The sequence below is a fragment of the Scyliorhinus canicula genome, chromosome 12 (assembly GCF_902713615.1).
Source record: "Scyliorhinus canicula chromosome 12, sScyCan1.1, whole genome shotgun sequence".
NCBI classification, from domain to species: Eukaryota; Metazoa; Chordata; class Chondrichthyes; order Carcharhiniformes; family Scyliorhinidae; genus Scyliorhinus; species Scyliorhinus canicula.
Window position 1 is genome coordinate 95,014,609 of NC_052157.1, and position 72,089 is coordinate 95,086,697.

Below are 72,089 nucleotides of genomic sequence, written 5' to 3' on the forward strand. Positions count from 1 at the left end.
ACCCAAAAAGCCCATGGCAGAAAACAGCATCGAACCACCACCGCCAGAACGTTCCTCTCCAAGTCATATGCCGCCATCACCTGGAACCTAATTCCAGCAACGCACCCGGGACAAATTCCTGCAACTCTTTCAAGAACTGTTTTGCTATTCACCTATGTATTATCGACCGTTGTGAAATAAATTATGTCCTTGCGCAGAAGACATTCATACTCATTGAAACAAAAGTGATTATGAATTTCTAACTCCCGTTTCTGCCGTGCTGATACTTAAATGGTAAGACATGACGGCACGCGTCAGGAGTATACTGGAATACTGTCTCCTTTTGTGTTTGAGTGTAGCTCCAACAACATTCATGAAGCTCGAAACCATCCAGGACAAAGCAGCACGCTTGATTGGCACTCCGTCAATACACATTCGCTCCTCCACCACCACCGTACAGTTGCAGCTCCGTGTAATTTTACAAGATTCACCACAGGAACTCACCAAGTCCCGTTAGGCAGCATCATCCAAACCCACGACCACTACCATCTAGATGTACAAGGGCAGCAGATCCATGGGTAGACCACTACTTGCAAGTCCCCTCCAAGTCATTCACCATCATGATTTGGAAATAAATTCACCCTTCCTTCAATGTTGCTTGTTTGAAATCCTGCAATTCCCTCCACAGCACCGCAGTGGGTGGGCCTGCATCACTGCAGCCATTCAAGACCTCGGCTCACCCTACATTCTCTGTCGCAATTAGGGATGGTCAACTAATGCTGGGCTATCCAGCGAAGCCCATATCCCATAATCGAAACATAGAAACATAGAACATACACTGCAGAGGGAGGCCATTCAGCGCATTGAGCCTGCACCAAACCACTTAAGCCCTGTTGCTCGTTGTGTTCTCTCTTTCATTGGCTCTGTTTATGGTGGTTAATATGGACGCCTTCCTTAATTCTAATCACGTTTGCTCAAGAGCCGCCAGGTATCTTTCGATACCGCCACAAGGTTCAAATCCGAATACAGATCAAAGATTCGATACACCAGTGAGTAAGTTCGAAATCAATGCTCATTTATTTACACACACAGTCAAATATACTCATGCACAAAACCCTACCAACGAAGCTATCACTACTACTAAAGCCTATACATAGCTTCGGGTGCCCACTCAGTCAGAGGAACAATGGTCACTGTCCGGTTCTGAGGCTGCTGGGGTAGAGCTGGCATGGAATAGTAGCTAGAAGCATCTATCTCGTAGCGAGTGATGACTTTGGACTTACTTATTCTGGTGCATCTGCTAGGCAGGTCTCTCCTCGCTGAGAGTCAAGGCCAAGAGAGCTAATCTCTCTTGGGGGCGTCTTCCATTACCCAAAGGGGGCCTCGCGCGCTTTTGGGCGGGCTTTGGACTTGGTTCCAATGAATTGCACCGCATTTGCTCATCGCTATCGATCTCGACCAATAAAGGAGTCGGTGCCCTGATTGTTGTGCGTGTCCTTGGTGGACGTTGGCCTGCTTTGTTCTAGACTCCTCTGCAGCCGTGGTGTCTGCCTTAGTATCGTTTACTTAAATGTTCCTCTTTTGTCCCCGGAGATGGCTCATTAGTATGGTAATGACTTTGCAGTACCGGTCTTGTCTGGGAGCTCCAGCTCGAATCAACAGCCAAACCTTGCACCTGCTTCCTTTCTCAGTATTGTCCATTTTCCCTGCATTCTTTGCAAAGTGTCCATTTTGTAATCGGGACATGGCCAATCCAGATGGCTATATTTCCTCCTTGTGAGCCACAACGCGACGCGTGAAGGATCACATTACCGCATTGTCTTCGTTCTCGGACCAAGCGGGGCACTCATAAGCAGGCTCTACATTGCTCTATCCTATGAAACACAATTTTACCTAAAATCATTTTAAATACATACATTATTATAAAACTCTACGGGGCGCTATGACATTCAGGCATGCATTACAAAATAAAAAACTTGAACATCTACTTATCCTCAATAAACTATCCTCACTCAAACAATCCAAAAATAATCCATAACATCTTAAACTGCACAAATAGCAGCACACAAATTTCTCTGACTTGGCGACCCAGCACAGAGTTTACATTTCTTTATTGAGCAAAACACACAAAGAAAAACGGATACACTTGAATTCATGTCAAGGGGTTCGGGGGTTTGGTGAAGTCCGAAAATAGGGGACCTAAACATGTATACCGAGGTTCGAGAGCAGTAGGCTCTCCTTTGCCATTTCCTGATTCTAAGTGTCTGCAAAACGCTGCAAAGTATCGCCAGCATTAAGAGGGCTTCTACTACGTACGAAAGTGAATACCAGGTGATAAACCTATCACACCAGGTCAGGGTATTGTCAACTGTCGCTGGGCTCTGTGTATTGCAGGGGTGGGAATCATTCACGGCTTGTGCGGTAGGGGTCAGGGGGGTAGCGTCCGCGCGCAATTGAATGGATCCCACTAAGATCCAGGTGAAGAAGATGGAAGTCGTCTTCATCTTTCCTGCTGTAGGTCTTCTTCTTTCTCTTCCTCTTGGTGCCAGAGTTTCCGGAGTCCTGTGAACACAAGCATAATATCTGTTATTATCTTGCTTAAGATCTCATGTGTCTGTTTGTCTGTCCTTTATTGCCAAATACCATTTATAATTGTTCACCATCTGTGACTCCTTCATTCTTTTTTAAACCGAATATATGGACAAGACATCCGAGAAAAATATTGACACAATGCGAGCCGTCTCACAGCATGTGCGATTTTCCATCCCAGTATTTGAGGATGGGCCTCACTAGGAACCGATGGAGAGATACTGTGTCCTTTCTGATGGAACTTGCACCATGTTTGTTGTATGTTTGTGCATTCGTGTTGATGTTAAGCCTTTTATGTGAAACATAAGAACATAAGAACATAAGAACTAGGAGCAGGAGTAGGCCATCTGGCCCCTCGAGCCTGCTCCGCCATTCAATTAGATCATGGCTGATCTTTTGTGGACTCAGCTCCACTTTCCGGCCCGAACACCATAACCCTTAATCCCTTTATTCTTCAAAAAACTATCTATCTTTACCTTAAAACATGTAATGAAGGAGCCTCAACTGCTTCACTGGGCAAGGAATTCCATAGAGTCACAACCCTTTGTGTGAAGAAGTTCCTCCTAAACTCAGTCCTAAATCTACTTCCCCTTATTTTGAGGCTATGCCCCCTAGTTCTGCTGTCACCCGCCAGTGGAAACAACCTGCCCGCGTCTATCCTATCTATTCCCTTCATAATTTTAAATGTTTCTATAAGATCCCCCCTCATCCTTCTAAATTCCAACGAGTACAGTCCCAGTCTACTCAACCTCTCCTCATAATCCAACCCCTTCAGCTCTGGGATTAACCTAGTGAATCTCCTCTGCACACCCTCCAGCGCCAGTACGTCCTTTCTCAAGTAAAGAGACCAAAACTGAACACAATACTCCAGGTGTGGCCGCACTAACACCTTATACAATTGCAACATAACCTCCCTAGTCTTAAACTCCATCCCTCTAGCAATGAAGGACAAAATTCCATTTGCCTTCTTAATCACCTGCTGCACTTGTAAACCAACCTTCTGTGACTCATGCACTAGCACACCCAAGTCTCTCTGAACAGCGGCATGCTTTAATATTTTATCGTTTAAATAATAATCCCGTTTGCTGTTATTCCTGCCAAAATGGATAACCTCACATTTATCAACATTGTATTCCATCTGCCAGACCCGAGCCCATTCACTTAACCTATCCAAATCCCTCTGCAGACTTCCAGTATCCTCTGCACTTTTCGCTTTACCACTCATCTTAGTGTCATCTGCAAACTTGGACACATTGCCCTTGGTCCCCAACTCCAAATCATCAATGTAAATTGTGAACAATTGTGGGCCCAACACGGATCCCTGAGGGACACCACTAGCTACTGATTGCCAACAAGAGAAACACCCATTTATCCCAACTCTTTGCTTTCTATTAATTAACCAATCCTCTATCCATGCTACTACTTTACCCTTAATGCAATGCATCTTTATCTTATGCAGCAACCTTTTGTGTGGCACCTTGTCAAAGGCTTTCTGGAAATCCAGATATACCACATCCATCGGCTCCCCGTTATCTACTGCACTGGTAATGTCCTCAAAAAATTCCACTAAATTAGTTAGGCATGACCTGCCTTTAACGAACCCATGCTGCGTCTGCCCAATGGGACAATTTATATCCAGATGCCTCGCAATTTCTTCCTTGATGATAGATTCCAGCATCTTCCCTATTACCGAAGTTAAACTCACTGGCCTATAGAACATAGAACATAGAACATAGAACAATACAGCGCAGTACAGGCCCTTCGGCCCTCGATGTTGCACCGACATGGAAAAAAACTAAAGGCCATCTAACCTACACTATGCCCTTATCATCCATATGCTTATCCAATAAATTTTTAAATGCCCTCAATGTTGGACAGTTCACTACTGTTGCAGGTAGGTCATTCCACGGCCTCACCACTCTTTGCGTAAAAACCCACCTCTGACCTCTGTCCTATATCTATTACCCCTCAATTTAAGGCTATGTCCCCTCGTGCTAGCCACCTCCATCCGCGGGAGAAGGCTCTCGCTGTCCACCCTATCTAACCCTCTGATCATTTTGTATGCCTCTATTAAGTCACCTCTTAACCTTCTTCTCTCTAACGAAAACAACCACAAGTCCATTAGCCTTTCCTCATAAGATTTTCCCTCCATTCCAGGCAACATCCTGGTAAATCTCCTCTGCACCCGTTCCAAGGCTTCCACGTCCTTCCTATAATGAGGCGACCAGAACTGTACGCAATACTCCAAATGCGGCCGTACTAGAGTTTTGTACAACTGCAACATGACCTCATGACTCCGGAACTCAATCCCTCTACCAATAAAGGCCAACACACCATAGGCCTTCTTCACAACCCTATCAACCTGGGTGGCAACTTTCAGGGATCTATGTACATGGACACCGAGATCCCTCTGCTCATCCACACTACCAAGAATTTTACCATTAGCCAAATATTCCGCATTCCTGTTATTCTTTCCAAAGTGAATCACCTCACACTTCTCCACATTAAACTCCATTTGCCACCTCTCAGCCCAGCTCTGCAGCTTATCTATGTCCCTCTGTAACCTGCAACATCCTTCCGCACTGTCTACAACTCCACCGACTTTAGTGTCGTCTGCAAATTTACTCACCCATCCTTCTGCGCCCTCCTCTAGGTCATTTATAAAAATGACAAACAGCAACGGCCCCAGAACAGATCCTTGTGGTACGCCACTCGTAACTGAACTCCATTCTGAACATTTCCCATCAACTACCACTCTCTGTCTTCTTTCAACTAGCCAATTTCTGATCCACATCTCTAAATCACCCTCAATCCCCAGCCTCCGTATTTTCTGCAATAGCCGACCGTGGGGAACCTTATCAAACGCTTTACTGAAATCCATATACACCACATCAACTGCTCTACCCTCGTCTACCTGTTCAGTCACCTTCTCAAAGAACTCGACAAGGTTTGTGAGGCATGACCTACCCTTCACAAAACCATGCTGACTATCCCTAATCATATTATTCCTATCTAGATGATTATAAATCGTATCTTTTATAATCCTCTCCAAGACCTTACCCACCACAGACGTTAGGCTCACCGGCCTATAGTTACCGGGGTTATCTCTACTCCCCTTCTTGAACAAAGGGACCACATTTGCTATCCTCCAGTCCTCTGGCACTATTCCTGTAGCCAATGATGACCTAAAAATCAAAGCCAAAGGCTCAGCAATCTCTTCCCTGGCTTCCCAGAGAATCCTAGGATAAATCCCATCCGGCCCCGGGGACTTATCTATTTTCACCTTGTCCAGAATTGCCAACACTTCTTCCCTACCCACCTCAATGCCATCTATTCGAATAGCCTGGGTCTCAGCATTCTCCTCCACAATATTATCTTTTTCTTGAGTGAATACTGACGAAAAGTATTCATTTAGTATCTCGCTTATCTCCTCCGCTTCCACACACAACTTCCCACCACTGTCCTTGACTGGCCCTATTCTTACCCTAGTCATTCTTTTATTCCTGACATACCTATAGAAAGCTTTTGGGTTTTCCTTGATCCTACCTGCCAAAGCCTTCTCATGTCCCCTCCTTGCTCGTCTCAGCTCTCTCTTTAGATCCTTCCTCGCTTCCTTGTAACTATCAAACGCCCCAACTGAAACTTCATGCCTCATCTTCACATAGGCCTCCTTCTTCCTCTTAACAAGAGATTCCACTTCTTTGGTAAACCACGGTTCCCTCGCTCGACCCCTTCCTCCCTGCCTGACTGGTACGTACTTATCAAGAACATGCAACAGCTGTTCCTTGAACAAGCTCCACATATCCAGTGTGCCCAACCCTTGCAGCCTACTTCTCCAACCAACACATCCTAAGTCATGTCTAATGGCATCATAATTGCCCTTCCCCCAGCTATAACTCTTGCCCTGCGGGGTATACTTATCCCTTTCCATCACTAACGTAAAGGTCACCGAATTGTGGTTTCTGTTTCCAAAGTGCTCACCTACCTCCAGATCTAACAACTGGCCTGGTTCATTACCCAAAACCAAATCCAGTGTGGCCTCGCCTCTTGTTGGCCTGTCAACATATTGTGTCAGGAAACCCTCCTGCACACATTGTACAAAGAACGACCCATCTAATGTACTCGAACTATATCTTTTCCAGTCAATATTTGGAAAGTTAAAGTCTCCCATAACAACTACCCTGTTACTTTCGCTCTTTTCCAGAATCATCTTCGCCATCCTTTCCTATACATCCCTAGAACTATTAGGTGGCCTATAGAAAACTCCCAACAAGGTGACCTCTCCTTTCCTGTTTCTAACCACAGCCCATACTACCTCAGAAGAAGAGTCCCCATCTAGCATCCTTTCCGCCACCGTAATACTGTCCTTGACTAGCAGCGCCACACCTCCCCCTCTTTTGCCCCCTTCTCTGAGCTTACTAAAACACCTAAACCCCGGAACCTGCAACAACCATTCCTGTCCCTGCTCTATCCATGTCTCTGAAATGGCCACAACATCGAAGTCCCAGGTACCAACCCATGCTGCCAGTTCCCCTACCTTATTTCGTATACTCCTGGCATTGAAGTAGACACACTTCATAATTTCCTGTTTTCTGCCTACCTCCTTTTTTATACAGTGGCGTCACGTTTGCTAATTTCCAATCCACCGGGACCACCCCAGAGTCAAGTGAATTTCGGTAAATTATCACTAGTGCATCTGCAATTTCCCTAGCCATCTCTTTTAGCACTCTGGGATGCATTCCATCAGGGCCAGGAGACTTGTCTACCTTTAGCCCCATTAGCTTGCCCATCACTCCCTCCTTAGTGATAACAATCCTCTCAAGGTCCTCACCTGTCATAGCCTCATTTCTATCAGTCGCTGGCATGTTATTTGTGTCTTCCACACTGAAGACCGACCCAAAAAACCTGTTCACTTCCTCAGCCATTTCCTCATTTCCCATTATTAAAACTCCCTTCTCGTCCTCTAAAGGACCAATATTTACCTTAGCCACTCATTTTTGTCTTCTATATTTGTAAAAACGTTTACTGTCTGTTTTTATATTCTGAGCAAGTTTACTCTCATACTCTATCTTACTCTTCTTTATAGCTTTTTTAGTAGCTTTCTGTTGCCCGCTAAAGATTTCCCAGTCCTCTAATCTCCCAGCAATCTTTGCCACTTTATATGCTTTTTCCTTCAATTTGATACTCTCCCTTACTTCCATAGATATCCACGGTCGATTTTCCCTCTTTCTTCCGTCCTTCCTTTTTGTTGGTATAAATCTTTGCTGAGCACTGTGAAAAATCGCTTGGAAGGTTCTCCATTGTTCCTCAACTGTTCCACCATAAAGTCTTAGCTTCCAGTCTACCTTAGCTAGTTCTTCTCTCATCCCCTTGTAATCTCCTTTGTTTAAACACAAAACACTAGTATTTGATTTTACTTTCTCACCCTCCATCTGTATTTTAAATTCCACCATATTGTGATCGCTCCTTCCGAGAGGATCCCTAACTATGAGATCATGAATCAATCCTGTCTCATTACACAGGACAAGATCTAGGACCGCTTGTTCCCTCGTAGGTTCCATTACATACTGTTCTAGGAAACTATCGCGGATACATTCTATAAACTCCTCCTCACGGTTGCCTTGACCGACCTGGTTAAACCAATCGACATGTAGATTAAAATCCCCCATGATAACTGCTGTACCATTTCTACATGCATCAGTTATTTCTTTGTTTATTGCCTGCCCCACCATCTCGTTACTATTTGGTGGCCGATAGACTACTCCTATCAGTGACTTTTTCGCCTTACTATTCCTGATTTCCACCCAAATGGATTCAACCTTATCCTCCATAGCACCGATGTCATCCCTTACTATTGCCCGGATGTCATCCTTAAATAACAGAGCAACACCACCTCCCTTACCATCCACTCTGTCCTTCCGAATAGTTTGATACCCTCGGATATTTAACTCCCAGTCGTGACCATCCTTTAACCATGTTTCAGTAATGGCCACTAAATCATAGTCATTTACGATGATTTGTGCCACCAACTCATTTACTTTATTCCGAATACTACGAACATTCAGGTAAAGTACACTTATGTTGGGTTTTTTTACCTCTGTTTTGAATCTTAACATCTCCAGTTTTATTCCTTTTGTTATTACTGGGCCTATTCACTGTGCTCCCCTCAGTCACTGTACCTTGTACTGTCGCCCTTATGGATTTCTGACTATGTCTTCTCTGCCTTGCACTTTTCCCCTTACTTCCTTTTGTTTCTGTCCCTGTTTTACTACCATCCAACTTCCAGCATTGGTTCCCACCCCCCTGCTACATTAGTTTAAACCACGCAGACTTGCCATTGGGATATGTAGTCTTGTATACCGAGGGGCTGAATTTTTTGAAATCGAGTACGGTCCGGAAAATTTAGAGGAAAGGAATGAAATGGGGTTGTATAGGGAAAGCATCACTTGCTGCCGTACTGCAAACTCAGTTGCATGAACTGCTTTGTCGAAGCAAGCCTTTCTCTGTTTGCTCCGTGTCCCAAGTCTCACAGCGGCTGCGAGTTAGGCTGCCTTTATATTCTCAATTACTGCTGCACAGCGTTTTTATGTGTGAGGGCTGTGACTGCAGGGCTGGCCAAATCCAGTCCTAATAAATACTGTGTCCCTTTCATGGGGTGTCCGGTCATGAGAATGTGGGGGTTGTATCCTGTGGACATCGATACCGTGTTCCGTAAAAACATTAAAGCAAATATGAGAACTGAATCCAAGGTGCTGTTATTCTGCTGCACCATTTTCATGAGGGTGGCTTTTAATGTTCTGTTCATCTTGTCTACAATACCACTTCACTGGGGGTGGTATGCGATGTGAAAGTCTTGTCTATTGCCGAAAATTCGGAGGACGTTTTTCATTATGCGTCCTGCAAAATGAGAGCCTTGATCGGACTCTATACTGCGGTAGAGTCCCCATCTTGTGAAGATCTGGTGTGTTAGGATTGTATCTGTTGTTTTCGCTGTTTTCGTTCTTGATGTAAAAGCTTCCATCCATTTTGTGAAGGTGTCGATGGCCACCAACACATACTTATAACCACTTCTGCAAGCGGGTAGGTGTCCAATGTAATTTATCTGCAGATTCATCCAGGGGCCATTAACGGGGCGGGTACGACTAAGTTGAGCCTTTTTTGCATATCTGTGCGGATTGTTCTCGGCACAGATCAAGCAATTCTCAATATAGTGGGTTACATCGGCTTTTAAATCATGCCACCAGCAGAGCGGTCTGAGGTGGGTTCAATGCCTTGGTGTCCATAATTGTAATGGAACTGACAAATGATCTGGTTCCTGTCCCGGCTGGGAACTACATAAATGCCTTATTTCAGAATCACACCGTCATGTCTTTTTATTGCATTTTTAAACTTATCATATGGGTCTGGGAAGGTTCCCTTTAAAACTTCCCTGCGTTTTTCATCTTCCTTCGGTGCATTCGCTAGATCCTGAATGTTGGTCTGTGAGACCTGAACTGCATGTACCAGGCTGCATTCGGGAGGGTTCCAGAAATATCCATGCCTGGATCCTGCCTTCGCTAGGGCGTCTGCTTTAACATTACCGGGGGGGGGGGGGGGGGGAGAACGGTGATGACTGCGAACCTTAAGGATACCATATTTTCTGTCTTTCGCTTTCTCTAAGATATATCGGAGTAATGGGGCTGAGGGCAGGGGTTTTCCGTCTGCGGAAACAAATCCTCTCGTTTCCCACAGGGGTAGGAATTCTGTTAAACTATTACAGACATACAAGCTGTCCAAATAAATGTCTGCTGGGGTTGGGAAGGGGTCGGAGTGGACTACAATATAAGTGATTGCTGCCAGTTCTGCTGCCTGCGAGCCTAAGTGTTCGGGCAACTTTAGTGAAATCTCATCTAGTCCCTGCGTGTCGTCTGCATAAATGCCGCAACCGGTGATTCTCTTTCCATTTAAAACTGTGGAGGAGCCATCTACATAAATTTGCACGGGTGCGCACGCGTCTGTGGGCTGGGGTCTCCGGGGTGTACTAACTGCTTTCCTGGGAGGTGTATTAGGTATAAATGGGCATGTGTTGAGTTATGTGGTGATGATCTCACACTCATGAGTGGTTCCTGCATGCTGCAAATTATCGGGAAGGAAGGTGTTGGTCTTGGTTCTTTTTATTGTAATGTCCCGTCCCTGTAAAAAAAGGGTCCAACGGGCTGCACAGATTTGGCTGACTGTGCCATCTTTAAGTCGGCCGTCTAACAATAGCTGTGTTGGGGTGTGTTCAGTGAGACTGGTGATGGTGTTGAGTCCTATAATGTAGGTGAAGTACTGTACTGCCCAAAAAACTGTGAGCAGGTGCCTTTCATAGGCAGAAAATTCTTGCTCGACAGGATCTAAAACGTGTAAGGCGTAATTGGTCATGGCGTTCCTGGAGGAGCATGCCCGAAAGGGTTCAGTTGGTGCTTGCTACTTCGATAGCGAACGGGGAAGGTGGATCTGGGCCTATAGTTCGGGGGCTCTGCTGAGTGCTCTTTTTAAAGCATCCACGGCATCCGTATGCTGCGGAAGCCATTCCAAAAGTGCCTGCTTCTTGAGAAGTTCGGATGGGGCGCTGCTTTAGTCGCGAAACAGTCAATATGGTTTCGGCAGTAGCCAACCAGTCCTAGAAGGGCTGAGACATTGTGGGAAGGGGCAATTTGACGATCGCGTCAATTATCTGTTGCTCGATCTCGCGTTTACCATCGATGATTACTGTACCCAAGTAACTCACCTTTTCTTTCAAAATCTGCTCCTTCTTCGGGTTGACTTTACATCGAATTTCTTTTAGGAGTCCTAGCAGTTCGGCGAGAAGCGAAATGTGCTCTCCCTTTGTGCCTGTTTGTAATAGCAATTCGTCGACATACTGGGCCAGACAGTCGGGGCAGGAAAATGTTGCTAATCCATTTGCCAGCTGTCGGTGGAAAATTGAGGGGGCATTGTGGAAGCCTTGTGGAAGGCACGTCTACGTATATTGATGCCCCTTGAATGTGATTGCGAATTTGTACTGGCACGCTTCATCCAATGGAATGGACCAAAAGCCGTTGTTGATGTCCAAAGCCGAAAAGAAAATTGACGAAAGTCCGTGTTTGAGCATGGTATCGGGACTCGTGGCTACGGTGTGCGCTGCTGCTGGGGTTATTTTGTTCAGTTACTGGTAATCAATGGTCAGTCACCATGATCCATCCGGTTTCCTGACGGGTCAAATGGGTGCATTGTTTGTTTTGGCTACTGATCTTAGTCCGCCTTGGTCAAGTAAACTCTCTATTACCTTTGAAATTTCTCCCTCTGCTTCCTGGGGAAATCCGGACTGCTTCTGGTGCCTGGGGTCGGGACCCGTAATATGCACAGAGCCATACAATTTGCCACAGTCATGCTTGTGCTGCATAAATGCTGTTTTGTGTTCCTGCAGGACATCCCTAACCTGTTTGAATGGACTAATGGCTCGAGGGTCGAACCAGAAGTCCCCTACTTGGCTAATCCTGTTCTCATACTCTGTGAGCGTGGCGGGTGCTCGTGCTGCCTTTGTCATTTTCAAAACATACTTGTTTACAGTATCAAAAGAAAGGTTGTGGGAGCTCATGAAATCGATCCCTAGGATATGTTTAGCTGTCTGGGGCAGATCAACCAAAACTACGGGGTGCTTAGTTGTAATGAAACCTATTTGTCCCTGTTGTAAATGACCTGTAAAACCGTTGAGTCTGAAGCGTCTTTTGTGGGCCACACGTTGAAACATCGAGGAGGAATTGAGTGTGGTGCGGGTCCCTCCTGTGTCCATTGAAATTCTACGGGGTGTTCCTGGACATTGCTTGCTACTACCGGTCTACCGGACGTGTCCCAAATGTTGTCACAGACCGAAGTTGGGGAGCACGAACACCATCAGTCGGTACCGTTCATGTCTGCATTCTCTGAATGGGCGCAAAGGCTATGGATCGGCTTTACCCTATTCCTATTTAGGGTGCCTGTCTGTTTGTTTCTCGGCTGCTTTTGAGGCGCGTTGCACTCTCGTGTAAAGTGTCCAAACTGTCCACAATTGTAACATTCTTGGGATTAGGGCGGGGTTCGGCTATTCCTGCCCTCAGTTACCCTTGCGAGGTTCTGGTGCGCTTTAACTGGATTCATGTCTGCCTATTCCTCATGTTTTACAAATGCGGTTTTGCTTTGGACTGATTGCTCCCAAGCGCGTGACAACCTTTTCAAAACCCATTTTTCATTGTCTGCCTTGTCTGAGGGGTCATAATTTGTGCAAGCTCTGTGTCCTGCATCTGTCGCATGGGAGACCAGGATTCGAGTCCATTTGGCCATATTATCTGCGGAAACATAGGCACGGGCTAACTCTCCAAAACTGCTGTGAAGTGTATCCACAAGCGTCCAGCAAACGCTGTGGTCTTCTTTTGCCTACACTTGTTTAGGCCTTCTACTGGGTCTCCTCTGTTATAGCCGATCGCCTCCAGGATCGCTGTGTGCATTTCTTGGAGTGTGCCTCCTCCTACATTCCGTGGGTCGGTAAAGGCTGCCACGACTGAAGGGTCAAGGCTTAAAACCGTCAGCTTTACCTGCTCTTTCATGGTGGCCAGCTGTTTAACTCTAGCGAAAAACTGGTGGGGGCCTGGTGTGGGAAGGAACGGTGTAATTTTTCCACACGCATCCCGCAATTGGGTCACGGTTAACGGGGTTGTATAAAGGAATCTGCGTCATCTTCTGCTGCGGCCCTGCGGTGTGTGGCTACACGATTCATGGAGGTTCTGCCTGTTCAGTCAGTTGTTGGGGTGCTCTCCTTTTCTGGGGTTTTTTCTGCGTCCATGTCCCATGCATGTATCTATGGGCAGTTCCATTCAATTCCTGCCAATCGGGGCCGTTTTTCTGATCTAACTGGGTTCCAAATGTACTTTGAAACCCATTCTGAACGGAAAGCAGAGATTGCAATTCTGAAATTTGTTTCTGGCACTTTGCGTGGTCTACGGAGCTCTGCCTTTGTTTCGTCGTGGAAGTGCGGAGTGATTGTAGGGCTGCTATTAAATCATTGCACTGTTTCTGCAATTTCTCAACTTGTTGCTCGGTCTCCTGTCTTACCAAGACTGCACATTGCGTGTCCTGGTAGGTCTTATCATATGGCGTTTGGAAACTACTCAAATGCGCGAGACACGACAGGTGTGCCCTCTTGGCATCATCCACCTCTCTGTCCCTCGCTGCTCACTTCTCTCTTAAATCCTTATGTTCCTTCTCAACTTCGCTCACACCTGCCTCACTATTTCTGTCTCTCTCCCCAATGTCTCTATGGAGCGTCCTAACGACCTCCTCTGCGACTCGCAATTGTGCCAAGCAGGGCACAATTGTCATCGGCTTGCGAGCTTTCTCCAAGCTCTTCTTGTGGATCTTTGACAGGTTCGCCCACCAAGTATGTCCTATATTCCCGACACCTGTTTCGTCATTGTTGCAGAAATCACTCCAAATGGGCCATCCTTTCCCTTTGAGATATTTTCTGATCTCATCTTCCCATACAGGACACTGTCCTACTATACAGGTCGCTGCGACGGCAAATTCCTGGGTATTCATAAGGCATTCCATTGTCTTCATTGCTATCTTCTCTATCTAGGTTCTCTACTGAATTTGGAACAGCTGAGATAAAGTGGTGATGTAAACGTGGGTACGGCTTGCGCTATTTTCCGGCCTAAAAAACTCCCGACAGTTTTACGCGACAAAATCTCTCAGGTTTACCTTATATCCCTGTTAGTATGCATCCATTAACACACTTCCGAATCTCGGAGGCTTGATCAGTATTGTTCTTACGCTTGTGGTTTTTTCTGTTTCTAATTGGATTCTCAATTCAAGTTTGGGTTCTCTCGGAGTGGTTAGGCCACTACTAAATCGAGTCCCGTCAGAGGTCGCTAGTAAATGTTGCTCGTTGTGTCCTCTCTTGAATTGGCTCTGTTTATGGCGGTTAATATCGGCGCCTTTCTTAATTCTAATTACGTTTGCTCAAGAGTCAAAACCAAATACTGATCAAAGACTCGATACACCAGTTAGTACGTTCGAAATCAATGCTCGTTTATTTCCACACACAGTCAAATATACTCATGCACAAAACTGTACCAACTAAACTATCACTACTTCTAAACCCTATACTAAACTTCTGGTGCCCACTCAGTCAGAAGAACAATGGCCGTTGTCCAGTTCTGAGGCTGCTAGGGTTGAGCTGGTACGGAATAGTAGCTAGAAGCGTATGTCTCGTAGCGTGCGTTGACTTTGGACTTACTCGTTCGGGTGCAGCTACTCGGCAGATCTCTCCTCGCTGAGAGCCAAGGCCAAGAGAGCGATTCTCTCTTGGGGGCTTCTTCTTATACGCAAAGGTGGTTTTGCACGCTTTTGGCGGGCCTTGAACTTGGTTCAAATTAATTGGACCGCCTCTTGATCATCGGTATCGATCTCGACCAATAAAGAGGTGGGTGCCCTGATTGCTGGGCTTGTCATAGGTGGCCGTTGGCCTGCTTTGTTCCAGTCTCCTCTGGCGCTGGGGTGTCTGTCTTAAAATCGTTTCCCTAAATGTTACTCTTTTGTCCCCGGAGATGGCTCATTAGTATGGTAATGGCTTTGCAGTATCGGGCTTGTCTGGGAGCTACAGCTCCAATCAACAGACAAACATGGACCTGCTGGCTTTCTCAGTATTGTCCATTTTCCCTGAATTCTTTGCAAATGTCCATTTTGTAATTGGCACGTGGCCATCCCAGATGGCTACAGCCCTCACTTCCACCCTATCCCCGTAATCCATAACCCCTCCTAACCTTTTTGGTGACTAAGGGCAATTTAGCATGGCCAATCCACCTGACCTGCACGTCTTTGGACTGTGGGAGGAAACCGGAGCACCCGGAGGAAACCCATGCAGACACGTGGGAGAACATGCAGACTCCGCTCAGACAGTGACCCAGCGAGGAATTCAAACCTGGGACCCTGGCGCCGTGAAGCCACAGTGCTAATCACTTGTGCTACCATGATACCCATAATATGGGAATTACATTTTAAAATTTGGTTCCCGGCATTGTTGGCCCATCACTGAAGCTGTGAGGTTTGATGTCATCTCTCTCGCTCCGTCCTCACATTACAGCATAACAATTTACAATGTCCCATACGACATGCATTAACATTATCCTTCCTCTAACATGGTGCAAATGCGAAATCTTTAAAGGGCTAAAAGATTAATTTGTTTCAGTGATGGAAACTCTTCATGTGAGTTGGCAGGGGAACAGAATTAATTCCGCAGCCACCTGCTCTGGAACGGCAATGAATATAAATGCCCAACAAATAGTGTTAGGAAAATAGATTGTATGGAAGCTGACCTAATCCAAACAAGTCTACGTAAATCCCTGGCCATGCATCAGTGAAATCAAACATCAGGAAATAAATCAATATGCAGTGGAAGACGGGTCTTCCTTGAATATTTTGTTCATAAACAACTGACTTAAGGAAAAAATATGCATCAGTCAATGAATTAATTGTTTATTATAGGTGACTGACCATCAATCTTTTTTGTGTATTAGATGAAGAGCTGCGTGAAAAAGATGGAGGTAACGTATTAACCTGAGTGTGTGTACACTGTGAAATTAGCTTCTTCAACTAATGAGGGTAATGGAAAGTTGGCAATGGTGTACACGGTGAAAGGGAAGTGACAGCCAATAGCACAACACACAAACAAACCACTTTACTTTACTTGAATCCAGTGTTAAAAACGCACTGATGTTAAACTCTAGGCTGATTTAGCACACAGGGCTAAATCGCTGGCTTGGAAAGCAGGTCAAGGCAGGCCAGCAGGACCGTTCAATTCCTGTCCCAGCCTCCCCGAACACGCGCTGGAACGTGACGACCAGGGGCTTTTCCAGTAACTTCATTGAAGCCTACTCGTGACAATAACTGATTTTCATGTTCGAATAAACTTGGGACGGGTAACTTAGAAACCCGTTTGTCAGTGTTGTGTATTGAAATTGTGGTATACTGCGAGGAACACATTTGCGAGCATGGGAGGAATAGTTCAGTCGTTGTTTGATCAATTAATAAATAATACGTATTATTTTTTTTTTAAGTTGACATGAAGTCCTAAAATAGGCTACAATACTGAGTTAAGCTGATGGCGATACCCACAAACTATTACATGAATTTACCCATTGCTTTCCAACTACTACATTCCTTGAACTCTGAGACACCCTTTTGTTATCAAACTACATCGAATATTAAATAATTATATGAGCTACATCCAGCAGATAATTACCACGCGCAAATTCATGTAGAATATACAGTGCAGAAGAAGGCCAATCGCCCCATCGAGTCTTCACTGGCCCTTGCAAGGAGCACTCTAATTAAGGCCACACCTCCACCTATCTCCACAACCCCACTGAACATTTTTGGACACTAGGAGCAATTTAACACGGCCTATGCACATAATCTGCACATCTTTAGACTGTGGTAGGAAACCGGAGCTCCGGAGGAAACGCAGGCTGACACGGGAAGAACGTGCAGACTCCATACAGACAGTGACCCAAGCTGCGAATCGAACCTAGGACCCTAGTGCTGTGCAGCAAAGGTGCAACATAAGAACATAAGAACCAGGAGCAGGAGTAGGCCATCAGGCCCCTTGAGCCTGCTCCGCCATTCAGTTAGATCATGGCTGATCTTTTGTGGACTCAGCTCCACTTTCCGGACCGAATACCATAACCCTTAATCGATTTATTCTTCAAAAACTTATCTATCTTTATCTTAAAAACATTTAATGAAGGAGCCTCAACTGCTTCAATGGGAAAGGAATTCGATAGATTCACAAGCCTTTGGGTGAAGAAGCTCCTCCTAAACTGAGTCATAAATATACTTCCCCTTAGGCCCCCTAGTTTTGCTTTCATCCGCCAGTGGAAACAACCTGCCCGCATCTATCCTATCTATTCCCTTCATAATTGTTTATGTTTCCATAAGATCCCCCCGCATTCCTCTAAATTCCAACGAATACAGTCCCATTCTACTCAACCTCTCTTCGTAATCCAACCCCTTCAGCTCTGGGATTAACCTAGTGAATCTCATCTGCACACCCTCCAGCGCCAGTACGTCCTTTCTCAAGTAAGGAGACAAAAACTGAACACAGCACTCCAGGTGTGGCCTCACTAATACCTTATATAATTGCAGCATAGCCTCCCTAGTCTTAAAGTCCATCCCTCTAGTAATTAAGGACAAAACTCAATTTGCCTTCTTAATCACATGTTGCAGATGTAAACCAACATTTTGTGACTCATGCACTAGCACACACAGGTATCTCTGCACAGCAGCATGTTTTAACATTTGATCATTTAAATAATAATCCCTTTTGTTGTTAAACCTAGCAAAGTGGATAATCTCGGATTTGTCAATATTGTATTCCATCTGCCAGACCCTAGCCCATTCACTTAATCTATCCAAATCCCTCTGCAGACTTCCGATATCCTCTGCACTTTTTGCTTTACCACTCATCTTCGTGTCATCTGCAAACCTGAGCACATTGCACTTGGTTCCCAACTCCAATCATCTATGTAAATTGTGAACAATTGTGGGCCTAACACTGGTCCCTGAGGGACACCACTAGCTACTGATTGCCAACCAGAGAAATACGTATTAATACCCACTCTTTTTTTTCTATTAATTAACCAATCCTCTATCCAGGCTACTACTTTACGCTTAATACCATGCACCTTTATCTGATGCAGCAACGTTTTGTGTGGCACTTTGTCAAAAAACTTTCTTGAAATCCAGATATACCACATCATTTGGCTCCCCGTTATCTACACCACTGGTAATGTCCTCATAAAATTCCACTAAATTAGTTTTGCATCACCTGTTCTTTACGAACCCATGCTGCATGTGCCCAATGGGGCCATTTCCATCCAGATGCCTCGCTATTTCTTCCTTCATGATTGATTCCAGCATCTTCCCTACTACCGAAATTCCGTTCACTGGCTTATAATTACCCGCGTTCTGCCTACCTCCTTTTTTAAACAGTGTGGTCACGTTTGCTAATTTCCAAACCAACGGGACCCCCCCCCCCCCCCCCCCCCCCCCCCCCCCCCCCCCCCCCCAGAGTCTAGTGAATTTTGGTAAATTATCACTAGTGCATTTGCAATTTTCCAAGCCATCTCTTTCAGCACTCTGGGATGCATTCCATCAGGGCCAGGAGACCTGTGTACCTTTAGCCCCATGAGCTTGCCCATCACTACCTCCTTGGTGATAACAATCATCTCAAGGTCCTCACCTGTCATAGTCTCATTTCCATCAGTCACTGGCATATTATTTGTGTCCTCCACTGTGAAGACCAACCCAACAAACCTGTCCAGTTGTTCAGCCATTTCCCCATCCCCCACTATTAAATCTACCTTCTCATCCTATAAAGGACCAATATTTACCTTAGCCACTGTTTTGTGTTTTATGTATTTGTAGAAACGTTTACCATCTGTTTTTATATTCTAAGCAAGATTACTCTCATAATCCATTTTACCCTTCACTATACCTTTTTTAGTAGATTTCTGTTTCCTCCTAAAGATTTCGCAGTCATCTAGACTCCCACTAATCTTTGCCACTTTGTATGCTTTTTCCTTCAATTTGATACTCTCCCTTATTTTCTTATATATCCACGGTTAATTTTCCTTCTTTCTACCGTCCTTTATTTTTGTTGGTATAAACCTTTGCTGAGCACTGTGAAAAGTCGCTTGGATGGTTCTCCACTGTTCCTCAACTGTTTCTCCATAGAATCTTTGCTCCCAGTCTACCTTAGCTACCTCTTCTCTCATCCCATTGTAATCTCCTTTGTTTAAGCACAAAACACGAGTATTTGATTTTACCTTCTCACCCTCCATCTGTGTTTTAAATTCCACCATATTGTGATTTCTTCTTCCGAGAGGATCCCTAACTATGAGATTATTAATCAATCCTGTCTCATTATACAGGATCATATCTAGGACCGCGTATTCTCTCGTTGGTTCCATTACATACTGTTCTTGGAAACTATCGCAGATACATTCCATAAACTCCTTCTCAAGGCTGCCTTAACCGACCTGGTTAAACCAATCGACATGTGGATTAATACCCCCCGTTAGCTGAAATTTCTTTTGCCCCTCAGGCAAAGGAAGTTCCCCATATTCCTTAAGTAAGTCTATTTTGTATTTTCATCCAACTCTCTCAATGCAATCCTCCAACCGTGTTATAGCAAATGAATCGCCCCAGGTTATGTCTTTCACGTTGCTGTAGTTCACAGAAAGTATTTCTGTTCCATTTGTCTTTTGTACGATTGTGATAAGGGAACTCCAACACTGGAACGCAATTAACTCACGTCATTTTGAAGCATATATTACATTTCCTTCTGTAGTTGCGATAACTTTTCTGGATTTAATCTAAATGAATGTTGCTTTATGGAAACTGTTTCTCTCACATGTACATCATGCATCGCTCTCTGTTCTACCTACTTTATTTCCACAAATAATTACATGAAAAAGATTGCAGTTTTTATTCCAATTCACCTCGGCCCCCCCATCTGGAAGATAATTTTACCAGTTCAAGTTTCCCAGCATTTTCTCATTAACCACATAAATTAGTGGAATCCCACTTTCAGTATTCAGCCTTCTTCTTCTCTCTGCATCATTACAACCAAAACTTCATGCTTGTCCTCATCTCCTCTATCCCAATACCACCTAATCATGATAATACTAAATCTTAGTGAGATGAACGTCTATCATAGAATTTACAGTGCAGAAGGAGGCCACTCGGCCCATCCAGTCTGCACCGTCTCTTGGAAAGAGCACCCTACCCAAGGTCAACACCTCCCCCTATCCCAATAACCCAAGTCATGGCCAATCCACCTAACCTGCACGTCTTTGGACTGTGGGAGGAAACTGGAGCACCTGGAGGAAACCCACGCACACACGGGGAGGATGTGCAGACTCCGCACAGACAGTGACCCAAGCCGGAATCGAACCTGGGACCCTGGAGCTGTGAAGCCATTGTACTATCCACAATGCTACCGTGCTGCCCTTATTGGGTCCATCTGGTGTGTCTACCTAGTAATTTACTTAAATATACTTTATTTTTGCCTGATTTGGTCCATTGATTCTAACTTTCAGTAATTCACCCAACACAGGTGATAACCTATCTGTGCTCTCCTATCAGCTAATTAATAAATTGCCGTGCTATTTTAGATGCGTACTTGCCAGATAACAAGTCTCGTTCAGTCTTTCTGTGAAATTAGATACCTAAGCTGCACCATCGAGAAGGACAAGAGCAGCAGATACCTGGGAACCCCACCACCTGGAGGTAGACCTTCAAGTCTCTCACCACCCTGACTTGGAAATACATAACTGTTCCTTCACTGTCGCTGGGGCAACATCCTGGAACTCCATAACTAATAACACAGTGGGTGTACCTACACCTCAAGGATTTCTGGAGTTCAAGAAACATCTCCCACCACCTTCGGAAGGGCAACTAAAGATACCATATCTGCCTTGGTCACTAACCGCATTGTTGGCGCACTCCCAGTTGTTGCAGCCAATCTGATACGCATATGGGTTGTATTATGCTACCATTGGATCGTCCACACTTAAACGGGGCGGGATTACCCGATCCCCGCCGGGTCGGAGAATCGCCGGGGGCCGGCGTCAATCTCGCCCCCGCTGTGTCCCGAAGTCTCTGGCTCCAGAGATTCGGCGGGGGCGAGAATTGAGTCGCGCCGTTCGCCCCCCCCCCGGCGTTTCTCCGGCCCCGATGGGCCGATGTCCCGCCACTGTCATGCCTCTCCCGCCGGCGTGGATCAAACCGCCAAACTTACCGGCGGGACCAGGCAGCGCGGGTGGGCTCTGGGGTCCTAGGAGGTGCGCGGGGCGATCTGCCCCAGGGGTTGCCCTCACGGTGGCCTGGCCCGCGATCAGGGCCCACCATTCGGTGGGTGGGCCTCTGACGTGGGGGCACTCTTTTCCTTCCGTCTTCGCCATCGTCTTCACCATGGCAGAGGCGGAAGTGACCCCCTTCCCCTGCGCATCTGCGGCAATGACGCTCTGGTGCGTGCGCGGACTTTCACAGGCTGAAAGACCCAGCTGGCGTGGCGCCAAAGTCTTTTCCTGCTGGCTGGCAGACGCCAGCCTCTCTGGCGCGGGTCTAGCACCTCAATGTCAGGGCTTGGCCCCTAATGGTGCGGAGTCTTCCGGGGGCGGCCCAACGCCAGAGTGGTTCACGCCACTCCATCACGCCAGGACCCCCGCCCCGCCATGTAGGGGAGAATCACGCCCCGGTTCCCTGTATTGGCGTCCCCAGTGCCCTGTGCACTCCATGCCTCATACTTATCTTAGAATGTAGAGCAACCACATTTTGGTTGCAGGTTCTTTACTCCCTGCTACTAGCTTAATCTCTGCATCTTGGCTATTGAACTCGCTCAAAGCCTGTAGGTGTCGCAACCCAGCTCCAATATCCTTCCATTTTCTTCCATATTTCGGCAGTGTGTCAATATTGTGACCTCTTTTCTCCAGAATCACCTTTTGGAAGATGTCGTCTGGAGTTGGGGCAATGGCTCCAGTATCCATTCAGAAACCTCAATTCGCAAAGAGAAACATTGCAGCCCCACACGCTTATCATTGCATCTCTTCACATACATCGATTGATTTTTGGGGAGTGTTGCGCTAGCTGCAGCGTTGGAGGAAGAAGGATGGATAATTATGTTCAAAATGTAATTTGATATATAGTTGCAAGTGGAAGGTGAGTTTGGAAAAACATCCGGAGTTGTAGGTAATTGACGAATATGAGTACAATAAATTATTTCGGGGTGCGAAAGACTGCGCATGCTTCAAATTTCGAAATGCCATGCCTCACCCCATGTTACAGAAACTGCAGAAACAAATCGAATTCAAGTGTACTGAAATTAATCGATGGTATTAAAATGTAACTAAGCTGTTACTCAGTTGTGCAATATAGCCTCGAATGATAAGGTTTTTATAATTTCAGAAATAACGGCTTTAAAGAAGAAGATACACGAGATAGGTAAGCATGGCGAAAATGAATAACATTAACTCCATTTATCCATCGCCTGTCCTGGACAACAGTTCTGCAAGCCGCTGCAGGGCAGCTTAATCAACCAAACATTTACACCGGGCCAGTAAGAAGTTATTATTATGAGCAGAGTTAGCTTTAAGCAGTGGACTAACGGAGGAGATGTAGAGCACATCAAATCATTGTATGACGAGATTTGAGCGAGTAGGATATTCTGGGCGATTGAAGCGTCGGATATATTGATAAGAATTTTAGAATCCTTAGAATTGAATTGAAAAAAATGTCATCATGTTTGTTTAAAAAAGAGAGCAGACTCATTAACGCACATGTTGCGAGTTCAAAAGAATATGAAGCGGGGGAGGAAGGTGGAATTCATGGAAGCCTAAAATTCTTACAGGACTGGACAAGGTAGATTCAGTCAGGACGTCCCAATGGTGGGGGTGTCCAGAACTAGGCGAACTGAGGATACGGAGTTGACCATTTGGCACTGAGACGAGGAGACATTTCTTTCCCCAGAGTGGTCGGCCTTTGCACCACAGGAACCAATTCAGGCGAAATGTTTTCAAGATACGTTATATGTAGCCCTGGGGGCGAAAGGGGTCAACGGATATGGGGGGGGGGGGGGAGGAAAGGGGATAAGGCTGCTGACTTGGCTGATCATTTATGCTGATAATGAATGGAGCAGAATACTCGGAGGGCCAAAAGGAATCGCCCTGCTCCCATGATTTATGTTTCTATGAGTTGGAACGTCATGCGGAAGTCACCGGACGGAGCCATTCGGAGATGCAAGTGTATGTTCACGGGACAGAGAGTTTAGATCCCTACACAGTGGCCAGATAGATTTAAGCTCAGTTAATCAACCAGGGTTGCCTCCAATATTGTCCTTGGCAATGGCGATAATGACAACCATCATCATTTGCTGTAGAAACCCATCTGATTCACTGATGTCATCCCGTCCCTCTAAATAACAAGCTGCCTCGTTCGAGGGCAATTAGGGATCGACAAAAATACTTCAGTTCCTGCAATTTTTCCGTCCTGTACAAAAGCCTCACTTCAATTATCCCTGCCCTACTTATCATATTGCCTCACCTAATACCCTCCTGTCAATAAAGTGCTATGAAGTTAGAATTTCAAAAGAACTCAGCCCTCAGAGATCAAGAAGGCGCCGCCAGCCCGGTCAAGTAACCTTCTGACTGCCCACATTAGGTAGGGATGTACTGCCTCCTGAAACCCAGCTTCAGGCTGGTTTAAAAAGCGAGATGGCCATTGGTTCCAAAGATTTTCTCAGCAGTTACATTACAAATTTTTTGCCGAAAAATGTTGTTCGAAACTTTGATTTGACAAATATTCACGTTTTCCGGCTACTGTATAATAGAATATGTACGCGGGGAGAGGTGGTTAATGATGCCTGCAGCCCATATTGCGTCACCGCGATGAATTTCCGTCCCACGTTTCTTATTTAAATCACCTGGATTGTTGCTTTTGTTGACATTTTGCAAAACAGAAGATGCCCTGCGACAGAAAGGGAAAGGTAATAATGTTAAATTGGATACTTGTCGGCAGAAAGGTGTACTTTTAATATGTTCAGCAAAAACTGAAACAATAGAAGGTAGTGTTAACATAGCGCCGATAGAGCAATAAACCTCCCCAAGGGTTCCAAAAAATCTCATGATAACATCAAGTTGTTACAAATAATTAAACAGTCGTTGTTCATAGACGCGGATTTGAAGGATCTCCCTGAAGTAGTTGAAACTGGCCACCAGTTGGAGAAGGTATTGGGGAGCGATCTCTGGCAGGTCGGGTTACTCATCAGAATGCCGGTGCAGACTCGATGGTTCGAATTCCACCATCTTCACCGTCGGGCTTCTCGGTCTTTGCAACAACAGGAGATCACTTAGCGACGGGCAACAACATGAAGGAATGTTTAAATCAGGATCACGTTTTCAAATTAGTGTGTTACTTGATTGGATGGTAACGGAGCTCCGTAACAAAGAATCATGAGTGCAAATAAGGATACGAACAGTGCAATGGGACGGACCCGAACTTTGGCAAATAGTATGTGTGGTAGTCGGTATTAGGGGTATTACGGTACCCTGGATAATGCTGTAAAACCATTGGTGTGGGAGGTACCTGTGACTGCTATATCATTGGTGAAGCCTGCCTGCTGGTCCCACCCAGTAAGGCGGAGTGTAAGAGCCGGTGTCTTCACAGGAGCTGCATTCTGTACTTGCGCTGTTGGGGAAAACACCTAGTACAATAAAGCCTTCAATTGTCCTCCAATCTCGTTTCTGGAATCATTGATCGATCATTAATTTATTGTACTAGATTTTAAAGAATGGAGCTTCAAATCAAGCCGGAGTGTCTGCAACTCAGCCCCCACGCGGAAAATGCAGCGGCAAACTTCAAACACTGGCTGGCGACATTCAACGGGTACCTCACGACGGCCACTGCTACACCCATGGAGGACCTGAAGATGCAAGTTCTTCACTCGAGAGTGTGCCCAAAGATCTACACCCTCATTGAGGATGCGGACAATTTCGAGGCCGCGATGGCCTGTTGAAAGGACACTATATTCGCCCAATAAACCAGGTCTATGCCCGACATCTGTTCTCGACGAGGCAGCAAATCCCTGGGGAATCACTTGAGGAATTCAACAAGGCGCTCCTGGTGTTAGGTAGGAACTGTGAATGCGCACAACTTTCAGCCAGCGACCACACAAAACTTTTGATCCGGGATGCATTTGTTGCAGGTATGCTGTCATCCCAAATACTCCAGTGGCTAATAGAAAAAGAGACACTAGGCCTCAGGGAGGCACGGGCCCTTGCTACCTCCATGGATGTGACCTCCTGAAACGCCCACGCCAACCGCCCCTGCTGCCCCTGTATGTCCCCGACCGCGCGACAGCCCCTTGGGCAGTGTGACCCTCTCAACCCCCCCCCCCCCCCCGCGGTGACTCCGATGCATCCCCCAGCTTGTGCTGCACGACTACCAACCAAGCCTGGGGGGGGGGGGGGGCGGCTATACCTGCGGGCAAGCCAAGCACCCCTGGCGGCATTGCCCGGCCCGCTCCTCCACCTGCAAATGGTGCGGCAAAAAGGGCCATTTCGTGGCGGTATGCCAGACACGGACGGTCACAGCGGTCTCTGGGGGCGAAGCGGGATCGCCAACCCAATCTTCTCCATGAGCCACGTGCATCCAGCGGGCGTCGCCATCTAACTTTTCCCGAGCCACGTGCGGGGCCCGGACGCCGCCATCTTGCTCCCCAGGGACCACGTGCGATGGATCAGTGCCACGATCTTGCACACCCCCAGCCATGTGCGACCAGTGGGAGCCGCCATTTTGGCTAGAGTCTCAGGACCCCGATTCGGACGACCACACATTAACCGAAGAAAAGCTCCAGCTTTTGCCACGACTTGCTTCTGTGACCCTGGACCAGTCTCGGCCCCGAACGCTTGTGACCGTGACGACGACCGTGTTCATCAATGGGCATAAATCATCCTGCCTGATAGACTCCGGGAGCACAGAGAGCGTCATGCACCCCAACACAGTAAGGCGCTGATCCCTTCCCATCCACCCAGTTAATCAAAGAATCTCCCTGGCCTCCGGGTCTTACTCTGTGTAGATCAAACGGTTCTGCGGAGCGAACCTTACGTTCCAGGGGAGGGAATTTAAAAAATTCCACCTCTACGTCCTCCCTCACCTCTGTGCTGACACGCTCCTAGGGTTAAATTTCCAATGTAACCTCCAAAGTTTAACTTTTCATTTCGGCGGCCCTATACCCCCTTCAATGTCTACAGCCTCGCGACCCTCAAGGTCGAACTGCCTTCCCTTTTTGCGAACCTCATCCCGGATTGCAAACCCGTCGCCACCAGGAAGAGATGATACAGTGCCAGGGACCAAACCTTCATGAGGTCGGAAGTCCAGTGGTTACTGAAGGAAGGCATTATCGAGGCTAGCAACAGCCCCTGCAGAGCTCAAGTAGTGGTTGTAAAGACCAGGGAGAAGCATAGGCTGGTCATCGGTTATAGTCGGACCATCAGCAGGTATACGCAGCTCGATGCGTACACTCGGAACGAATGGTTGACCGGTTTGGTTTGCGGGCCACATTTCCGTACCTCGATAACGCCACCATCTGCGGCCACGACCAGCAGGGCCATGACATTAACCTCCATAAATTCCTCCATACCGCACAAATCCTTAACCTAACTTACAACAAGGACAAATGCGAGTTCAGCACCGACCGTCTAGCCATCCTCAGCTACGTAGTGCATGATGGAGTTATTCGCCAGATCCCGAACGCATGTGCCCCCTCATGCAGTTTCCCCTCGCACACTGCTCCTAGGGCCTGAAACGATGCGGGTTTTTTTTTCATTTTATGCCCAGTGGGTCCCCAATTATGCGGGCAAGACCAGCCCCCTAATCAAATCCACGCTTTTTCCCCTGTCGGCAGAGACCCGCCAGGCCTTCAGCCACATCAAAGAGGACATTGAAAAGGCCACGATGCACGCAGTCGATGAATCCCTTCCCTTCCAAGTCGAGGGCGATGCGTCCGACGTAGCTCCGGCGGCCACCCTCAACCAAGCGGGCAGACCCATGGCCTTCTTCTCACGTACACTCCACGCTTCAGGAATCCACCATTTCTCAGTTGATAAGGGGGCCCAGGCCAAAGTAGAAGCTGTGCGGTAGGAGATTTACTCTCCTCGCTGACCAACGGTCGGTTCCTTTCAAGTTCGATAATGCACAGCGGGGCAAGATAAAGAATGATAAGATCTTACGGTGGAGGATCGAGCTCTCCACCTACAACTATGAGATTGTGTATCGTCCCAGGAAGCTAAATGAGCCTCCGGATGCCCTATCCCGCCGCACATGTGCCAACACATAAGTGGACCGACTCCGGGCCCTCCACGAGGACCTCTGCCAACCGGGGGTCACTCGATTCTTCCATTTCATCAAGACCCGCAACCTGCCCTACTCCATCGAGGAGGTCAGGAACGCCACCAGGAATTGCTAAATCTGCGTGGAGTGCAAGCTGCACTTTGACAGGCCAGAGAAAGCGTACTTGATAAAGGCTTTCCTTCCCTTTCAACACCTCAGTATGGACTTTAAAGGGCCCCTCCCCTCCATCGACCGCAACACGTACTTCCTGAACGTGATTGACGAGTACTCTCTGTTCCCATTCGCTATCCCCTTCCCCGACATGACCGCAGCCACCGTCATAAAACCCCTCCACAGTATTTACACTGTTTGGTTTCCCCGCCTACAAGCACAGTGATAGGGTGTCCTCCTTTATGAGCGATGAACTCCGTCAATTCCTGCTCAGCAAGGGCATTGCCTGGAGCAGGACGACCATTTACAACCCCTGGGGAAACGGACAGGTGGGGAGGGAGAATGGAATGGCCTGGAAGACCGTCTTACTGGTCCTACGGTCCAGGAATCTCCCAGTCTCCCGCTGGCAGGACGTCCTTCCTGATGCTCTCCACTCCATCCGATCACTGCTGTGCACCACAACCAACTAAAGACCTCACGAACGTTTCCTCGTCTTCCCAAGGAAGTCCTCCTCCGGGACCTCGTTCCCAACCTGACTGCCAGCTCCGGGACCCACCCTGCTTTGCAAACATGTGCGGGCGGACAAGTCGGACCCATTGGTCGAGCGGGTCCACCTCCTTCACGCTAACCCTCAATACGCCTACGTGGCGTAGCCATACGGCCGATAGGATACGGTCTCCCTTCGGGACCTGGCGCCCGCTGGGTCCCCACCCACACCCCCACCACCACCACCCCCTCCCTCCGTCCCACCGGCGCCCCCTTTCCAGGTGGATCGGTCCACCCACCGGTCCCATCCAGGGGTGATGATGCTGCCAGAGAAGCAGAAGACATGCTCCTGGAGCCACTGATGCCCGGGCCAGCGCCTGCATCACTGCCAAAGCTACGACGATCGCAGAGGACGGCCAGGGCACCCGATTCGACTAATTTATTCATTCTCACTGTAACTAAATGCTTTAAATAGTTGCGGCATGTAACGAGGAAAAACACTGTGCTAATGTATACCGGGTACCACCATAACCTCAACCTCTACCACTGTATGAAGCGAGACCACGCTTTTAGGGGTGAATGTGGTAGTCGGTATTAGGAATATTACGGTACCCTGGATAATGCGGTAAGACCATTGGTGTGGGAGGTATCTGAGACTGCTCTATCATTGGTGAAGCGTGCCTGTTGGTCCCACCCAGTAAGGCGTAGTATGGACACCTTACTACGTGACGCCGTGTCTCCCCAGCAGCCGCATTCTGCACCTGCGCTGCTGGGGGAAACATCTCGTAAAATAACGCCTTCAATTGTCGTCCAATCTCGCTTCTGGAGTCATTGATCGAGCATCAGTATGTAGGAGGCCAGTCAGAAATAATTGAAGAGTCATCAGTTAATAGAGGTAACTTGAGGGCAGCACAGTGGTTAGCATTGTTGCCTACGGCGCTGAGGACCCGGGTTCGAATCCCGGCCCTGGGTCACTGTCCGTGTGGAGTTTGCACATTCTTCACGTGTCTGCGTGGGTTTCGCCCCCACAACCCAAAAGATGTGCAGGATATGTGGATTGGCCACACTAAATTGCCCCTTAATTGGAAAAAATAATTGGGTACTCTTAATTTATTTAAAAAAAATAGAGGTGAATTGGACACTGCTGAGAAATTATTACACCTGTGTTTATCAAAATAGTTTCGAAAAACACGGATTGCTATTCGAATCACAACATTTATAAAACACCAGCAAATTATTTCAACAGCACGAGGAAATGATTTCAACTTAATCCTTTGGAGGTGGTTGAGGTCCAGAGTATCCATAAGATCCCAGAGTCAAATAAACCGCTCGATTACCCACGATTGTTTCAAGTGTGCAACGTTAGACAAGCTGAACTCTTTACGCCCCAGAGATTGAATCATTATGTCTCTCACAAAACAGAAAAACTCAGACGTGATGCGAGATTTGTAGACAATCTAACACCATGCTGTTATGGAAAATTCTGCACCAGCCCGAGTCTTCCATCCACCTTTCACAAATTCCAATGACCCGGCTCGGCTCCAATTCCCCATCAATTGTGTAATGTAAATCCATCAAGAAAGCTGCAAACTGTTTATTTTCACGTTTACATCAGGTTCTATTCAGTCACCAAGTGTCTACTCATGAATTCCCCTTGCCAAAACGTCATCCCGTTTTTATTCAGGAAATGACAGAGGGTGGTAAATATATGGAACGCGCTGCCTGTGGAGAAGGTGTGAGCAAGTAAGGTAGCAGCATTTAATGGACACCTGGACAAATATATGAATCGGGGTGAAATTGGAAGGATGCGGACTCCGTAACATGCATCCGGTTATAGTATAGGCAGATGCCATGGTCGGTGCAGGCTTGGAGGGCCGATGGGCCTCTTCCTGTGCTATATTGTTCTTTATTCTTTGTTCTTTGAACTTGATCGGGCAGATCCAAAAGGCGACTGTTTCGTCATTGCACGATAATGAAAGTTTAACTGAGAGCGGAGTGAGTACGTAAATCCCCGTTCATGTACCTATATCAGGTGATTTCGCACATTTATTAATTGCAATTAGAACTCGACATTGGCGAAGGGAGACTGCCCCAGCCGCAAGTAAGATATTATTATTCAAGTGGGTCATAGGAGGTATGATGAGACAGGACGTGTCCTCATGCCTATGTCAGTTTGAACATCGCTGCTCTCTTTCTATTCTTACAGAACTTCAAAGGAAATGTCCAATTGACGGTGAGTTTTGCTGGGAGTAACTTCCAGGGTTAAAATGAAGGATATTGGCCGACATTTGCCGAAATGCACCAAATTCAGCTTTCGCCGGCCACCTCACCACCACTATTCTCCATCCCCGTTATTTGATTCAAACTCCGCCTTATCTCCTATTAAGTTTGCCTCTGGCCGCATATCCCTGCCGTGGTTTTCGCGGTGGGGTGGAGTGACTTCAATAGGAAATCCCATTGACAACCGATTGGAAGAATCCCGCCACCAACGAACGCGCGGCGCCGGGTAACACGTGGCCAGGAGAGCGGAGAAAGGTTGTTCTCCAGTAATTACATTCTGTCAATCCACAGGCGCCAGATTTGCAGCTCAATTTTATCCCAATGGCAATTAGGCGCCATTCGATGCACAATGAAGGAACATCCAGCATTTTCCATTTCTGGCGGCTGAACATTTCGCCGCCCCCCTGATTTTCTGCCATTGCTGCCCATGATCAGGGGATCATGATTGAAACAGCGCAGTTATCGATACCAATTGTCCAATTGACATTTGGAACTTGTTCACCAGTTATTAAGATGTCATGTCCAACATAAGAATAATAGTGCGTTCATCATTTCGCATTATCCATGTTCTACTAACTGTTCAATATTCTGTCTGGTTGGTTTCAATAGGACCATATCGCAGGAGGCCTTTGCAAATGGTCCATACGCTGCCATCATTTTCAAGCTGTGGCCCAAGTCGAGCCCACATCGCAGACATGAGAAGAATTCTACGTGATCTCAACTGAAGCATAACGAAATTCGCAGTTTTCATCATGGTAGAAGCAGGGAGATTGCTTCTCTTGGAGATTTGGGAATCTAGAACCAAGCAACCCATTTTTATTGAAATTACTGGTACTGCTGTCACGCAGAACTGTACTCCCCATTAAAGAAATGCTGGTCCACTGGCTTGATGGCAATAATAGCGACATGTATCAGTCCTTCCTCATTATTTCCTTTCCTCCCATGTATTTTATGTTCTGTTATCATTTTGGTATGTGAACTTCTAATCGGAATATACCTTTAAGCAGAAGTCTCGCAGTTGACACAACCCCTTGTCAGGACACTGTGTTCCCAGGTTTTCTTTTTGTAGAGAAGAAGCTAGACTTATTGGCACTGAGTGGGTCTGAGGAATCAGAGATCGTGGGGCTCGAATTGATTGGTTAACTGGCAACGGCTGGGTTTCCCAGGGTCAGTGTTCTGCCTAACAATGCTGATTGTGTCCTGTGTGAAGCATTCAGAGAGAACTGGGCAGCAGCGTTTCGGCACTTGAAGTGAAAGGATCGTTCATTCTTTCTCCTGCTGGCTGAAGTGAAAGGACTGCTCTATTGCTCGGAAAATAGTGAGTTCCTGGTGCATCCTTTGCTATGAACCTGAATTAATCCACACTCTCCAGTGAAAGTAGACAGCCTTTCCAGAGAAAATCCTTGACTAGGAGAGCGCAATACACAACGATACCTGGGTGTCCTTGTACACCAGCCGCTGAGGTTAAGCATGCAGGTACTACAGGCGGTAATGAAGGCAAACGGTATGCTAGCCTTTTATTGCGAAATGATTCGAGTACAGAGATGTCTTGCTGCAATTATACATGCCCTTGGTGAGACCATACCTGGAATAAGTTTTGGTCTACTTATCTGAGAAGGATGTTCTTGCTTTAAAAGAGTGCAGTGAAGATTTATCAGACTGATTCCTGGGATGATGGAATTGACGCACGAGGATAGATTGTATTGCTTAGGATTATGTTCACTAAAATTCAGAAGAATAAAGGGGGATCTCATTGAAACCTATAAAGTTTAACAGGACTACACAGAATAGACGCAGGCAGGGTGTTCCAAATGATGGATGTGTCCAGTATCAGGGCTCACAGTTTGAAGATATGGGATAAAACATTTAGCACCAGAGTGGATAGCCTGTGGAATTCATTAGCACAGGTAGTGGTATGTTTTCAAGAAGAAGATAGATATAGCACTTGGAGCAAAGGGGATTGACGTATGTGGTGGGAAAGCAGAATTAGGTTATTAAGTTGGATGAAAAGAGCAGACTATATGGTAAATGGAAGAGTCCTGGGTAAAATTGATGTACAGAGAGATCTGGGAGTTCAGGTCGATTGCACCCTGAAGGTGGCAACGCAGGTCGATAGAGTGGTCAAGAAGGCATACAGCATGCTTGCCTTCATCGGACGGAGTATTGAGTACAAGAGTCGGCAAGTCATGTTACAGTTGTATCGGACTTTGGTTAGGCCACATTTCGAATACTGCGTGCAGTTCTGGTCGCCACATTACTAGTAGGATGTGGATGCTTTAGAGAGGGTGCAGAGTAAGTTCACCAAGATGTTGCCTGGTATGGAGAGTGCTAGCTATGAAGAAAGGTTGAGTAGCTTAGGATTGTTATCATTGGAAAGACGGAGGTTGAGGGGAGATCTGATTGAGGTCTACAAAATTATGAGAGGTATGGACAGGGTGGATAGCAACAAGCGTTTTCCAAGAGTGGGGATGTCAATTATAAGTGGTCATGATTTCAATGTGAGGGGGGGAAAGTTTAAGGGAGATGTGCGTGGAAAGCTTTTTACGCAGAGGGTAGTGGGTGCCTGGAATGCCTTGCCAGCTGCGGTGGTAGAGGCGGGTACGATAGCATCATTTAAGATCCATCTGGAGAGATACATGAACGGGTGGGGAACAGAGGGAAGTAGACCTTGGAAAATAGGAGACAGGTTTAGATAAAGGATCTGGATCGGCGCAGGCTGGGAGGGCCGAAGGGCATGTTCCTATGCTGTAAGTTTCTTTGTTCTTTCTTCTTATGGTCATTATAAATGACCTAACAGGCTCGGTAGGCCGGATCACCTTTTCCTGCTCCTATTTTCTATGTTTTTATCTATGAGCCTCGAAGGCAGAACTGGTAAAACGAAAGCTGGACTTCAGTAACTGAAAGTCATCCCAGTGCATCAAAGATCCTTATCCTGTTATTTTTATTGATTTGTTTTTCTCTTACTCTCCGTGTTTGACTGTGTGTGTAGAGAGTGGGGGTGTTAAGAAGTGGGATTGGGAAAATATAACAAATAGTGAGTTACATTTTATGTCCATTTTTATTGTGTTAATGCTACAAACCTGGTGAATGCAGCTAATTCCGCTCAATGACGTCCCTCCGGTATTTTAATAGTATCTTACTTCAGCTGTATTGCGACTCCGTGTCACAGCCCCTTGGACTAGTGCGTGAGCTGGAGTTCACTGCACACTAGTCCATGGGGCCGTGAAAGAATGGAAACTAGACTGGGTATTTACTAAATGTGTTTGAATTAAACTTTTAAGCTGATGTGCTGGTTCATGGATACTTAATTCCAAGCTGCAAGCGCGGCACGGTGGCGCAGTGTTAGGACTGCAGTCTCACGGTGCCAAGAAGCCGCGTTCGATCCCGACCACGGGTCACTGTCCATGTGGAGTTTACACATTCTCGCACGTCTGCTTGGGTCTCACGCATGTTGCTAATTGTGTTCTCTCTTTAATTGGCTCTGTTTCTGGCGGTTAATATGGTCGCCTTCCATAATTCTAATTAAGTTTGCTCGAGAGTCGCCAGGTATCTTTCGATACAGCCACAAGGTTCAAAACTGAATACAGATCAAAGACTCGATACGCCAGTTAGTAAGTTCAAAATCAATGCTCATTTATGTCCACACACTGTCAAATATACTCATGCACAAAACTCTATCTACTAAACTATCACTACTACTAAAGCCTATACTTAGCTCCGGGCGCCCACTCAGTCAGAGGAAAAATGGCCGTTGTCCGGTTCCGAGGCTGCTGGGGTTGAGCTGGTACAGAATAGCAGCTACGATCGTCTGTCTCGTAGTGTGCGTTCACTTTGGAATTACTTGTTCTGGTGCAGCTGCTGGGCAGGTCTCTCCTCACTGAGAGCCAAGGCAATACGCAACGGGGCTTCGCGCGCTTTTGAGCGGGCCTTGAACTTGGCCCCAACTAATTGAACCGCATCTTGATCATCGGTATCGATATCGACCAATAAAGGGTTGGGTGTCCTGCTAGCTGGGCGTGTAACCTGATAGGTTGCCGTTGCCTTGCTTTGTTTGTATCTTGCTGGCGCCGTGGTGTCTGTCTTAGAAGTATCAGTTATTTAAATTTTAGCCCTTTGTCCCCGGAGATGGCTCATTAGTATGGTAATGGCTTTGCAGTATCGGTCTTGTCTGGGAGCTACGGCCCCAATCAACAGACAAACCTTGCACCTGCTTGTTTTCTCAGTATTGTCCATTTTCCCTGCATTCTTTGCAAGGTGCCCATTTTGTAATCGTGAAGTGGCCAACCAAGATGGCTTCACTTCCTCCTTGTGATCCTCAACATGAAGCGTGAAGGATCATATTACCGCGTCGTCTTGGTTCTTGGACCAAGCGGGGCACCCGTAAGCAGGCTCTACACTGGTCTATCCTATGTAACACAATTTTACCGAAAATCATTTTAAATACATACATTATTATCAATCTCTATGGGGCGCTATGACATTCAGGCATGCATTACAAATCAAATAAGACTGGAACCTCTAACTATCCTCAATAAACTATCCTCACTCAAACAGTCCAAAAATAATCCATAACATTTTAAAACTGTACAAATAGCAGCACACAATGTCTCTGGCTTGGCGGGCCAGCACAGAGTTTACATTTCCTTATTGAACATAACAAACAAATAAAAATGGACGCACTTTAATTCATGTCAAGGGGGTTCGGGGGTTTGGTGAAGTCAGAAAATAGGGGATCTAAACGTGTATACCGGGGTGCGAGAGCGGTAGGCTCTCCTTCGCCATTTCCTGATTCTGTGTCTGCACGACACTGCAAAGTATCGCCAGTACTAAGAGGGCATCTACTACATACGACAGTGAATACCAGGAGATAAACTTATCACATCAGGTAGGTGTATTGTTAACTGTCGTGGGACTAACTATCTCGGGGTTCTGTGTTTTGCAGGGGTGGGAATCATTCACGGCTTGTGTGGTAGAGGTCAGGGGGTATCGTCCGTGCACAATTGAAGGGATCCTGCTAAGATCCAGGTGAAGAAGATGGAGGTTGTCTTCATCTTTCCTGTTGTCGGTCTACTTCTTTTTCTTCCTCTTGGTGCCTGGGTTTCCGGAGTCCTGTGAATACAAGCATAATATTTGTTATTATCTTGCTTCAGATCTTGTATGCCTGATTGCCTGTCCTTTTTGTCAAATACCCTTTCTAATTGGTCACCATCTGTGACTCCCTCATTTTTTAAAAACCGACAAGACATCCGAGAAAAATACTGATACTGTGCGAGCCATCTTGCAGCCTGTGCGATTTACCATCCCAGTGGTTGAGGATATAAATAGCATACAGAAGCAACCTAAGGTTCGTCATAAAGAGACGAAAATCATTTTCGAACTAATGAGTTCCAAAATGGGGTGCTTATGGGCCGCAGTGGGTAAGAAATAGGTATAATCCCCGGGTAGGACGATGATCAGTGCCGTTTGTGCTCTACCCGAGCGTAGCTTACCAGTGGGGCGGGGGGGGGGGGGGGGTCCTCAGGCAGGGCAGGGACCAGTTCCGTTTCCCCACTGCCTGAGCAACCAGCAAGAACGGGTAAGAATGTGGTCGTTGTGGGGTTGCAGTTATGTATCTCCTGTTACGAAGTAGAAGAGCAGTTATGATCTGTTGTCTGCGGACACACCTGTACCTCAAAACGGGTTTCTGTTGACAAAATAGTTCCACTGAATGGTTAAATTGTTCCATTAACTGCCAGTGCGCGTTAAAGGATGGTGGCGTGGGGCCGCGAAAAAACGTGCAAATTTACAATTAACATTTAAACTAACGAACACACATACAACAAACATGGTGCAGGTGCCATCAGAAAGGACACCGTATCTCTCCATCGGTTCCTTTTTACCATCATCTGGACACCTCATTGCTCAAGAGCGAACAGAGTCGCCTAAGGGATTCGTTTCGTACGAGTCAGACTCTATGTCATCATCTTCTCCCGGCTGCGATACACTTGACTGGGGTAATTTTGCTAAAGCTGCTTGGGGCGAATTGGGTCCATCTCATCATTCCGGATGAGCCTGAACGAATTGTCTCGGTGCCAGAATCGTGTGTCGAGGTTGGATCTACTAGGGTTTAATCTGTAATCGTCGGGCGGTGGGTCTGGGTATGGGGCTTTGACGTACGTAATTTCGAAGGGGTCACTGGAATCATGCTCGGATTCGCAGGGAGTGGGGCCTGGTACAGGGGGATAATCATAACGTGGTGTGCTGTGGCTGTCGTCATTGTTATCGCTATCACTGTCACTGTCGCTGCTGGTTGAAGGAAGGACGAGGCGGGGTCGTGCCTCTGGGGGTGGAGTTGAAGTCGTGTCTGAGGATGGGCTGGACTCGCTGGGGGAGGGTAGGAATGCGTCATCTGTGGGCGGGGCGTGCTCGTCTGCTGCTGGGAGCAAGATGAGGTGTGTCTGGTTATTCTGCGAGCCATAAGCCTCGAGCTGATTTATGTGAAACCACGCAGACTTGCCATTGGGATTGGTAATCTTGTATACCGAGGGGCTGAATTTGTGTGAAATGGAGTACGGTCCAGAAAATTTTGGGGAAAGGAATGAACTGGGGTTCTATACGGAAAGCAGCACTTGCTGCCCTACTGAAAACTCTGTGGCGTGAACTGTTTTGTCGAAACAAGCCTTGCTCTTTTTCCTCCGTGTCCCAAGTCTCACAGCGGTTGCGAGTTGGGCTGCCTTTATATTCTCAATCAGCTGCTGTACATCCTTTTCATGTGTGAGGGCTGTGACTGCGGGCCTGGTCAAATCCAGTCCTAATAATTACTCTATCCCTTTCATGGGGCGTCCGGTCATGAGAATGTGGAGTATGTATCCTGTGGACGTGGATACCATGTTCCATTAAACCATTAAAGCAAATGGGAGAACTGAATCCCAGGTGCTGTTATTCTGTTGCAACATGTTCCTGAGGGTGGCTTTTAATGTCCGGTTCATGCTCTCTACAATATCACTTCACTGGGGGTGGTATGCGATGTGAAACTTTTGTCTAATGCTGAAAATTGTGAGGACGTTTTTCATCATGCGTCCTGTAAAATGGGAGCCTTGATCGAACTCTATACTGCGGGGGAGCCCCATCTTGTGAAGATGTGCTGTTTTCGGAGTTTAGCTATTCTTTTCTCCGTATTCGTTCTGATGGAAAATCTTCCACCCATTTTGTGAAGGTGATGGTGACCACCAACACATACTTATAACCATTTCTGCAAGGGGGTAGGGTCCTATGTAATTTGCAGATTTGTCCAGGGGCCATTAACTAAGTTGAGTATGACTAAGTTGAGCCTTTTTTGCATATCTGTCCGGATTGTTCTGGGGACAGATCAAGCAATTCTCAGTATAGTGGGTTATGTCGGATGTTCAATATTGCCACCAGCAGAGCGGTCTGAGGTGGGCTAAGGTGGGTTCAATGCCTTGGAGTCCATGATTGTCATGGAACTGACAAATGATCTGGTTCCTGTCCTGGCTGGCAACTACATAAATGCCTTCTTTCAGAATCACACCGTCATGTCTTGTTATTGCATTTTGTTACTCCGTCAGTTTGGAAGGAGTAACAGGAATGCAGAGTACTGGGCTAATGGCAAGATTCTTGGTAGTGTAGATGAACAGAGTGATCTCGGCATCCAGGTACATAAACCCCTGAAAGTTGCCACCGAGGTTAATAGTGCTGTTTAGAAGGCATATGGTGTGCTAGCCTGTATCAGTAGGGGGATTCAGTTTCGGAGCCACAAGGTCATGCTGCAGCTGTACATAACTCTGGTGCGGCCGCTCCTAGAGTACTGCGTGCAGTTCTGATCACCACATTATAGGAAGGATGTGGAAGCTTTGGAAAGGGTTCAGAGGGGATTTACTAGGATGTTGCCTGGTATGGTGGGAAGGTTTTACGAGGAAAGGCTCAGTGACTTGAGGTTGTTTTCGTTAGAGAGGAGAAGGCTGAGAGGTGACTTAATAGAGACATATAAGATAGTCAGAGGGTTAGATAGGGTGGACAGTGAGAGTCTCTTTCCTCGGATGGTGATGACCAACACGAGTGGACATAGCTTTAAATTGAGGGGTGGTTGATATAGGACAGATGTCAAAGGCAGTTTCTTTACTCAGAGAGTAGTAGGGGTGTGGAACGCCCTGCCTGCAACAGTAGTAGACTCGCCAACTTTAAGGGCATTTAAGTGGTCACTGGATAGACATATGGATGAAAATGGAATAGTTTAGGTCAGATAGGCTTCAGATGATTTCACAGGTCGGCGCAACATCGAGGGCCGAAGGGCCCGTACTGCGCTGTAATGTTCTATGTTCTAATGTTCTATGTGTGATTATTGCATTTTAAACTTATCATATGGGGCTGGGAAGGTTCCCTTTAAAACTTCCCTGAGTTTTTCATCTTCCTTCTGTGCTTTCGCTAGATCCTAAATGTTGGTCTGTGAGACATCAACTGCGTGTACTGGGGTGCTTTCGGGGAGGTTCTAAAAATATCCATACCTGGAACCTGCCTTCGCTAGGGCGTCTGCTTTAACATTACCAGGGGGAGAAGAATGGTGATGACTGAGAACCTTAAGGATACCATATTTTCTGCCTTTCGTTGTCTCTAAGATATGTCGGAGTAATAGGGCTGAGGGAAGAGGTTTTCCATCTGTGGAAACAAATCCTCTCGTTTCCCAAAGGTGTATTAATGCTGTTAAACTATTACAGACATACAGGCTGTCCAAATAGATGTCTGCTGAGGTCGGGAAAGAGTCGGAGTGGCCTACAATATAAGCGATTTCTGCCAGTTCTGCTGCCTGCGTGCCTAAGTGTTCTGGCAACTTTAGTGAAATCTCATCTAGGGCGCGTCCCTGCGCGTCATCTACATAAATAGCGCAACCAGTGAGTCTCTTCCCATTTAAAACTGTGGAGGAGCCATCTACATAAATTTTCAGGGGTGCGCACGTGTCTGTGGGCTGGGGTCTCTGGGGTGTACTACCTGCTTTCCTGGGAGGTGTCTTAGGTATAAATGGGCCTGTGTTGCTTTTTGTGATGATGATCTCAGGCTCATGAGGGGTGCCTGCATACTGCAAATTATCGGCAAGGAAGGTGTGGGTCTTGATTCTTTTTACTGTAATGTCCTGTCCCTGTAAAAGAAGGGTCCAACGGGCTCTGCGGATTTGGCTGACTGTGCCACCTTTGAGTCGGCCGTCTAACAATAGCTGTGTTGGGGTATGTTCAGTGAGAATGGTGATGGGGCTGAGTCCTGTAATGTAGGTGAAGTACTGTACTGCCCAAAAAACTGCGAGCAGGTGTCTTTCACAGGCTGAAAATCCTTGCTTAACAGGATCTAAAACGCGGATCTAAATTGGTCACAGCGTTCCTGAGGAGCACGGCCGAAAGGGTTCGGTTGGTGCTTTGTCCTTCGATAGAGAACAGGGAAAGTGGATCCGGGGGTTGTGCTGAGTGCTCTTTTAAAAGCATCCATGGCATCCCTATGCTGTGGAAGCCATTCCCAAGGAGTCTGCTTCTTGACAGGTTCGGATGGGGCGCTGCTTCAGTGGCAAAACCGTAAATATGGTTTCGGCAGTAGCCAACCAGTCCTAGAAATGACCGAAGGGCTGAGACATTGTGGGACGGGGCAATTTGACGATCGAGTCAATTCTCTTTTGCTCGATCACGCGTTTACCATGAGTGATTACTGTACCCCAATAAATTACTATTTCTTTCAAAATCTGGGCAGTCTTAGCGTTGACTTTACATCCAATTCCTTTTAGGAGTCCTAGGAGTAAGGCAATAAACGAAATGTGCTCTCCCTTTGTGTCTGCTTATACTAGCATGTCATCTACATACTGGCCCAGACAATCGTGGCGGGAAAATGTTGCTAATCCATTTGCCAGCTGTCGGTGGAAAATAGAGAGGGAGTTGTGGAAGTCTTGTGGAAGGCACGTCCACGTATATTGTTGTCCCTTGCATCTGAAATCGGATTTGTCCTGGCACGTTTTATCCAATGGAATGGACCAAAAGCCGTTGCTAATGTCCAAAACCGAATTTTTCTTTTACTGGACTCCCTGTTAGAGCATGGCCTCGGGACCCGTGGCTCCGGTGGGGGCTGCTGCTGGGGTTATTTTGTTCATTTCCCGGTAATCAATAGTCAGTTGCCATGATCCATGCGGTTTCCTGACGGGCCAAATGGGTGCATTGTTTGTGGAGGCTACTGATCTGAGTACCCCTTGGTCAAGAAAACTCTCTATTACCTTTGAGATTTATCCCACTGCTTCCTGGGGAAATCCGTACTGCTTCTGGGATCTTGGGTTCGGGACCTGTAATATGCACAAAGCCAGCCAATTTGCCACAGTCGTGCTTGTGCTGTGCAAATGCTGCTTTGTGTTCCTGCAGAACTTCCCTAACCTGTTTGTCTGGAGTAATGGCTCGAGGGTCGAACCAGAAGTCTCCTGCTGAGCTAATCATACTCTCCAACTGTGAGCGTGGTGGGGGATCGTGCTGCATTAGCCAATTTCCAAACACACTTGTTTACCGGATCAAACAAAAGGTTGTTGGATTTCATAAAATCGATCCCTAGGATATGTTCAGCTGTCTGGGGCAGATCAACCAAAACTACGGGGTGCTTAGTTGTAATGCTACCTATTTGTATCGCTACAGGGGCTGTGATATGTCCCTGCTGCAAATGAGCTGTAAAACCGCTGAGTGTGATGGTGTTTGTTGTGTGCCGCGTGTCTCGTTGAAACATCGTGGAGGAATTGAGTGTGGTACGGGACCCTCCTGTGTCCCATAGAAATTCTACGGGGTGTCCCCGGACATTGCCTGCTACTACCGGTCTACCGGACTTGTCCAAAAGGGTGTCGCAGACTCAGGTTCCGGAGTCCAAACACGATGAGTCGGTGCCGTTCATGTGTGAATTCTCTGAACAGGCGCTAACGCTTTGGATCGGCTTTGCCCTATTCCTATTTAGGGTGCCTGTCTGTTGGTTTCTCTTCTGTTTTTGGGGCGCGTTGCACTCTCGTGCAAAGTGTCCTAGCTGTCCACAATTGTAACATTCTTGGGATTTGGGCTGGGGTGGGCTATTCCTGCCCTCATTTACCCATGCGGGGTTCTGGTGCGCTTTAACTGGATTCATTGCTGCCTGCTCTTCATCTGGCCTTATAAATGCGGTTTTGCCTTATAGTGATTGCTCCCAAGCGCGGGACAACCTTTTCAAAACCCATTTTGGGCATCGTTTGAGCGGTCATAATTTGTGCAAGCTCTCTGTCCTGCCTCTGTTGCATGAGAGACCAGTATTCGAGTCCATTTGGCCATATTATCTGCGGACAAATAGGCATGGGCTAACTCCCCGAAAACTGCTGTGAAGTGTATCCACAAGTATCCAGTAAATGCTCTGGGGTGCTCTGTTTTCTTTTGCCTCCACTTGTTTAGGCCTTCGACCGGGTCTCATCTGTTGTAGCTGATCGCATCCAGAGTCGCTGTGTCTATTTCTTGGAGTGTGCCTCCTATTACATTCTATGGGTCGGGAAGGGCTGCCACGACAGAAGGGTCGAGGCTTAAAACCGTGAGATTCAGTTGCTGCTTCTCGACCATGCCGTACAAGGTGGCCTGCTCGAGCGAAAAACTGGTGGAGGTCTGACGTGGGAGGTAACGGTGTAATTTTTTTCACACACGTCCCGTAATTGGGTTGCGGTTAACGGTTAACGGGGTTGTATGAAGGAAATCTGTGTCTCTTTCTGCTGCGGTTACAGGATTCATGGAGGTACATTCTGCCTGTTCAGTTGAGGGTTGGGTTGCTCTCCTTTTCTGTGGTTTTTCCTGCGTTCATGTCCTATGCACGTATCTATGGCCAGTTTCATTCAATTTCTGCCAATCAGGGCCATTTTCCTGATCTAACTGGGGTCCAAATGTACTTTGAAATCCATTCTGAACGGAAAGCAGAGATTGCAAGTTTGAAATTTGCTTCCGGCACTTTGCGTGGTCTATGGAGCTCTGCCTTTGTTCCGTCGTGGAAGTGTGGTGTGCTCGTTGGGCTTCTTTTAAATCATTGCACTGTCTCTGCAATTTTTCAACTTGTTGCACGGTTTCCTGTCTTACCAAGACCGCACGTTGTGTGTCCTGGTAGACGTTATCATATTGGGTTTGAAAACTACTCAAATGCACGAGACACGACAGGTGTGCCCTCTTAGCATCATCCTCCTCTCTGTCCCTCGCTGCTCACTTCTCTCTTAAATCCTTATTCTCCTTCTCAACGTCGCTCACATCTACTAATTATTTCTGTCTCTCTCCTCAATCTCTCTACGAAGCGTCTTAACGACCTCCTCTGTGCATCGTAATTGTGCCAAGCAGGCAACGATTGCCATCGGCTTGCGAGCTTTCTAAGCTCTTCTTGTGGATCTCTGACAGGTTCTCCCACCAAGTATGTCCTATACTCCGGGACCTGTTTCGTCATTGGCGCAAAATTCACTCCAAAGGGGCCATCCTTTCCCTTTGAGATATTTTCTGATCTCATCTTCCCGTACGGGACAGTCCTACTCTATTGGTCGCTGCGACCGCAAATTCCTGGCGATTCATAAGGCATTCCATTGTCTTCATTGCTATCTTCTCTATCTAGGTTCTCTACTGAATTTGGAACAGGGAGTGATAAAGTGATAATGTGAACATGGGTACGGCTTACGTTATTTTCCAGTCTACAAATCTCCCGACAGTATTACGCAACAAAATCTCTCAGGTTTACCTTATATCCCTGTTAGTACACATGCATTAACACACTTTCGCATCGCGGTAGCTTGATCAGTGTTGTTCTTACGCTTGTGGTTTTTCAGTTTCCAATTGGATTCTCAATTCAAATTTGGGTTCCCTCGGATTGGTTAGGCTACTTCTAAATCGAGTCCCGTCAGAGGTCGCCAGTAAATATTGCTCGTTGTGTTCTCTCTTTAATTGGCTCTGTTTATGGTGGTTAATATAGTCGCTTTCCTTAATTCTAATTACGTATGCTCAAGAGTCGCCAGGTACCTTTCGATACCGCCACAAGGTTCAAAACCGAATACTGATCAAAGACTCGATACACCAGTTTGTAAGTTCGAAACAATGCTCGTTTATTTCCACACACAGTCAAATATACTCATGCACAAAACGTTATCAACTAAACTATCAATTCTACTAAAGCCTATACTTAGCTTTGAGCGCCCACACAGTCAGAGGAACAATGGCCATTGTCCGGTTCTGAGGCTGCTGGGGTTGAGCTGGTACGGAAAAGCAGCTAAGATCGTCTGGTTCGTAGTGTGCAATGACTTTAGACTTATTTGTTCTGGTGCAGCTGCTAGGCAGGTCTCTCCTCGCTGAGAGCGAAGGCCAAGAGGGTGATTCTCTCTAGGGGGCTTCTTCTTGTAGCCAAACGGGCTTCACGCGCTTTTAGGCGGGCCTTGAACTTGGCAGCAATGAACTGGATCGCATCTTGATCATCAGTATCTATCCCAGCCCATAAAGGAGTGGGTGCCCTGATGGATGGGCGTGTCTTAGGTGGCCGTTGGCTTTGTTTTGTTTGTGTCTTGCTGGCGCCGGGATGTCTGCCTTAGTATCAGTTACTTGAATGTTACCCTTTTGTCCCCGGAGATGGCTCATTAGTTTGGTAATGGCTTTGTAACATCGGACTTGTCTGGGAGCTACGGCTCCAATCAACGGACAAACCTTGCACCTGCTTGCTTTCTCAGTATTTCCATTTTCCCTGCATTCTTTTCAATGTGTCCATTTTGTAATCGGGACTTGGCCATCCCAGATGGCTACACGCCCACAACCCAGATATATGCAGGGTAAGTGGATTGGCCACACTAAATGTCCCCTTAATTGGAAAAAATGAATTGGGTACTTGAAATTTAGATAACGTCCAAGCTGCTAGACATGTTTTTGCTTCCACCTGTGGCATTTGCACAGAAACGGTAACAATCATGAATCTGAATTATGGTAAAATGGTAAAAATTTCATATTTGGTTGTTTATGATCTTTGGTGACTAGACCTTTGGTATCTAGGTGGACATGTAGCTGAAATGTAAGACTTTGGTGCATGTTATATATAGATTAAATTATAGGATTTTTCAGATCTTTAACATGTGAAATGTAGAGGTCAAGTGGAAGTGCTGTTATCGGACTTCGCAATGCGATCAGATTAGCAGTGCTGCTATTTAATGAGTGAATTTAAGGTCCTGTTATTTTAGGATAGCTGGAGGTGGGAGAAACGAGGTGTGTGAGAATCATCAAATATATGCTCCAAACATTCACCATAAGAAAATGATTTGCACGGCTGCCAGCTCCAAGCATGAATCTACTTGCCGCACTACACTTAGGTGAGGTAATGACTCGCTCATCTCTGTGTCTGTTAAGATATTGGTGAACAAATAAATGGTGCGTCACTGATTGATCATCCAGTGTTTGTATCTAAATCTTCCAACGTTATGGTCTGGTGAAATAGTTCAGTTTTATTTCAGGAATAAATATTGTATGCTCTATGCTAAAACTTCATCGGTAGAATGTAACTTTCCACCAAGGTTTCTGTAGAAAACCTTGGGATCTGTCAAATCAATTTTCAGTCTGGGATCTGACTCCTCCAGTCGTAACCAGAGCTGTGAGAAGACAAGAGATGCATCTATAGCCGATAAATAACTGACAACAAGGTCAAGTCACTTTTACCCTTCGCCACATGACCATCTGCCCCAAGAGCAGTCAGCAGTGGTTTATTAAAGCCAGTATGGGCGGTAGATATTGAGGTCCACCAGGCAAAGCATTTTGTTTTAAAGACCCTCCGCGCTCCTTCCAAGTGCTGTTCAACATGGAGGAGCACTGATTCATTAACTGAAAAGGTGCAGCAGGTGGCAACCTGTCATAATTCTCCTTGTTCCCGCAAGACTGAAAACTGTGTAACTTCATCAGATCCGACTTAAGATTGATCACATCTTTAGTCTTTGCCAGCCAAGGGTCTACTGTTCTGCTCTTACGCTGATGGATCTCTGTGATTGCAACCAGTTATGCAAGGGATGTTGATGGGATATTGACTTACACAAATGAATGCTTCACTATTCCGTTTAATGGGGCATAAAGATGTAAATGCTTTGCTGTGACTCTTTAATCACAGTCGAGGAGGCTGCGGAAGGATGTCAGATATTTTCCAAAGGACGTTAGTGAACTACGTTTATACCTAACTGCCTTGGATAAGATATATTTTTTGTGGCATTTAATTTAACTAGGCTGGATTAATGGGATTTGAATTGATATCCAAACAGAACCCATTACAGTCTGTGCAGAATGATACAGCAATAATACTAATATTGTTCATATGGGAAAAGGTCTGCAGAAAACAGCAGCCCAGAGCGATTGCAGGATTCTTGCACATAAGTCACAAAACACCTGGCCTGTAAGTTCAGCAGGGAATTGAGAAGGTAATTGGAATGTTTCAAAGATAATAGAGCATAAACGCAAGGAAGTCCTGCTAAAAGTATACCAGGCCAAACCTGGACACTTTGAAGAGGTTTGGTCCACTCATCTAAGGAAAGACATGCTGAAATTAGAGGCAGTCCTGAGAAGGTTGATCGTGGGTATGGAGAAAATGTTTTTATGAGGAGAAGTTGAATAGGTTGGGTCTGTACTCATCAGATTTTAAAGAATAAGAACTTAAGGGGCATGCAGAAACACGACAGTGCAGCAAGGGTCATCCAATCAATCGAGCCTGCACCGGCCCATATAAAGGGCACTTTCCCCATTTCCACTCAACGCTGTACCCATAACCTCATGAAATGAAATGAAAATGAAAATCGCTCATTGTCACAAGTGGGCTTCAATGAAGTTACTGTGAAAAAGCCCCTAGTCGCCACATTCTGGCGCGTGTTTGGGGAGGCAGGTACAGGAATCAAAACGTGCTGCTGGCCTGCCTTGGTCTGCTTTAAAAGCCAGCTATTTAGCCCTATGCTAAACTAGCCCCTGCTGGTTAGCACCTAAGAGGCATATCACTGGATACTCAGGGGCAACTTATCACGGCCAATCCACATAACCCGCACATCTTTGGACTGTGGGAAAAATCTGGAGCACCCAGAGGAATCCCAAGCAGACCGGGGGGAAAACGAACAAATTCCACATTAATAGTGACATGTGGTCGGACTTGAACTAGGGTCCCTGGCGCAGCAGTGCTAACCACTGTGCCACCATGCTGTCACAGCAATGTATTTGACTCCTGGAATCCCCTTATATGGCGTAGTGAATCATTCAGTTCTATTGGATTCTATGGGGACCTGACAGGGTAGATGTCGAGAGGCTTTGCCTCTTGTGGGAGAGTCGAGGACCAGGGCATAATAAAAGAGTATGAAATCGCCCATTTCAGACAGTGTTGGGGAGGAATTTATTCTCTCAGAGGGTGGTGAGTCTGATTTTTTTTACGGCAGAAGAAAGGTATAGAGGCTGGGCTATTAATTATGTGCACGGCTGAGATAGCAAGATTAATAATCAGAAAGGGAATCAAGGGTTATGAGGTTTGGGTGGGAAAGTGGAGTTGAGCATTATCACAACATCTCAGTCATGATGGCATTGAATGTCGGAACAGACTCGATGGGCCAGCTGGTCGAATTGTCCTCGTTCATCTCATAATCTTGTGGTTTTATCCTCTGAGATTTTGCTTGCATGCAACAGATGAATATTCATCTGCAGGCAACTAATAACGAAACCCGATAACTCCATATCATTCAAGATCATTTTTGTTGAACATATTGATAAGGCGTTGATTGTCTGTGCCATCATATTGGTTGTGGCGAGCAGATCCATTTGAGAAACAACCATAAGGTTAGGTATAGAGGGATACGGACCTCGGAAGTGCAGAAGATTTTAGTTTAGATGGGCAGCATGGTCAGCGCAGGCTTGGCGGGCCGGAGGGCTTGTTCCTGTGCAGTACATTTATTTGTTCTTTGATCTTATATCAACATTAAAAACCACAAAATAACCTGGATTGGTAAATGAGCAAGGAGCCGATTTACCAAGGGAGCACTGTAACAACGGAACACTGCAACAAAGGAACATGGTAGCAACGGGTCACTGGAACAAATGAACATTATAACGAATGGGCACTGAAATGAAGGAGCACTGTAAAAAGGGGGCACTTTAACAAAGAGACTCTGTAACAAAGTGACACTGCAACAATAGATACATTTAACAAAGCAGTAGTGTATCAAAGGAGCAATTTTTAAAAGGGACACTCTACAAACGAAACATTGTAACAATGGAGTAGTCCAACAAAGGAGCATGATAACAAAGGGGCATTGTAACAAAGGAGTAGTGTAACAAAGCAGCACTGTAACAAAGAAAGTTTCAGAAATGAGCACTTTAACAAAGGGGCACTGTCACAAAACAGTACTGTAACAAAGGAGCATTGTAACAAAGGAGCACTGTAACAAACAAGTGCAATAACAAAGGATCACTGTAAGAAAGGAGCACTGTAACAAAGATTCTCTGTGACAAAGTATCACGACAACAAAGGAGTACTTTAACAATGGAGCACTGTAACAAAGGTGCACTGTAAAAAGGTGCACTGGAAATAAAGAGCATAGTAACAAAGGAGCCCTGTACCAAAGGTGCAGTGTAACGAAGTATCACTGAAACAAAAGGGAAATGTATCCAACGATCAGTGTAACAAAGGCACACTGCGCAAAGGGCAACTGTAAGAAAGAAGCATTTTAGCAAAGGAGATCTGCAAACGTTGAGCACTGGAACAACTGGGCACTGTGACAAAAGGCACACTCTAACAAAGTGGTACTGTAAGAAAGGGGTAATGGACAAAGGACCACTCTAATTAAGTAGTGCTTTTTAAAAGCAGTGTAACAAATGAGCTCTGTCAGAAAGTAACATTGTAACAGAGAACTGTGAAAAAGGATCACAGTAATAAATGAGCATTGTAACAAGGAGGTATTGGAAATGAGTGGTACTGCAACAAAGCATTACTGTAATAAAGGCGCATTGGAAAAATTAGTAACTTGGAATTGTGAGAAAATAGGATATAGTCAGCACGTCTTTGTCAAAGGGAGGTCAGAGCTCACAAAATGTTTGAGTTCTTTGAGGAGGAAACAAGGAAGTTAGACAAAGGAGAACCAGTATGTGTGATTTATTTAGATTTCCAGAAGGCCTTTGACAAGATGCCGCATAGGAGACTGTTAAATAAGTTAAGAGCCCATGGTATTAGAGGTAAGATCTTAGCATGGATCGAGGATTGGCTGACTGGAAGAAGGCAGAATGTGGGGTGAAGGGGTCTTTTTCAGGATGGCAGCCTAGTCACTAGTGGTGTACCTCAGGGGTCGGTGCTGGGACCACAACCTTTCACAATATACATTAATGATCTGGACGAAGGAACTGAAGGCACTGTTGCTAACTTTGCAGATAATACAAAGATCAGTAGAGGGACAGGTAGTATTGAGGAAGCAAGGGGGCTGCAGAAGGACTTGAACAAGCTAGCAGTGTCGGCAATGAAGTGGCAAATGAAATACAAGGTGGAAAAGTGTGAGGTTATGACCTTTGGAACGTGGAATGGAGAGAGAGACGTTTTTTAAATGGGCACAAAGGCACTTAGGTGTCCTTCTGAAAAATTCTCTGAAGATTAATGTGAAGGTTCAGTCGGCAGTTAGGAAGGCAAATGTAGTGCTTTTAAAAAGTAGTGTCGAGAGTGCTATAATACAAGAGCAGGGATGTATTTCTGATGCTGTATGATGCCCCATTCGGAGTATTATGTGCAGGTTTGGGCCCCATATCTAAGGAAGGGTGTGCTTGCCTTGGAGAGAGTCCAGAGGAGGTTCACAAGAATTATTCCTGGAATGAAGAGCTTGTCATATGAGGAATGGTTGAGAACTCTGGGTCTGTACTCGTTGGAGTTTAGAAGGATGAGGGGAGATCTCTTTGAAACTTAAAGAGTACTAGGAGGCCTGGATAAAGTGGTTGTGGAGGGGACCACATTACAAAGGAGCACTGTAACAAAGGGCCACTTTACAGAGAGCAAAGAAAAGTACAGCACAGGAACAGGCCCTTCGGCCCTCCAAGCCTGCGCCGACCTTGCTGCCCGTCGAATCTAAAATATTCTACACTTCCGACGTCCGTATTTCTCTATTCCTATCCTATTTATGTATTTCTCAAGATGCCTCTTAAACGTCACTATCGTCCCTGCTTCCACCAGCCCATCCGGCAACAGGTTCCAGGCACCCACTACCCTCTGTGTAAAAAAACTTGCCTCGCACATCTCCTCTAAACCTTGCCCCTTGCACCTTACACCTATGCCCCCTTGTAATTGACCCTTCTACCCTGGGAAAACGTCTCTGACTATCCACTTTATGTGCCCCTCATAATTTTGTCGACCACTATCAGGGAACCCCTCAACCTCCTTTGATACAGTGGAAACAAACCAAATGTATTCAGCCTCTCCTCATAGCTAATGCCCTCCATACCAGGCAATATCCTGGTAAATATCTTCTGCACCCTCTCTAAAGCCTCCACATCCTTCTGGAAGTGTGGCCTAACTAAGGTTCTATACAGCTGTAACTTGACTTGCCAATTTTTATACTCAATGCCCCGGCCAATGAAGGAAAGCATGTTTTCTCCACCTGTGTTGCCCCTTACAGTGACCTGTGGACCTGTACACCTCGATCTCACTAACTGTCAATACTCTTGAGGGTAACATTCACTGTATATTCTCTGCCTGTATTCGGCCCATCGAGTCTGCACCGACACACTTAAGCTACCACTTCCACCCTAGCCCCGTAACCCAATAACCTCACCTAACCTTTTTGGTGACGAAGAGCAATTTATCATGGCCAATCCACTTAACCTGCACGTCTTTGGACTGTGGGAGCAAACCGGAGCACCCGGAGAAAACCCACACAGACACAGGGAGAACGTGCAGACTACACACAGACAGTGACCCAGTGGAGAATCGAACCTGGGGCTCTGGCGCTGTGAAGCCACAGTGTAATGCGCTTGTGCTACCATGCTGCCCATCCCCATATTAGGCTTTCAAAATGCAATACCTCACATTTGTCCGGATTAAACTCGACCTGCCAACTCTCCGCCATCTGTCTCTTGTTGCCCAGCCAGTTCTTTATCCATCTAGCTAGTACACCCTGAACCCCATACGACTTCACTTTTGCCATCAACCTGCCATGGGAAACCTTATCAAACGCCTTACTAAAGTCCATGTATATGACATCTACAGCCCTTCCCTCGTCAATTAACTTTGTCACTTCCTCAAAGAATTAAACGATTCGCAAGATTCGCAAGTCATACTCAGGAGGCTGACAAGCTGCAGCCGCATATACACACCACACTCCCCACACACCTCCCCCAGCCAATAAGATGGCAACAAGGAGAGCAGCACCCCGTTTCACGGACTCAAAGCTGGAGAGCCTCCTGGAGACCAGGTGGAGGAGAGGCAGGTGACATTGTACCACAACCCGGGAAAGAAGTTGCCAGCTGCTGCCGCTCACTGTGCCATACGACAGGTGGAAGAGGCCATCAGCGCCACAAGTAACATTGTCCAGGCTGGCCTGCAGTGCAAGAAAAAAAATGTACCGCCTCTTCACGTCGGCCGGGGTGAATAAGCAACAGTGTGCCCTTCGCACCAACCTCCGTCCCACACAAGCATAACCTAACCACTTCCTCCACCCGAACTGCACCGAAGCCCCACCCTGCACCACATGCCGGCACCCATAACGGCCGTCATGGCCGGGTGCCCAGGGCACTGAGGCCACCAGATACCCACTCCTGGGAAGCATGTGCCAAACTATCTAAGTGTCGTTTTCTTTTCCCCCTCCCAGGAGAAAGCCTCTCATAAACACCGGGACCAGCAGAAAACAGGATGAGGACAGCCGGACCTTCGGCCTCCTTATTGTGGCTTAGCAGAGGACCCTTGGTGTGGTCCGTGGCTCAGAGGAAATCGAGGTCGACGGGGTGTAGATCAGCAGTGGACGAGGAAGTCAGTCCCTGCCGAGTTGCAGGGTGCCCCCCCCCCCGCCACCCCCCCCCCCCCCCCCCCACCCCCCACCACCACCACCCCACCCTCCTCCTCACCTTCATCCACTCCACTCCCACTCCATCCGGCCTGCGGTCTAATCATGCTTCTTGTGTTACAGCTTGTAGGACCTGCTGGTGATGGGGCGGGTTCATCTGGTGTCCCCATGCTCTGGGTGGTGAAAATAGTTTCTCTGGCTTTCGAAGTTTTATTTTTCATTCTAACCCTTTCAGAGTAACAATGAAAGTAAAACTTGCCGACCACGCAAAGTTAGCGATTTGAATCTCTTCTGTCCCTAAACGCAACGATAAACAACCCCAATATTATGGGTCAATTTATTCGACTACCGTCAATATTGCTGAAGTCCCTGCACCCCATTTAGATCATTATAATTTTGCTTCTCTTTCCTCTCTGGGTGTTTGTAAGGAGAATGTAACACCTCACTGTTCAACGTGATACATTCCATCTGCGATGTGTCATACAATGTCATGTGTGTTTTTATATTTCCGAAGTATTTGCCCAGTATTTCATTGTTTCCCCAATTAGGATTGAGGTGTGACAGCACACATTCAGATTTGCCACTATATACTTAAATTTATATCACTACCGTATCAGAACAAATAGTTCAAATACAGACATCTTAAAAACACAACTTAAATCACTTTAAAATCTAAAATGCAGTTTATCAACGCAGAGTCCAAGCGACACCCCATGGATTCCAAATGACATCCCACCGGATACCGGCGAACACACCCCCTGGGAAAGACCAACACACCTCCCGGGGGAGACCGACACCACATCCCCCAAAGCGCACCCCCCTCACCCGAGTTCGAGCGACGCCATAAGTGTTCTGAACAACTTGGAGAAGACTGACACACACACTGGGGAACACTGATACACCCCCTGAGGAAGAGCGACACACTCCCTTGGGAAGACAGACAGACACCCTGAAGAAGACTGACACGCTCCCTGAGGTAGACTGACACACTCCCTGGGGAAGTCTGACACACACACTGAGGAGGTGTGACACACTCCCTGAGGAAGACAGACACACAACCTGAGGAAGACTGACACAGTACGTGAGGAAGACTGACACAGTCCCTGAGGAAGACAGACACACTCCCTGAGAAAGAATGAAACAGTCATTGAGGAGGACTAACACAGTCCCTGAGGAAGACAGACACAATACCTGGGGTAGATTCAGTCACTCCCAGGGGAAGAGCGACAGGATCCCTGGGGAAGACCGGCACACTCCCTGGGGAAGAGCGACACACTCTCTGTGGAAGACTGACACACTCCCTGTGGAAGACTGACACTCCCTGAGGAAGACAGATACAAACACTGGAGTAAACTGACACACTAGCTGGGGAAGAGCTACACAATCCATGGGAAAGAATGATACACTAACTGCGGAAGACTGACACAGCACTGAGGAAGACTGACACAGTTCCTTAAGAAGACTGACTCCCTACCTGAGGAAGACTGACACACTCCCTGAGGAAGACTGTCATACTCCCTGAGGAAGACTGACACACTCCCTGAGGAAGACAGACACACTCCCAGAGGAATAATGACACTCCCTGAGGAAGACTGACTCACTCCCTGAGGAAGACAGACACAATCCCTGGGGAAGAAAGACACACTCCCTGGGGAAGAGCGCCACATTCCCTGGGGAAGACAGACAAACTCCATGAAGAAGACCGACACAATCCCTGAGGAAGACTGACAAACACACTGTGAAGCATGACACACTCCCAGAGCAAGACAGACAAACAACCTGAGGAAGACTGAAACAGTCCCTGAGGAAGACAGTCACGCTCCCGCAGGAAGACTGACACACTCCCTGAGGAAGACTGACACATTCCCAGAGGAAGACAGAAACACTCCATCAGGAAGACTGACACACTCTCTGAGCAAGACTGACAAACTCCCTGAGGATAACAGACACAATCCCTGAGGAACACTGACACACGCCCTGAGGAAGACAGACACACTCCCTGGGGAAGAGCGACACACTCACTGAGGAAGGCAGACACACTCCCTGTGGTAGACTGACACACTCACTGGGGAAGACTGACTCACTCCCTGAGGAAGACAGACACACTCGCTGAGGAATACTGACACACTCGCTGAGGAATACTGACAAACTCACTGGGAAATACAGACACACTCCCTGAAGAAGACTGACACACTCCCTGAGGAAGAGTGACACACCCCCCGGGAAAGACTAACACCCCTCCCGGGGGAGACCGACACTTCATCCCCCAAAGCGCACCACCCTTCACCGACTCCGAGCGACGCCATATGTGTTCTGAACAACACACTTCTTGTAGAAGACTGACACACTCACTGAGGAAGACAGACACACTCCATCAGGAATACTGACAGACTCCCTGAGGAAGACTGTCACACTCACAAAGGAAAACAGACACACACTCTAAGGACGACAGACACACATCCTGGGGAAGTCTGACACACTCATTGCTGAAGTCTGACACACTCCCTGAGGAAGACAGAAACACTCCCTGGAGAAGAGCGACACACACCCTGGGGAAGACAGACACCCTCCTTGAAGAGGACTGACACACTACCTAATGAAGACTGACACTCTCACTGGGGAAGTCTGACACACTCCCCGAAGAAGACAAACACACAACCTGAGGAAGACTGACACAGTCCCTGAGGAAGACAGACACAGTCCCTGAGGAAGACTGACACACTACCTGGGGAAGACTAAAAAAACTCCCAGAGGAAGACAGACACACTTCCTGAGGAAGACAGACACACTCGCAGAGGAATACTGACACACTCCCTGAGGAAGACTGACACAGTCCATGAGGAAGACAGACATCCTCGCTGAGGAAGACTGAGACAGTCCCTGAGGAAGACATACACAGTCCCTGAGGAAGACTGACACACTCCCTGAGGAAGACTAAAAACTCCCTGAGGAAGACAGACACACTCACTAAGGAATACTGACACACTCCCTGAGGAAGACTGACACACTCCCTGGGGAAGACTGACACACTCCCGAGGAAGACAGACACACTCCCTGTGGTATACTGACACACTCACTGGGGAAGACTGACACACTCCCTGAGGAAGACAGACACACTCCCTGAAGAAGACTGACACGCACCCTGACGAAGAGTGACACACCCCCCGGGAAGACTAACACTCCTCCCCGGGGGAGACCGACACTTCATCCCACAAAGCGCACCACCCTCCCCCGACTCCGAGCGACGCCACATGTGTTCTGAACAACACACTCCTTGGAGACAACTGACAGTCTCCCTGAGGAAGACAGACACAATCCTTCAGGAAGACTGACAGACTCCCTGAGGAAGACTGTCAAACTCACAGAGGAAAACAGATACACTCTCTAAGGATGACAGACACACTCCTTGAGGAAGACTGACATACTTCCTGAGGAAGACAGACACAGTCCCGGAGGAAGACTGCAACTCTCACGGAGTAAGACAGACACACTCCCTGTGGCAGACTGACACACATCCTGGGGAAGTCTGACACACTCCCTGAGGAAGACAGACACACAACCTGAGGAAGACAGACACACTCCCTGAGGAACACTGACACACTCATTGCGGAAGTCTGACACACTCCCTGAGGAAGACAGACACACAACCTGAGGAAGACTGTCATACTCGCTGAAGTAGACAGGCACACTCCTTGAAGAAGACAGACACACTCCCTGAGGAAGACAGACACACTCCGTGGGGAAGAGCGACACACACCCTGGGGACGACAGACACTCTCCGTGAAGAGGACTGACACACTACCTAATGAAGACTGACACTGACACTGGGGAAGTCTGACACACTCCCCGAGGAAGACAGACACACAACCTGAGGAAGACTGACACCGTCCCTAAGGAAGACAGACACAGCCCCTGAGGAAGACTCACACTACCTGACGAATACTAAAAAAAAACTCCCTGAAGAAGACAGTCACACTCGCTGAGGAAAACCGACACACTCCCTGAGGAAGACTGACAACCTCCCTGAGGAAGACAGACATCCACCCTGAGGAAGACTGAGACACAGTCGCTGAGGAATACTGACACACTCCCTGAGGAAGACTGACGCACTCACTGAGGAAGACTAAAAATCTCCCTGAGGAAGACTGACACACTCGCTGAGGAATACTGACACACTCCCTGAGGAAGACTGACACACTCCCTGAGGAAGACAGACATCTTCCCTGAGGATGACTTACCCACTCCCTGGGGAAGACTGACACTCTCCCCGAGGAAGACAGACACACTCCCTGTGGTAGACTGACACACTCCCTGGGGAAGTCTGACACACTCCCTGAGGAAGACAGACACACTCCCTGAGGAAGTCTGACACACTCCCTGAGGAAGACAAACTCCCTGCGGTAGACTGACACACTCCCTGAGGAACACTGACACACTCATTGCTGAAGTCTGGCACACTCCCTGAGGAAGACAGACACACAACATGAGGAAGGCTGACATACTCCCTGATGAAGACAGGCATACTCACTGAGGAAGACAGAGACACTCCCTGAGGGAGACAGACACACTCCCCGAGGAAGACAGACACACTCCCTGGGGAAGAGTGACACACACCCTGGGGAAGACAGACACCCTCCTTGAAGAGGACTGACACACTACCTAAAGATGACTGACACTCACACTGGGGAAGTCTGACACACTCCCCGAAGAAGACAAACACACAACCTGAGGAAGACAGACACAGTCCCTGAGGAAGACTGACACACTACCTGGGGAAAACTAAAAAACTCCCAGAGGAAGACAGACACACTCGCTGAGGAATACTGACACACTCCCTGAGGAAGAGCGACACACTCACTGAGGAAGACAGACACACTCCCTGTGGTAGACTGACACACTCACTGGTGAAGACTGACTCACTCCCTGAGGAAGACAGACACACTCCCTGTGGTAGACTGACACACTCACTGGGTAAGACTGACACACTCCCTGAGGAAGACAGACACACTCCCTGGAGAAGACAGACACACTTCCTGAAGAACACTGACACACTCCCTGAGAAAGAGTGACACACCCCCCGGGAAAGACTAACACCCCTCCCGGGGGAGACCGACACTTCATCCCCCAAAGAGCACAACCCTCCCCCGACTCCGAGCGACGCCATATGTGTTCTGAACAACACACTCCTTGGTGAAGACTGACACACTCACTGAGGAAGACAGACACAATCCTTCAGGAAGGCTGACTGACTCCCTGGGGAAGACTGTCAAACTCACTGAGGAAAACAGACTAACTCTCTAAGGAAGACAGACACACTCCCTGAGGAAGACTGACACACTTCCTGAGGTAGACAGACACACTCCCGGAGGAAGACTGCCACTCTCACGGAGTAAGACAGACACACTCGCTGAGGAAGACAGACACACTCCGTGAAGAGGACTGACACACTACCTAATGAAGACTGGCACTCTCACTGGGGAAGTCTGACACACTCCCTGAAGAAGACAATCACACAACCTGAGGAAGACTGACACAGTCCCTGAGGAAGACAGACACAGTCCCTGAGGAAGACTGACACACTACCTGGGGAAGACTGAAAAACTCCCAGAGGAAGACAGACACACTCCCTGAGGAAGACAGACACACTCGCAGAGGAATACTGAGACAGTCCCTGAGGAAGACATACACAGTCCCTGAGGAAGACTGACACACTCCCTGAGGAAGACTAAAAACTCCCTGAGGAAGACAGACACACTCACTAAGGAATACTGACACACTCCCTGAGGAATACTGACACACTCCCTGGGGAAGACTGACACACTCCCGAGGAAGACAGACACACTCCCTGTGGTAGACTGACACACTCACTGGGGAAGACTGACACACTCCCTGAGGAAGACAGACACACTCCCTGAAGAAGACTGACACGCACCCTGACGAAGAGTGACACACCCCCCGGGAAAGACTAACACTCCTCCCCGGGGGAGACCGACACTTCATCCCACAAAGCGCACCACCCTCCCCCGACTCCGAGCGACGCCACATGTGTTCTGAACAACACACTCCTTGGAGACAACTGACAGACTCCCTGAGGAAGACAGACACAATCCTTCAGGAAGACTGACAGACTCCCTGAGGAAGACTGTCAAACTCACCGAGGAAAACAGATACACTCTCTAAGGATGACAGACACACTCCCTGAGGAAGACTGACATACTTCCTGAGGAAGACAGACACAGTCCTGGAGGAAGACTGCAACTCTCACGGAGTAAGACAGACACACTCCCTGTGGCAGACTGACACACATCCTGGGGAAGTCTGACACACTCCCTGAGGAAGACAGACACACAACCTGAGGAAGACAGACACACTCCCTGAGGAACACTGACACACTCATTGCGGAAGTCTGACACACTCCCTGAGGAAGACAGACACACAACCTGAGGAAGACTGTCATACTCGCTGAAGTAGACAGGCACACTCCTTGAAGAAGACAGACACACTCCCTGAGGAAGACAGACACACTCCGTGGGGAAGAGCGACACACACCCTGGGGACGACAGACACTCTCCGTGAAGAGGACTGACACACTACCTAATGAAGACTGACACTGACACTGGGGAAGACTGACACTACCTGAGGAATACTAAAAAAAACTCCCTGAAGAAGACCGTCACACTCGCTGAGGAATACCGACACACTCCCTGAGGAAGACTGACAACCTCCCTGAGGAAGACAGACATCCACCCTGAGGAAGACTGAGACACAGTCGCTGAGGAATTCTGACACACTCCCTGAGGAAGACTGACACACTCACTGAGGAAGACTAAAAATCTCCCTGAGGAAGACTGACACACTCGCTGAGGAATACTGACACACTCCCTGAGGAAGACTGACACACTCCCTGAGGAAGACAGACATCCTCCCTGAGGATGACTTACACACTCCCTGGGGAAGACTGACACTCTCCCCGAGGAAGATAGACACACTCCCTGTGGTAGACTGACACACTCCCTGGGGAAGTCTGACACACTCCCTGAAGAAGACAGACACACTCCCTGAGGAAGTCTGACACACTCCCTGAGGAAGACAAACTCCCTGGGGTAGACTGACACACTCCCTGAGGAACACTGACACACTCATTGCTGAAGTCTGGCACACTCCCTGAGGAAGACAGACACACAACATGAGGAAGGCTGACATACTCCCTGATGAAGGCAGGCATACTCACTGAGGAAGACAGAGACACTCCCTGAGGAAGACAGACACACTCCCCGAGGAAGACAGACACACTCCCTGGGGAAGAAGTGACACACACCCTGGGGGAAGACAGACACCCTCCCTTGAACGAGGACTGACACATACCTAAAGATGACTGACACTCACACTGGGGACGTCTTGACACACTCCCGAAGAAGACAACACACAACCTGAGGAAGACAGACACAGTCCCTGAGGAAGACTGACCACACCTACCTGGGAAGACTAAAAACTCCCAGAGGAAGACAGACCACACTCGCTGAGGAATACTGACACACTCCCTGAGGAAGACTGACACTTTCCCTGAGGAAGACAGACATCCTCGCTGACGAAGACTGAGGACAGTCCCTGCGGAAGACATACCCAGTCCCTGAGGACGACTGACACACTCCCTGAGGAAGACTAAAAACTTCCCTGAGGAAGGCAGACACACTCACTAAGGAATACTGACAAACACCCTGAGGAAGACTGACACACTCCCTGGGGAAGACTGACAAATTCCCCGAGGAAGACTGACACATCCCTGAGGAAGACAGACACAGTCCCTGGAGAAGACAGATATACTCCCTGAAGAAGACTGACACGCTCCCTGAGGAAGAGTGACACACCCCCCGGGAAAGAATAACACCCCTCCCCGGGGGAGACCGACACTTCATCCCCCCTAAGCGCACCACCCTCCCCCCGATTCCGAGCGACGCCATATGTGTTCTGAACAACACACTCCTTGGAGCCAACTGAAAGACTCCCTGAGGAAGACAGAAACAATCCTTCAGGAGGACTGACAGACTCCCTGAGGAAGACTGTCAAACTCACAGAGGAAAACAGATACACTCTCTAAGGATGACAGACACATTCCCTGAGGAAGACTGACATACTTCCTGAGGAAGACAGACACAGTCCCGGAGGAAGGCTGCCACTCTCACGGAGTAAGACAGACACACTCCCTGTGGGAGACTGACACACATCCTGGGGAAGTCTGACACACTCCCTGAGGAAGACAGACACACTCCCTGAGGAACACTGACACGCTCATTGCGGAAGTCTGACACACTCCCTGAGGAAGACAGACACACAACCAGAGGTAGACTGACGCTGTCCCCGAGGAAGACAGACACACTCCCTGAGGAACACTGACACACTCATTGCGGAAGTCTGACTCACTCCCTGAGGAAGACAGACACACAACCTGAGGAAGACTGTCATACTCCCTGAAGTAGACAGCAACACTCCCTGAGGAAGACAAACACAATCCCTGAGGACGATGACCACACTCCCTTGGGAAGACTGACACACGCCCTGGGGAAGAGCGACACACACCCTGGGGAAGACAGACACTCTCCCGTGGAAGGACTGTCACACTACCTAATGATGACTGACACTGACATTGGGGAGGTCTGACACACTGACCCGAGGAAGACAAACACACAACCTGAGGAAAACTGACACCAGTCCTCTAAGGAAGACAGACGCAGTCACTGAGGATGACTGACATACTCACTGAGGAAGACTAAAACTCTCCCTGAGGAAGACTGACACACTCGCTGAGTAATCCTGACACACTGCTTGAGGAAGACTGACACACCTCCCTGAGGAAGACAGACATCCTCCCTGAGGAAGACTTACACACTCCCTGGGGTAGACTGACTCTCTCCCCGAGGAAGACAGACACATTTCCCTGTGGTATACTGACACACTCCCTGGGGAAGTCTGACACACTCACTGAGGAAGACAGACACACTCCCTGTGGTAGACTGACACACTCACTGGGGAAGACTGACTCACTCCCTGAGGAAGACAGACACACTCCCTGTGGTAGACTGACACACTCACTGTGTAAGACTGACACACTCCCTGAGGAAGACAGACACACTCCCTGGAGAAGACAGACACACTCCCTGAAGAACACTGACACACTCCCTGAGAAAGAGTGACACACCCCCCGGGAAAGACTAACACCCCTCCCGGGGGAGACCGACACTTCATCCCCCAAAGAGCACAACCCTCCCCCGACTCCGAGCGACGCCATATGTGTTCTGAACAACACACTCCTTGGTGAAGACTGACACACTCACTGAGGAAGACATACACAATCCTTCAGGAAGTCTGACTGAATCCCTGGGGAAGACTGTCAAACTCACTGAGGAAAACAGACACACTCTCTAAGGAAGACAGACACACTCCCTGAGGAAGACTGACACACTTCCTGAGGTAGACAGACACACTCCCGGAGGAAGACTGCCACTCTCACGGAGTAAGACAGACACACTCCCTGAGGAAGACAGACACACATCCTGAGGAACACTGACACACTCATTGCGGAAGTCTGACACACTCCCTGAGTAAGACAGACACACGACCTGAGGAATACTGTCATACTCCCTGAAGAAGAAAGGCACACTCCCTGAGGAAGACAGACAAACTCCCTGAGGAAGACAGACACACTCCCTTGGGAAGACTGACACACTCCCTGGGGAAGAGCGACACACACCCTGGGGAAGACAGACACTCTCCGTGAAGAGGACTGACACACTACCTAATGAAGACTGGCACTGACACTGAGGAGGTCTGACACAATCCCCGAGGAAGACAAACACACAACCAGAGGTAGACTGACGCTGTCCACGAGGAAGACAGACACACTCCCTGAGGAACACTGACACACTCATTGCGGAAGTCTGACACACTCCCTGAGGAAGACAGACACACAACCTGAGGACGACTGTCATACTCCCTGAAGTAGACAGCAACACTCCCTGAGGAAGGCAAACACACTCCCTGAGGACGACTGACACACTCCCTTGGGAAGACTGACACACTCCCTGGGGAAGAGCGACACACACCCTGGGGAAGACAGACACTCTCCGTGAAGAGGACTGTCACACTACCTAATGATGACTGACACTGATATTGGGGAGGTCTGACACACTCCCCGAGGAAGACAAACACACAACCTGAGGAAAACTGACACAGTCCCTAAGGAAGACAGACGCAGTCCCTGAGGATGACTGACACACTCACTGAGGAAGACTAAAACTCTCCCTGAGGAAGACTGACACACTCGCTGAGTAATACTGACACACTCCTTGAGGAAGACTGACACACTCCCTGAGGAAGACAGACATCCTCCCTGAGGAAGACTTACACACTCGCTGGGGAAGACTAAAAAACTCCCAGAGGAAGACAGACACACTCGCTGAGGAATACTGACACACTCCCTGAGGAAGAGCGACACACTCACTGAGGAAGACAGACACACTCCCTGTGGTAGACTGACACACTCACTGGGGAAGTCTGACTCACTCCCTGAGGAAGACAGACACACTCCCTGTGGTAGACTGACACACTCACTGGGTAAGACTGACACACTCCCTGAGGAAGACAAACACACTCCCTGGAGAAGACAGACACACTCCCTGAAGAACACTGACACACTCCCTGAGAAAGAGTGACACACCCCCCGGGAAAGACTAACACCCCTCCCGGGGGAGCCCGACACTTCATCCCCCAAAGAGCACAACCCTCCCCCGACTCCGAGCGACGCCATATGTGTTCTGAACAACACACTCCTTGGTGAAGACTGACACACTCACTGAGGAAGACAGACACAATCCTTCAGGAAGGCTGACTGACTCCCTGGGGAAGACTGTCAAACTCACTGAGGAAAACAGACTAACTCTCTAAGGAAGACAGACACACTCCCTGAGGAAGACTGACACACTTCCTGAGGTAGACAGACACACTCCCGGAGGAAGACTGCCACTCTCACGGAGTAAGACAGACACACTCCCTGAGGAAGACAGACACACATCCTGAGGAACAATGACACACTCATTGCGGAAGTCTGACACACTCCCTGAGGAAGACAGACACACTCCCTGAGGAACACTGACACACTCATTGCGGAAGTCTGACACACTCCCTGAGGAAGACAGACAAACTCCCTGAGGAAGACAGACACACTCCCTTGGGAAGACTGACACACTCCCTGGGGAAGAGCGACACACACCCTGGGGAAGACAGACACTCTCCGTGAAGAGGACTGGCACACTACCTAATGAAGACTGGCACTGACACTGAGGAGGTCTGACACACTCCCCGAGGAAGACAAACACACAACCAGAGGTAGACTGACGCTGTCCCCGAGGAAGACAGACATAGTCCCTGAGGAGGATGACACAATCCCTGAGGAAGACTAAAAAACTCCCTGAGGAAGATAGACACACTCGCTGAGGAATACTGACACACTCGCTGAGGAATACTGACAAACTCACTGGGGAATACAGACACACTCCCTGAAGAAGACTGACACACTCGCTGAGGAAGAGTGACACACCCCCCGGGAAAGACCCCTGGGGGAGACCGACACTTCATCCCCCAAAGCGCACCACCCATCACCGACTCAGAGCGACGCCATATGTGTTCTGAACAACACACTTCTTGTAGAAGACTGACACACTCACTGAGGAAGACAGACACAATCCCTGAGGAAGACTAAAAACTCCCTGAGGATGACAGACACACTCACTAAGGAATACTGACACACTCCCTGAGGAAGACTGACACACTCCCTGGGGAAGACTGACACACTCCCGAGGAAGACAGACACACTCCCTGTGGTAGACTGACACACTCACTGGGGAAGACTGACACACTCCCTGAGGAAGACAGACACACTCCCTGAAGAAGACTGACACGCACCCTGACGAAGAGTGACACACCCCCCGGGAAAGACTAACACCTCCTCCCCGAGGGGAGACCGCACTTCATCCCACAAAGCGCACCACCCTCCCCCGACTCCGAGCGACGCCACATGTGTTCTGAACACACACTCCTTGGAGACAACTGACAGACTCCCTGAGGAAGGACAGACCAATCCTTCAGCGAAGACTGACAGACTCCCTGAGGAAGACTGTCAACTCACAGAGGAAACAGCATCACTCTCTAAGGATGACAGACACACTCCCTGAGGAAGACTGATCATACTTTCTGAGGAAGACAGACACAGTCCCGAGGAGTACTGCAACTCTCACGGAGTAAGACAGACACACTCCCTGTGGCAGACTGACACACATCCTGAGGAAGTCTGACACACTCCTGAGGAAGACAGCACCACACCTGAGGAAGACAGACACACTCCCTGAGGAACACTGGACACACTCATTGCGGAAGTCTGACACACGTCCCTGAGAAGACAGACACACACCTGAGGAAGAATGTCATACTCGCTGAAGTAGACAGCACACTCGTTGAAGAAGACAGACACACTCCCTGAGGAAGACAGACACACTCCGTGGGGAAGAGCGGCACACACCCTGGGACGACAGACACTCTCCGTGAAGAGGACTGACACACTACCTAATGAAGACTGACACTGACACTGGGGAAAGCCTGACACGACCTGAGGAATACTAACAAAAACTCCCTGAAGAAGACAGTCCACACTCGCTGAGGAATACCGACACACTCCCTGAGGAAGACTGACAACCTCCCTGAGGAAGACAGACATCCACCCTGAGGAAGACTTGAGACACAGTCGCTGAGGAATACTGGAACACTCCCTGATGAAGACTGACACACTCACTGAGGAAGAACTAAAAATCTCCCTGAGGAAGTCTGACCACACTCGCTGAGGAATACTGACACACTCCCTGAGGAAGACTGACACACTCCCTGAGGAAGACAGACATCTTCCCTGAGGATGACTTACACACCTCCCTGGGGAAGACTGCCACTCTCCCCGAGGAAGACAGACACCACTCCCTGTGGTTAGACTGACACACTCCCTGGGAAGTCTGACACACTCCCTGAGGAAGACAGACACACTCCCTGAGGAAGTCTGACACACCTCCTGAGGAAGACAACTCCTGGGGTAGACTGCACACCCCTGAGGAACACTGACACACTCATTGCTGAAGTCTGGCACACTCCCTGAGGAAGACAGACACACAACATGAGGAAGGCTGACATACTCCCTGATGAAGACAGGCATACTCACTGAGAAAGACAGAGACACTCCCGAGGAAGACAGACCACCAACCTGAGGAAGACTGTCATACTCCCTGAAGTAGACAGCAACACTCCCTGAGGAAGGCAACACACTCCCTGAGGACGACTGACACACGCCCTTGGGAAGACTGACACACTACCTGGGGGAAGAGCGACACACACCCTGGGGGAAGACAGACACTCTCCGTGAAGAGGACTGTCACACTACCTAATGATGACTGACACTGATATTGGGGAGGTCTGACACACTCCCCAAGGAAGACAAACACACAACCTGAGGAAAACTGACACAGTCCCTAAGGAAGACAGACGCAGTCCCTGAGGATGACTGACACACTCACTGAGGAAGACAGACACACAACCTGAGGAAGACTGTCATACTCGCTGAAGTAGACAGGCACACTCCTTGAAGAAGACAGACACACTCCCTGAGGAAGACAGACACACTCCGTGGGGAAGAGCGGCACACACCCTGGGGACGACAGACACTCTCCGTGAAGAGGACTGACACACTACCTAATGAAGACTGACACTGACACTGGGGAAGACTGACACTACCTGAGGAATACTAAAAAAAACTCCCTGAAGAAGACAGACACACTCGCTGAGGAATACCGACACACTCCCTGAGGAAGACTGACAACCTCCCTGAGGAAGACAGACATCCACCCTGAGGAAGACTGAGACACAGTTGCTGAGGAATACTGGCACACTCCCTGAGGAAGACTGACACACTCACTGAGGAAGACTAAAAATCTCCCTGAGGAAGTCTGACCACACTCGCTGAGGAATACTGACACCACTCCCTGAGGAAGACTGACACACTCCCTGAGGAAGACAGACATCTTCCCTGAGGATGACTTACACATCCCTGGGGAAGACTGACACTCTCCCCGAGGAAGACAGACACACTCCCTGTGGTAGACTGACACACTCCCTGGGGAGTCTGACACACTCCCTGAGGAAGACAGACACACTCCTGAGGAAGTCTGACACACTCCCTGAGGAAGACAAACTCCCTGGGGTAGACTGACACACTCCCTGAGGAACACTGACACACTCATTGCTGAAGTCTGGCACACTCCCTGAGGAAGACAGACACACAACATGAGGAAGGCTGACATACTCCCTGATGAAGACAGGCATACTCACTGAGGAAGACAGAGACACTCCCTGAGGAAGAACAGACACACAACCTGAGGAAGACTGTCATACTCCCTGAGGTAGACAGCAACACTCCCTGAGGAAGGCAAACACACTCCCTGAGGACGACTGACACACTCCCTTTGGGAAGACTGACACACTCCCTGGGGAAGCAGCGACACACACCCTGGGGAAGACAGACATCTCCGTGAAGAGGACTGTCACACTACCTAATGATGACTGACACTGATATTGGGGAGGTCTGACACACTCCCCGAGGAAGACAAACACACAACCTGAGGAAAACTGACACAGTCCCTAAGGAAGACAGAACGCAGTCCCTGAGGATGACTGACACACTCACTGAGGAAGACTAAAACTCTCCCTGAGGAAGACTGACACACTCGCTGAGTAATACTGACACACTCCTTGAGGAAGACTGACACACTCCCTGAGGAAGACAGACATCCTCCCTGAGGACGACTTACACACTCGCTGGGGAAGACTAAAAAACTCCCAGAGGAAGACAGACACACTCGCTGAGGAATACTGACACACTCCCTGAGGAAGAGCGACACACTCACTGAGGAAGACAGACACACTCCCTGTGGTAGACTGACACACTCACTGGGTAAGACTGACACCCTCCCTGAGGAAGACAGACACACTCCCTGGAGAAGACAGACACACTCCCTGAAGAACACTGACACACTCCCTGAGAAAGAGTGACACACCCCCCGGAAAGACTAACACCCCTCCCGGGGGAGACCGACACTTCATCCCCCAAAGAGCACAACCCTCCCCCGACTCCGAGCGACGCCATATGTGTTCTGAACAACACACTCCTTGGTGAAGACTGACACACTCACTGAGGAAGACAGACACGATCCTTCAGGAAGGCTGACTGACTCCCTGGGGAAGACTGTCAAACTCACTGAGGAAAACAGACTAACTCTCTAAGGAAGACAGACACACTCCCTGAGGAAGACTGACACACTTCCTGAGGTAGACAGACACACTCCCGGAGGAAGACTGCCACTCTCACGGAGTAAGACAGACACACTCCCTGAGGAAGACAGACACACATCCTGAGGAACACTGACACACTCATTGCGGAAGTCTGACACACTCCCTGAGGAAGAACAGACACACTCCCTGAGGAACACTGACACACTCATTGCGGAAGTCTGACACACTCCCTGAGTAAGACAGACACAACGACCTGAGGAATACTATCATACTCCCTGAAGAAGAAAGGCACACTCCCTGAGGAAGACAGACAAACTCCCTGAGGAAGACAGACACACTCCCTTGGGAGACTGACACACTCCCTGGGGAAGAGCGACCACACCCTGGGAAGACAGACACTCTCCGTGAAGAGGACTGACACACTACCTAATGAAGACTGTCACTGACACTGAGGAGGTCTGACCACACTCCCCGAGGAAGACAAACACACAACCAGAGGTAGACTGACCTTGTCCCCGAGGAAGACAGACATAGTCCCTGAGGATGATGACACAATCTCCTGAGGAAGACTAAAAACACTCCCTGAGGAAGATAGACACACTCGCTGAGGAATACTGACACACTCGCTGAGGAATACTGACAAACTCACTGGGGAATACAACCACTCCCTGAAGAAACTGACACACTCGCTGAGGAAGAGTGACACACCCCCCCGGGAAAGACCCCGGGGGAGAACCGACACTTCATCCCCCAAAGCGCACCACCCATCACCGACTCAGAGCGACGCCATATGTGTTCTGAACAACACCTTCTTGTAGAAGACTGACACACTCACTGAGGAAGACAGACACAATCCCTTGAGGAAGACTAAAAACTCCCTGAGGATGACAGACACACTCACTAGGAATAACTGACACACTCCCTGAGGAAGACGGACACACTCCCTGGGGAAGACTGACACACTCCCGAGAAGGACAGGACACACTCCCTTGGTAGACTGCACACTCACTGGGTAAGACTGACACACTCCCCTGAGGAAGACAGACACACTCCCTGAAGAAGACTGACACGCACCCTGACGAAGAGGTGACACACCCCCCGGAAAGACTAACACTCCCTCCCCGGGGGAGACCGACACTTCATCCCACAAAGCGCACCACCCTCCCCCGACTCCGAGCGACGCCACATGTGTTCTGAACAACACACTCCTGGAGACAACTGACAGACTCCCTGAGGAAGACAGACACAATCCTTCAGGAAGACTGACAGACTCCCTGAGGAAGACTGTCAAACTCACAGAGGGAAAACAGATACACTCTCTAAGGATGACAGACACACTCCCTGAGGAAGACTGACATACTTCCTGAGGAAGACAGACACAGTCCCGGAGGAAGACTGCAACTCTCACGGAGTAAGACAGACACACTTCCTGTGGCAGACTGACACACATCCTGAGGAAGTCTGACACACTCCCTGAGGAAGACAGACACACAACCTGAGGAAGACAGACACACTCCCTGTGGTAGACTGACACACTCACTGGGTAAGACTGACACACTCCCTGAGGAAGACAGACACACTCCCTGGAGAAGACAGACACACTCCCCTGAAGAACACTGACACACTCCCTGAGAAAGAGTGACACACCCCCCGGGAAAAGACTAACACCCCTCCCTGGGGAGACCGACACTTCTTCCACGAAGAGCACAACCCTCCCCCGACTCCGAGCGACGCCATATGTGTTTCTGAACAACACACTCCTTGGTGAAGACTGACACACTCACTGAGGAAGACAGACACAATCCTTCAGGAAGGCTTGACTGACTCCCTGGGGAAGACTGTCAAACTCACTGAGGAAACAGACTAACTCTCTAAGGAAGACAGACACACTCCCTGAGGAAGACTGACACACTTCCTGAGGTAGACAGACACACTCCCGGAGGAAGACTGCCACTCTCACGGAGTAAGACAGACACACTCCCCTGAGGAAGACAGACACACATCCTGAGGGAACACTGACACACTCATTGCGGAAGTCTGACACACTCCCTGAGGAAGACAGACACACTCCCTGAGGAACACTGACACACTCATTGCGGAAGTCTGACACACTCCCTGAGTAAGACAGACACACGACCTGAGGAATACTGTCATACTCCCTGAAGAAGAAAGGCACACTCCCTGAGGAAGACAGACAAACTCCCTGAGGAAAACAGACACCTCCCTTGGGAAGACTGACACACTCCCTGGGGAAGAGCGACACACACCCTGGGGAAGACAGACACTCTCCGTGAAGAGGACTGACACACTACCTAATGAAGACCTGGCACTGACACTGAGGAGTCTGACACACTCCCCGAGGAAGACAAACACACAACCAGAGGTAGACTGACGCTGTCCCCGAGGAAGACAGACATAGTCCCTGAGGAGGATGACACAATCCCTGAGGAAGACTAAAAAAACTCCCTGAGGAAGATAGACACACTCGCTGAGGAGACTGACACACTCGCTGAGGAATACTGACAAACTCACTGGGGAATACAGACACACTCCTGAAGAAGACTGACACACTCGCTGAGGAAGAGTGACACACCCCCCGGGAAAGACCCCTGGGGGAGACCGACACTTCATCCCCCAAAGCGCACCACCCATCACCGACTCAGAGCGACGCCATATGTGTTCTGAACAACACACTTCTTGTAGAAGACTGACACACTCACTGAGGAAGACAGACACAATCCCTGAGGAAGACTAAAAACTCCCTGAGGATGACAGACACACTCACTAAGGAATACTGACACACTCCCTGAGGAAGACTGACACACTCCCTGGGGAAGACTGACACACTCCCGAGGAAGACAGACACACTCCCTGTGGTAGACTGACACACTCACTGGGGAAGACTGACACACTCCCTGAGGAAGACAGACACACTCCCTGAAGAAGACTGACACGCACCCTGACGAAGAGTGACACACCCCCCGGGAAAGACTAACACTCCTCCCCGGGGGAGACCGACACTTCATCCCACAAAGCGTACCACCCTCCCCCGACTCCGAGCGACGCCACATGTGTTCTGAACAACACACTCCTTGGAGACAACTGACAGACTCCCTGAGGAAGACAGACACCAATCCTTCAGGAAGACTGACAGACTCCCTGAGGAAGACTGTCAAACTCACAGAGGAAAACAGATACACTCTCTAAGGATGACAGACCACTCCCTGAGGAAGACTGACATACTTCCTGAGGAAGACAGACACAGTCCCGGAGGAAGACTGCAACTCTCACGGAGTAAGACAGACACACTTCCTGTGGCAGACTGACACACATCCTGAGGAAGTCTGACACACTCCCTGAGGAAGACAGACACACAACCTGAGGAAGACAGACACACTCCCTGTGGTAGACTGACACACTCACTGGGTAAGACTGACACACTCCCTGAGGAAGACAGACACACTCCTGGAGAAGACAGACACACTCCCTGAAGAACACTGACACACTCCCTGAGAAGAGTGACACACCCCCCGGGAAAGACTAACACCCCCTCCCGGGGGAGACCGACACTTCATTCCCCAAAGAGCACAACCCTCCCCCGACTCCGAGCGACGCCATATGTTGTTCTGAACAACACACTCCTTGGTGAAGACTGACACACTCACTGAGGAAGACAGACACAATCCTTCAGGAAGGCTGACTGACTCCCTGGGGAAGACTGTCAAACTCACTGAGGAAAACAGACTAACTCTCTAAGGAAAGACAGACACACTCCCTGAGGAAGACTGACACACTTCCTGAGGTAGACAGACACACTCCCGGAGGAAGACTGCCACTCTCACGGAGTAAGACAGACACACTCCCTGAGGAAGACAGACACACATCCTGAGGAACACTGACACACTCATTGCGGAAGTCTGACACACTCCCTGAGGAAGACAGACACACTCCCTGAGGAACACTGACACACTCATTGCGGAAGTCTGACACACTCCCTGAGTTAGACAGACACACGACCTGAGGAATACTATCATACTCCCTGAAGAAGAAAGGCACACTCCCTGAGGAAGACAGACAAACTCCCTGAGGAAGACAGACACACTCCCTTGGGAAGACTGACACACTCCCTGGGGAAGAGCGACACACACCCTGGGGAAGACAGACACTCTCCGTGAAGAGGACTGACACACTACCTAATGAAGACTGGCACTGACACTGAGGAGGTCTGACACACTCCCGAGGAAGACAAACACACAACCAGAGGTAGACTGACGCTGTCCCCGAGGAAGACAGACATAGTCCCTGAGGAGGATGACACAATCCCTGAGGAAGACTAAAAAACTCCCTGAGGAAGATAGACACACTCGCTGAGGAATACTGACACACTCGCTGAGGAATACTGACAAACTCACTGGGGAATACAGACACACTCCCTGAAGAAGACTGACACACTCGCTGAGGAAGAGTGACACACCCCCCGGGAAAGACCCCTGGGGAGGACCGACACTTCATCCCCCAAAGCGCACCACCCATCACCGACTCAGAGCGACGCCATATGTGTTCTGAACAACACACTTCTTGTAGAAGACTGACACACTCACTGAGGAAGACAGACACAATCCCTCAGGAAGACTAAAAACTCCCTGAGGATGACAGACACACTCACTAAGGAATACTGACACACTCCCTGAGGAAGACTGACACACTCCCTGGGGAAGACTGACACACTCCCGAGGAAGACAGACACACTCCCTGTGGTAGACTGACACACTCACTGGGGAAGACTGACACACTCCCTGAGGAAGACAGACACACTCCCTGAAGAAGACTGACACGCACCCTGACGAAGAGTGACACACCCCCCGGGGAAAGACTAACACTCCTCCCCGGGGGAGACCGACACTTCATCCCACAAAGCGTACCACCCTCCCCCGACTCCGAGCGACGCCACATGTGTTCTGAACAACACAATCCTTGGAGACAACTGACAGACTCCCTGAGGAAGACAGACACAATCCTTCAGGAAGACTGACAGACTCCCTGAGGAAGACTGTCAAACTCACAGAGGAAAACAGATACACTCTCTAAGGATGACAGACACACTCCCTGAGGAAGACTGACATACTTCCTGAGGAAGACAGACACAGTCCCGGAGGAAGACTGCAACTCTCACGGAGTAAGACAGACACACTTCCTGTGGCAGACTGACACACATCCTGAGGAAGTCTGACACACTCCCTGAGGAAGACAGACACACAACCTGAGGAAGACAGACACA